This window comes from Lepidochelys kempii, chromosome 21, assembly GCF_965140265.1.
Source record: "Lepidochelys kempii isolate rLepKem1 chromosome 21, rLepKem1.hap2, whole genome shotgun sequence".
Taxonomy (NCBI): Eukaryota; Metazoa; Chordata; order Testudines; family Cheloniidae; genus Lepidochelys; species Lepidochelys kempii.
In genome coordinates, this window is record NC_133276.1 from 5,492,042 (window position 1) to 5,563,084 (window position 71,043).

Here is a 71,043-nt window from a genome sequence, read left to right on the forward strand (position 1 = left end):
TATTTAATCACTTGTTCATTACAGGAATCAGGTTCATGTCAAGCACAAACCACAGGTCTTCCCCTCAATTTTCAGACAGCACAGAAGATAAATAGCTGAAGAATTATTTTGTGCGGCATGTCACCTCTTGGGAGTCTGTCCGACAGACAATAGCCTCTGTGCACCTACTGTAGGGCCCAGTAGCAGGGAATAAGCTAGGTTCCATAAACACCTAGACAAACATGTCCCCACTTTGGCAGGCACTGAGCATCATGCAGCTTCCTTAACCCACAGCTCTGCTTCAGGCACTTATACAGCAGCTGGTGTGGGGAGGGTGGGGGGTCAGAGGGAAGGGTAGGAGGCAGGCAAATTGTCCCATTTCTTGTATCAGAGGGGTGGCCGTGTTAGTCTGCATCCACAAAAACAACGAGGAGTCCGGTGGCACCTTAAAGACTAACAGATTTATTTGGGCGAAAGCTTTCGTGGGTGAAAACCCCACTTCTTCAGATGCATCTAAAGAAGTGGTTTCAGAGTAGCAGCCATATTAACTCCTTTTCTTTTTCTAAAGAAGTGTGTGTGTGTGTGGGGAGGGGGTTACCCACGAAAGCTTACGCCCAAATAAATCTGTTAGTCTTCAAGGTGCCACTGGACTCCTCATTAGAGCTCAACGCTTCCCAGCCGGGGAACTAGTGTTTCTCCCTGGCTCTTTACATATTTGTCTGCATTTTGGAGTACCTTTTCTTGGATGTTTATAATGGACTGTTTATTCCAGTCTACAACTTCAAGACCAGTGCACGGCTGCCACCTTGCCATTTCTCTAGGAATTTCACAAGTAAGTCGCTGCAGCCGGGCAGCTACCAGACATCAGGGGACTTAAGAGAGTTCCCTAAAGATCCCCTTTCGCTTTACTTAAGAGTTACTGTGTAGCTAACACCATGAGGCAGGAGGTAAAGTACACCTAGGAGCTGTGCTCTCACTATGCAGGGAGGTAGCGATACATCCTGGGGGTACAATGCCAAGTCACTCCTTCTACCAAATAAGTTCGCCTGTGCAATGCTGCTTAACTTTCTTAACCCTTCCAAATCAAACACAGAATGACATCCACAAACACGCCCACACAGGTCTTCCCAGTCTATCCCACTGCTAGAACAGCTCAGTTGAAAGTTTATGTATTTTTAGTTGATTTTTAAAATGTAAAACACACCTTGATATAAATACTCAAGGTCAGATTTTACATTTGAAAGAAAAATATTTTTCAAAACCATTATTAGAAAACCCCCACTGACCTTCCCTCCAAGCCAACTATCTACCAGCCCACCAGCACCCTCACTCAGATGCTGGGAGGAAATCTGAGCCTTGGCTTGTGTGTGAAAATTAAATTGACTTGGGTTGTCAAACTAATGGGGAACGTGAATTTCTGAGTCAAAGAACCCTCCACTGAGAGCTCCTGGCTGCCAGCTGCAGACCTTCAAATCTTGGGACCCACAGTGTTGTTAACTCATGATTTTATGCGAGTCTTGTGATAGTGGTTGTTTTTCTTAAAGTCCCCTCTCCTGAAATCATGTGATTATATGAGACTCTAGGCTTTCCTAAAAAACAGTTTATAATCCTTTAGTTGTAGAGAAGAGCTTGAAAATGTGAACCCTAAATGCTTGAACACCAGAACGCAAGTAAAAAGATCCCACTGTCAATTATTTTTTAAATTATGATTTTAAGCCAATTATAATTTTTGGGGAATTATTGCAGTGAGGGTAAAAGGTGTGGATGCAATAACTACTTAATGTCATTCTCAAACCTTACCAATAATTGATCCACTTTGCATAGACCAGCCTTGTCTCCTTTATACATTTTAACTGTTACTCTCTTAATGGTTTCCACAACCTCTATATATTCACAGACATTATTATGGTGTTATGAAGCCTGCATAGAACATGAACCCCAAACTGTCAATGGAAGCTTTGCCCATTACTGCAAATACTGGAGGGAAAAATCACAGGGGAAACAAGATTGTTTTTAGAGACCCTTTATTATAAACAAGTATCACAGGGGTAGCTGTGTTCGTCTGGATCTGTAAAAGTGGCAAAGAGTCCTGTGGCACTTTATAGATGAACAGACGTATTGGAGCATAAGCTTTCTTGGGTGAATACCCACTTCTTCAGATGCAAGTAGTGGAAATTTCCAGAGGCAGGTATAAATATGCAAGCAAGAATCAGGCTAGGGATAACGAGGTTAGTTCAATCAGGGAGGATGAGGCCCTCTTCTAGCAGTTGAGGTGTGCACACCAAGCGAGGAGAAACTGCTTTTGTAGTTGGCGAGCCATTCACAGTCTTTGTTTAATCCTGAGCTGATGGTGTCAAATTTGCAAATGAACTGAAGCTCAGCAGTTTCTCTTTGAAGTCTGGTACTGAAATTTTTTTTGCTGCAGGATGGCTACGTTTAAATCTGCTATTGTGTGTCCAGGGAGGTTGAAGTGTTCTCCTACAGGTTTTTGTATATTGCCATTCCTAATATCTGATTTGTGTCCATTTATCCTTTTACGTAGGGACCGTCCAGTTTGGCCGACGTACACAGCAGAGGGGCATTGCTGGCACATGATGACGTATATTACATTGGTGGACGTGCAGGTGAATGTACCGGTGACGGTGTGACTGATCTGGTTAGGTCCTGTGATGGTGTCGCTGGTGTAGATATGTGGGCAGAGCTGGCACCGAGGTTTATTGCATGGACTGGTTCCCGAGTTAGAGTTACTATGGTGCGGTGTGTAGTTGCTGGTGAGAATATGCTTCAGGTTGGTGGGTTGTCTGTGGGAGAGGACTGGCCTGCCTCCCAAGGCCTGTGAAAGTGAGGGATCGTTGTCCAGGATGGGTTGTAGATCACTGATGATGCGTTGGAGAGGTTTTAGCTGAGGACTGTATGTGATGGCCAGTGGAGTTCTGTTGGATTCTTTCTTGGGCTTGTCTTGCAACAGGAGGCTTCTGGGTATACGTCTGGCTCTGTTGATTCGTTTCCTTATTTCCTTATGCGGGTATCGTAGTTTTGAGAATGCTTGGTGAAGATCTTGTAGGTGTTGGTCTCTGCTTGACGGGTTGGAGCAAGCACTGGCATGAAAATGGTGTAACTGCTTTGCTGCTTGTAACTGTTTTCTGACAGGCTTACACTGCAAAATGTAACTTTCACCACTAACAAACTTGTTCCTTAGGAACGTACTGAGGCTAGATTCAGCTCCGTTACATCGATGTGGAATAACTCAACTGGCTCAACTGACAATGGAGTTACCTCAGATTGACATTGGTGTAACCAGCATGTTATGGTCCCCACTCGGGGTTTGGTTGGGAAGTGTTGCCTAGTGGTCATGGCCACAACCCCGGACTGCCAAGGGGGCTGTGGGGAGGGGAGCCTGGGGCCTCCCACTCTACCGGACTCCAACCCAGGGCCCTTTGGGCTACCAGTAACCTGGCAACCAAGGCTACTTGTAGCTGTCCTCCCTGGACCTCTTCCTCTCGTCTCCTGCTCTGGGGTCAGCTCAGTCCAAGGCCTTTGCCTGGCGGGGAAATCCAAATCAACAGAAACAAGAGAGAATTGCCACTGTCCAAGGCCACTGGATACTTCCCTCTTTGCTTGCCTCTGCGGAGGGTCCTCCCTTCCCTCAAGAAGGGTTCCTTTGGGCAGCTGTGTCAGTACCTTTGGGTTTCCCTCTGTTCTGCTCTGCTGGAGCTATGGGCTGCAGGTCTGCTCACCTTCAGCGCTGCTCGCCAACTGAGCTAATTTGCTGCCTTATAATTCCTCCAGCGAACGGAGCATTTGCTGCAGGTGTGGCTGAGCCCAAAACAAGCCTTTTAAGCCCTTGTTGCTCAGTGTGGGGTTTGTACACCCCATCCAACCAGGCCAGAATAGTTGTGCTTAATCTTTAAGTAGGGCTAAGATTGCGCAACCCCTCCTCATGTTGGAGCACTCACTCACATGAGTAGCACTTAATTAGGAGGTGGAATAGACAACATGAAAAATTATATCACTGGGTTCAACTCTCAGTTAATAATGAGAAAACTCTGAACTTGGCCTGCCTAACTCTGGCACCAGCCAAAATATGTACATCAGTAATGGCTTGAGGCAAGAACGCATTTGTAAGTTTAGCTGTGCCAAGAAGTATTCTTACATCTAAAAGCACATTTTATCACCCATTCTGTTATTCACCTATACCTACGTGCCGAGTATAAGAATGTCATTGTAGAAGACAGCTCAACACAACGTTGCCAGTACTAATATATTTATCAAATTATATATCCCTTTTGCAAGCGGAATTTAAGGTCAAACATTGATATACATTGATTGACAAAGATATCAACTGAACTAAAAGACAGGGGGCCACATTCTGACACATGCTTCTTAGCACATTACTCTGCAAGCAGGGGGACTACTGGCACAGTAAGGGTACCAAACCCAACTTCCTAAAACACCGATCATTAGTATTGATTAAAAAGTTACAATGTCAATACATTAGCAGCAACATTCATACATCCTGGCAGGTAAAAAAACAAACAAAAAAACCAGTTATCTAATGATGCAACCAAAAGCTCACCCATGATAGAAAAATAATTAACTGCACAATGTTGTGCAAAGTGATTACAGCATATTGTGTGTTGTCAAATGACAATACATTGCTATTTGCCTTTACTTTGCAGTGTTATTTTAATCCTATGAAAGCAAGTAAGCAAATGGTAGATTTGGATGAAAGCTCATGCATTTAGACAGGAAGCGACCATGGATGCAAATGTGCGACAGCCCACAAGTCTCTTCCTCCAACCTGCTTTCTCTTCCTCATTTTTGTGACTGGTCTCTAACTCATTAGATAACTTTCATAAATAAAAAACAGGGGATCCTGCTCCCACAGAGGTCAAGGGCAAAACTGCACTTCAGTGAGAGAAGCCTGTAGGGTCAGGCCCATGTCAAATACTAACTTGGAGTGATTGTTTTAATTCAGAAAATGTAAGATTACGTTAGGCATCACACACGTGCACACAGTTACTTCAAAAGGGGCTTGATAAGTTGACTCCAGGAGTCTGATTCTAATTCCAGGATGAGATTTGTCGTTTCAAGTGTCCATTAAGTTTTCAGCCAAGTTCATGATGAAACCAAGACCTCTACATCGTTAACCCAGACTTCCTCTAGAAATGAGAAATCAAAAAAAGGTACAAATTATAACTCTGCAAAGCTGAAAGGAGATAAGCCACTGAAATCACTCTGGACAATGGTGCAGAGACCACCTAGGACTAAGTATCAAGGGTGATGCTTTCCTCGTATAAAATATAGAGCCATAACACCCCAGCAGTTTTTAAGACCATTCCTACTGATTTCAGAGGGGAGTTTTGCTGGCAGCATATTACCCATGACAACGGAAGGAACTCATTTTCTCTCCTAGGAACAAATATTTTCCACATCACAATCTTGTGCTCATTAATTCTCTCCTTCAGATACATCTCTGTTTCAAACAGTAACATCTCTGCACATGTTCCATAGTGTTCCTCCTCTAAACTTACTAGACGTAATTCTCTTCTGGGCTACGACTGCAGTAAAAGAGAGTTGGAGCTTTCAAGTGTTACAGTTAAAGGACACAGTTTTACTTGGGAAATGATGGAAGTGAACTTTGGGCATATACAGCTCAAGTCTGCACTAACTTGCACTTAGCATCATTCTTTATCACTGTGCAAAGTGGGTATAAATCAGAACATTGGCATTTCACACATGGAGCGTAGAAAAGTTTATTGGAGCATGCAATGAGAAGAAAAAAAACAATACTGAAGCAGTTGAGTGGTTCAAAGTTACTTAATGTTATTTATCTGATCCACAAGGAAGTTTACAACACAAATATTCAAAAGCAACATTACAATATCTATTTTGCAGGCCCATATTTGCACAAAAAAAAAAAAAACACAACCAAGTGAAACACTTCACTGATTTTACAACTATGCTCCTTCCGTACAGGAAATGTACTAATGATGTTCTGATGCAGTTTATAAAGAAAATGCATTCATGTGAGCAAAACTAGCAGGTAACTTTACAGACACGCAGTTATATAAACTAAAATACAAAGGCCAAGATTTTCAAAAGCGACTAATGTATTTAGGTGCCCAACATGAGTCACTTTAAAGGGGCCTGAATTGCAGAAATTGCAGAGCATCTGCCCTTCAGACATAAGGGGCACTTCTGAAGATTGTGGGCCAATCTTGCAAATCAGTCTGTCATTTTTCTTAGGGTATAATCACCAGTGTTTTGCAGTAAAGAGAAGCGAACTAAGTCATTGATTCAATGACAAAAATCACCAAAACACATTTACTCTTTTAAAAACAAAACATTCAGAAAATCAGACATGACATATTTTTCCATGTGTGATTTACAAACAAATCACATTTGATTAAAAATAAAACTTCCTCCACCCAAAAAATCCCAAACAGAAAAAAACAAGCAACTTTTAGTAACGAACCAATGTCAATATAAGATGCTAATATTCTATAAAGAACGTGTCTATAGCAACACATTCACACTGAGTTTTAATGCAAAACAAAACCATTAGGGAAAAAAAAAAAAGAATGTTCTAGACTAAATTCACGAAGTGTTGGACTAAATTCCATCAGTGTGATTGCACCCCCCTCCAGCAGCTTCTTCATATGGAGACTCAAGCTTAAAGTCAAATTATGGTTAGAAAATAACATTGCTAAAATGGCATTTGGGGGTGGGGGAAGGCGGCAGGTTTATTTCCTCAGGGTACAATTAATTTCTGTGCAAAGTACCAGCACAAAGGCCAGGCATAAGCAGCACGCAGGGCTTGTTTCTCGGTCCGGGGTGAATTTCACCCTTGTTGATTAGAAATCTTATTTGCTCAATTTACAAGTGAAAAATGACAATTTACCTAGTTGCCAGTGACACAAGCTCCCACCGGGAGACTTGCTGGGACCCTTTTGTCTCTTACCTCATCCCAAGCAATACAGACTCTGCAACTGGACCTGAGCCGGATCATTCTACTGGGGCTTGCTCCTTGTGTCGTGGCAAAACTTTCCCAACTTTAGTGGGAACAGATCAGCCCCACAGCGAGGGGAGGAGAATAAAATCCATCTTGCTTTCCCGTGTGTCCATGTTTGTGTCAATAAAGTCCACAGATGAAACGTAGAGACTCCCAGGGAGCAAACTAAGAAGGTGCCATTTCTGAATAATTATTTTGCTGACAATACCCAAAACATTCACTCATTCTAGCAACATCCACTGACATTTTGTGCATTATTGCAGCTTTGGTAGAACAGTCACAACATCACTATCATTTAAATAAAACTTTTCTGTATCTGTTATTTAAAATGTATGTTAAGATAGAGAGAATAAAAGACAAAACAAGGCACCTTACCCTGAAACCCATAACATAATCATTTATCCTAAGGAATGTATGCCTATAAAATGCTGGTTACAAACAGGGAGGCTATGTAATCACAGTAAAAGTGCTAAGGAGATTCACTTTAATTACAAAGTGCAATTAAATTCAAAATCCTATTGTTAGAAGATGAGTTACAAACAGCTCCTGTGTATATCACTGTGTGGCAACTATAAGTTCTCATTGTGCCTGTAGATGCGTATTCATAACTTCTGCAGACATTCAATGGAAGTTTGATTCTGAATGGACGTTTTGCTTGTCTTGATTCAACACAAAGTACAGCCCTCCCTGCTTGAAAGAGGTGTTTAAGTGACATCGGAAAACAGCAAGACTCAAGCCTGACTGTAGCGTTCCTTCTTTTGGTACTGTCTTTGAGAATGAAATATGAACGGAGTCTCTTTTATGAAACCTTAATTTTCCATTCTAACTATGTGCGTTAGATGTCTGGAAAATAATTGAACCAGCAGCCATTTTCCCTTCCATCTACAGAATACAGTTCTACATACAGAGAGAATTGGCATACGATTCAGAAGTGCAAAGTGTAAGTTAAGGCAGCTCAGCAAATGACAATTTAAAAAGGAGTTTCGATACAGCTCTAAAATTAAACTGTCAAATAGGACAAGGCATCTAACTTCAGTGTCACAGGGGAAAAAAAAATGCATTTCTCTCCCATTTTTTTTTTTCCTGCCAACAAAACTGAAAGACAAGTGCATTACCTATAAAAATGGAAAAGGCCATAGGATCTCTGTTCCTCAGAGCATAAAGTTGTCAGTATCAAGAAGTATTTGCAACTCTGTTGAATTGCAAACAAATTTCTATAGGGTTAAATTCTGTCTTGGATACCCTTTAGTGTGTGGGAGAGAGCGCATTAGGGTCCATGTACTGTAATAACTGGAACACCCAAGAGGAATAGTCTGGAAGAGTGGACTTTGTGTATCCCTCTTCATGGGGTATGTCTTGGCCACTGGATCCATGAAATGGAAAAAAAAAGACAAAAAATCTCCCAAAACTGACGTGTTTTAACAAAGTTAAAAAGAGAATAACTGACCATCACGGTCATCTTGACAGTTTGACATGCAATACCAGATTGAGAGGATCCCCATGAGAAAGCCTTGGAAACCAGAGGTTTTTAAAAAACTGTTTCAAGATCAGTTTTCTAATTGTAAACCAACAGTGAAAATGAGCTCCTTTATAGTCCACGACAATGATATTTGGCACTTACATAGCACCTTTCATAGGATGATTTCAAAGCGCTTTATAAACATGGGCACTTTCCCCAGATGGGAAACCAAGGTGTAGGGAGATTAAGTGACGTGCTCAATACCATAAAATTAGTCAATATGGAACCCATGGAATGGAACCCATAACTTTCGACTCCCAGACCCCAATTCTAAAACATGCCTCTGGCTGCCAAGATGGTCAACAAGGAGAGGGAGCTTTTTCGAAGGCCTTGTTCTAATGCAAACATTTTTCAGCTTCTTTTGAGAATATTCCCTTAAAGCAAAGTCACTTATTCAATGTAGCAACAATAACACTGTTGAGTATAGAAGCGCGTTCCAGGCACTGTCAAAAATCACTGCAGAGAGAGAAAGAGATTTCATGCCAAATGGCTACAGCTGGGCATAAAACAACTTCCTCTCCATATCCACGTAGCGGCATGCAACCACAGTGGGTGAAGCTCTCTAGGCAAAGAGTATTCAACAGCTGGCAAATAAGTAATACCACAGGCATTTAAATGGAGTTGCCACAAATGCATAGGGGAAAATGATACCACTCCCCAGAGGAGAAAGCAAAATTGCTGTGATAACATTAAAACACACCCATACAAACCCAAAGAGACACCTACTAAGAACCACAACAAACTTAAATAAAACCAAATCTCACATTGCACAGTCCATTTCACAAATAAGGTCAATAAAATGCAACATGAACTTATAGAAGTCAATTTCACAGGTAAGATATAAACTGAAACAGCAGGTACATCAAGAGATATTTGTATCAACATTTGCAGTGACATTCGCTCAGGCATTCAAAGCAGGGACAAGAAAGGGCCTCGTGGTCAGCAAGGTTGGTTCTGAGCAACATAGGCACAAAGGGAAGCACGGATCATTTCCTGGCCATTCTGCACAGTGTGATACTAAAGGCTTCTCGCTTGACAGCCTCACTTGGTGGCTGAGACAGAAACCAAGGACTCACAGGTGATGTTGTTTGCTGGCTCCCTGGAGAGAAGGGATAATAGACTATTTATGTCCTTTCTCACTGGATGTGAGAAAGAGAGATGCTACAGTATCCTTCAGCCCCATCCAATTCACCCTTCCAGTAGGATTATGTTAGTGAAGATTAATAATTATACTTAACACTAACATAGCACTCTTCACTGTCTAAGCACTTTACAAAGTTCACAATCCTGTGAGGGACCAAGTTTCTCCTGTAAGGTGGGAAATTAATTCAACCACCCACTTGAAGTCAATGGATGTTGAGGGTTTTCAGCACCATGTGGGACTAGGCTATAATTAAATAACCATCACAAAAACTCTGAGAGATAATACTTGTCTATCATATATGGGGGACTGAGGCAGACAGTGTAAGAGACTTGCCCAAGGCCTCAGAGAGTTGGTGTCCCAGCAGGAATTAAAACTCGAGAAGTTCCTGGCTCAGGCTACTAGACTTCTGGCAGAAATTTATTAAAGTCTTCATATAAATGGTTCTAAAGTCCTGCTGACTAGCGCTGCATCATGCCATCCACCCCTGTGCGTCACTCACCCTTTATTCATCTTGGTAGGGAATTCCTAACACGGATCAACAAGACTACAGCTACTAGCATCTTGTGCTGTAGACAGACACCTCGGGCCAAAATCTCCCCTGGTGTAATTCCACTGAATTATTTCTATGGGGTTACACCCAGAACGTATTTGGGGCTTGATAAACTATTCATCTATCCCAGTAATCTTGCTGATCTGGGGTGAAATTCACCCCTCTGCAGATGGCCAGCATGAAGCCTATGCACCATTAAATTCAATTTCAACCTTCACGCTGGCCTCTGCAGATGATGAATTTCACCAATGATAAATAGATTCTCCACCAACAATGGCCTCTCTTTGATTTACTGGACTATTATGTGACAAATTATTTCCTTCTGCCCCAAGCATTCATTGTCCCCGCAAATGATTGCCATGCAATTATAATTAAGAGAATTGCTACTTACTAAACAAACCCAGAGAGAATGCATACAAGCTACGTTCAGTGATACTCACAAGCAAGCACTTCCCATTTGAAGCTGCAAAGAAAAAACAAACAGCACAGGATAGCTCATACTGCATTTTAACAAAGACTAAAAAGTAATAATATAAAAGCTGAGCAGCAAATGAGGAAAAATTGAAACAACCCCCAGAATTGCATGTGAAGGAGGGACCACTGCAGGCTTGTATAAGAAACAACTAACTCATACAAGCCATGGAAACGGCATCCTAAAGTACCAATGAAGTCCAGCCAGTCAATCAGCTTGTCGGCTGAACGTTCATTTAAATGGCTCTGTCCAATCCAATGTATTCCATATTGATGAGCTGCAACGTTAATGTCAGTACAGGGAGAAATGGTTTTTAAATACTAAGTTTAAAGGGATGTTTTCAGGTTTTAAAACATACTCTGTGTAGCTCAGACTTTCGAAAAAGTGACTAGACATTTTGGGTGTCTCCATTTTCATCCAGGGCCCTCTGAAAATCAGGCTCCTTTATAGTGTCTTAAAATTGGGTCTCTCAAATCTGTCACTTTTGAAAATTTAGACCTGTGTTTTACTATTACCACGGTAGAATTATTAGAACTGAACTGGGGCCCAAATTGTCACCTTCCCGCTATTTTTTGCTTGTGGAAATCAGCGAAGAAACACCAGTGTGAAAGCAGAGATACACTGGTGAATCAGGACCTCAGCTTTAAAAGTGCTACTTACAATTCAGTATTTATGCATGTGAAGTGCAAAAACTAAGCATCCAGCTTGGAACAACAAAAACAGATTAATTAATTTCAATTTACGAAGAGGAAGAATTACTCTTCCCCGCAACGAGATCATGCATGCAGAGCTGCTGCTCAATTTCACTGGGATCAGAGGATCACTTTGTTGCATATACCTTATGACATTCGGGCAAGCAGAGAGTTCCTTAAAAATTAACCTGTCTGTCTGGAAAGGGGAAATCGTATTTTAAAACAGACAAACCAGAAACTCATTGTTATTCAATGGCATTCACTCTGCAGGGAGCAGGGCATTTTATGCCTACACGATTGCAGTTGTACCCCAATTTGCTGACTCTTAAGTAGTTTGTAATCTGAAGCTATTTTAAAGCACGGATGGTGATAAGGCATCTAAACGTCAAGATATTTCATTTGTGCATCGCACAGGACCATTGGAAAACATGAGTAACTGTTTGGCCATTAGTTCTGTGTCTGACCGGGGGAGAGGGGTAAGGTAGAGGAGTTACCACTTGAAGACTGACTTGTAGTTTCTGCTGATCAGCCCCATCTCGAGCCTCTGGGAATAGCAGAGACCCCATTGGGTTGAGAGGCCTGCTCCCAACACTGTAATTTCGTGTGCGCTTTATTGTGTCCGGACTGGCCAGAGGCGTAAAGCTGTTTCTTCTCATCCTTACAGGGGTTTGGCTCTTTGGAAGGCTGTTCTGATTGAAAATGGAGGATAATACAAGGAATGAAAAGCAGAACCACAATCTGAAATCAAAGTTCATACCAAGATATTTCTGATGCCAGAGACTTTCCACTTGCCATAACCAGAAGCCTAATCCTGATTCTGCTCTGCAGGCAGGCCTTCCATTCAAACCAATTGAGGTCTAATGCAAAGCCCATGGAAGTCAGTGGAACAATTCCTCTGTGCAGAGGACCAGCACAAACTTTATGCACCACTGAAGTCCTATTTTGAGAATTCACATGGTGTATGGGTGTCGTGCTAGCCCTCTGCATAGGAGTACATTTAAACTTCTGGGTGGCTACAGATTCAGGTCCCTCAACTATAAAATTTCACCTGTTACCGTCTTCAAAATTATCCATTTCTAAACATTCCTTTTACTTTAGCCCCACTGCGCACAGAACAGTTGAGATACTCCTTTAGTCCAGTAGCTGCTGCTAAAATGCTCTCGTCACTGCACCGTAACAGATTTATGTCCCTTATCTCTGTGGGTTCAAGATTTTTTTTTAACAGGATGCAGATAAAAAAAATTGTACTGATAGTAAAATTTCCCCAAGCGCTTGGATTTATTTTCAGAGCTGCTGTATCTTGCCACGAAAGCAAAGAATCAAACAGTAACAGTTCCTACTGTTTTCACGGAGGCAGTGCAGAGTATCACACAGGAACAATGGAGCAGCGCCAGCATAATCGGAGTGTAAATTATAACACCCCAAAATTGAACTCGCCACTGAAATTTCGCTGAATCTCCTCAAAGTGGCCATTCCAATGTAGGTGTTGCCTTTCAAGACACCTTCAAAACTTTTTGCCCCGTCTACAACTTCCAAATTTGTCAATTTATGATTGTCTTGTCATCCTGTAGCTCAATAAAAAGACAATTTAGATGCCACAAAAAGTTCAACCAGATTAGAAATAGGTATTAATGACAATCTTCGCAGCACTTTACATACGCTTTGCGGAGCACAGAGAGGCGAAGGCCCAAGTTTTCAAAAGCATGTCTAAATGTCATGGAATCACTTCCGATTTACACCAGTCCAACCAAGCCGGATTTGGCAGCTGGCCTTTAACTCTGAGTGCTGCAGTTTTTGAGTGCTCAATGTGAACACGCAGAGCTGGATTGTCAAAAGATGGCGAACACCTGGACCCTAGCAGTTGCAAATGATCAGCACCTCTGACCTATCAGGCCCCGTGTCAGCGTGTAAAGGTGGACACTCAATAACTGAAGCAACCTTTGAAAACGTCGCCGTAAGGCCTCAATCCGGCAGACACTTTAAGCATGTTTTTAAGTGCTCTGCTGAACAAGGGTAGGATGCTGAATGTGGGCCTTGTGGTGTGCTCACGTAACCCGCGGAAGGGGGCTTACGTGGGATAGCGGGGCTCGTGCTAGCACTCTAAAAATAGCTGTGTAGACAGCGTTTTGGAGTTATGGCTCAGGCTGCAGCTTGGGCTCCGAAGCCTAGGGAAGGGGTGGGGACAGCAGCCGAGTCCATTACACATTCATTGCTATTCTAACATCTGCATTTCAGTAGAGGTGCACCCGCCCACACCAGGGCTGAATTTGGCTCTCACATTGCCACTATCTTCTGTTCCCTAACATCCTGATGGCTAAGGTCCGTGTTCATATCCACTTTCTAGTCATAAGGGGTCATTCCTCACTATCTGTGCTTAAGATTCTGTGTCAATGTCCTTATTTGCACAGAATACATAGATGTGTCTTTACTAAATTTAAGAGTATCAATATGAGGAGACCAGGGTCCAAAAAACCTCTCTAGTTGCCTCAAATAACTACATATACCTGGATCATTAGCTGAATCAATAGCAATAGAACAAATGCACTGATGATGGTGCCTTGAAGGTTTAGCCTTCCAGGCAGACCACGTTTACAGGAGTGACCTTGACATTTCCACAGCTTTTTAGATCTTGTGAACCAGAGTTAAAGCCAACCGAGAAGTTTATTTATGGCTTTTGTCCAATGCTGTTTTTAACTTTAGAAAAATGAGAGGTTTCAGAGTAGCAGCCATGTTAGTCTGTATTCGCAAAAAGAAAAGGAGTACTTGTGGCACCTTAGAGACTAACAAATTTATTTGAGCATAAGCTTTTGTGAGCTACAACTCACTTCATTGGATGCATTCCATGGAAAATACAGTGGGGAGATTTATGTACATAGAGAACATGAAACAATGGGTGTTACCATACACACTGTAAGAGAGTGATCACTTAAGGTGAACTATTACCAGCAGGAGAGCGGGGCGGGGGAACCTTTTGTAGTGATAATCAAGGTGGGCCATTTCCAGCGGTTGACAAGAACGTCTGAGGAACAGTGGGGGGTGGGAGAAAATAAACACGGGGAAATAGTTTTACTTTGTGTAATGACCCATCCACTCCCAGTCTCTATTCAAGCCTAAGTTAATTGTATCCAGTTTGCAAATTAATTCCAATTCAGCAGTCTCTCATTGGAGTCTGTTTTTGAAGTTTTTTTGTTGAAGAATTGAAATTTTTAGGTCTGTAATCGAGTGACCAAAAGAGACTGAAGTGTTCTCCAACTTGTTTTTGAATGTTATAATTCTTGACGTCTGATTTGTGTCCATTTATTCTTTTACGTAGAGACAGTCCGGTTTGGCTAATGTACATGGCAGAGGGGCATTTCTGGCACATGATGGCATATATCACATTGGTAGATGTGCAGGTGAACGAGCCTCTGATAGTGTGGCTGATGTGATTAGGCCCTATGATGTTGTCCCCTGAATAGATATGTGGACACAGTTGCCAAATGGCTTTGTTGCAAGGATAGGTTCTTAGAGCAAGCTCATATTAAAGAATTATAGAATGAGCATCATAGCAACAACAATGGAGAAATGCATCATTACACATTGGAATGATCACCCTGAAGCTTAAAAAGGCTGTATTGATAAACTTTGCATTACAGTTTTCCTAATATGGTTATTGAAACAGTTTTAAAAATAAATTCTCTCCCATTCATGTTTGGAAACAACAAACTAAATATCTGGAAAATTTTATACCTGCAATAGTTCTTCTCAAAGAAGTTAATTATCCTTATAGGGGCAATACTTCAAAAGCAGTTTTTATAATGGCTGAAATGGATGGAAGATTTCTAGCAGGCACTCCACAGTGACTGTTCAGATTTGCAATATTATCTTTCATGCAGGCTCAAGTTGTGTAATTTGCCAACCATGAATCAAGGGCCAGGATTTTCAGTAAAGACTTACAGTACTCCCAGAAGGCTTGTCTCGATGGGTATTCACTGCTTCAACATTCAAGGTGATTGTTTCCACTTTACAGCCTTCACCAAATGAAAAGAGAAACTTCAAAAAAGGAACTAGATTTTCTTTTAAAATCAATTATTCTCAGTTAAATTACTGGCAACTGGACTCAGTTGTTTGCAGAGACAATAAATAATTCACTTTCTTCTTTTGTAAAGAACTTGTACGTATACAGGACTTTAGATTTAATATTAATCATGGATTCTACATGAGTGTTTGATATGCAACATTTTAATTACTTTCTCCTGTAGCTTTTGCTGCAGAAGTGCAGCTAGTAAACAAGGGCAGCCTTCACACAAAGATACATGCGGTATGGATTACACTTATTGACATGAAAACTAGTTCGAGTTCAGTTCATTCTGAGGTACAAGTTCAAGTCTGGAGGGAAAAAGTGGTTTCCTGGTCAATAAATATAATCCAGAGATAATGGGTCTCTTTTAGAAGAAACTGGTTGTTACTCATTTTATAGATTTATTCTATAAAAAATATAATGTTCTCTCTCATTTTGCCTCCCCCTTATTTTCTTTTAACTTTTACAGTAAATGTAGCACTCAATTTTGCATATGTATTTTGATATCAAATTGCCCAGCCAATTCAGCTAAGTGAGAAAAAGGGAAATATTTACCGTAAGCAACTGGTGTGAGCTTGAATATGGTGTGAAGGGGGCACTTCAGATATGGCAACTCATCTAAAACCAGACAGGAGAAGTTAAACACTGCATGTATGGGCACAGTTTGGAACTATGCAGGAATTTTGTGGTTCCTCAGTTTGGCCTGGATCTTGCAAGGACTTACACACCTGCTTAACTTTAAGCCCATGAGGAGCTCCATGGGGTTCAAGAGGATGGCTCACGTGTTTAAAGTTAAAATGTGTGGGTAAGTCTTTGCAGGATCAGGGCCTTGGTTTTCTGAAAAGCGGATGTAGAAGGTAATCGCCTCATAATATATTTGACATCCCCTTATCTCTTCTGGAGTCTACTGCTGCAGTCCTGAGGGACACCCTAGGATCAGCTTTGTGCACTTCCCTCCTGCTTCAACTCTTCCCCTCCCTGAATCACCAAGTCACAGGTCCGTCCAATCATCCCATCTAAGGGCACATTACTGCTGCTACTCAGTCTGCCAGGAGAGTTCCTCCCACCACAAGTTCTGATCACACTGCCTTCACAAGCGTCAGTCCCTGCCTGCCAGCTTTAAGACCAAGAGACCAGGAGCTGAACCTAACAGCTGAAATACCAGCTCCACTGAAATCAACGCGAGTTTTACCACTGACTTCAGTGGGGCCGGGATTCCTCCCAAGGTCCCTCCCGCATGGCCAGCAACACAGTCCTAACAGACAGGCTTTGTACTTAGATAGGGATTTTTTCCTTTTGTTCCTCACCTGCCATCCAGTGAAAATAGCTTTCAATAGCAGATACAGACATCCCCGAAAACAGAGGCGTATAGCAAAAACCCTTAGAGACCCACCCACTTAGGGTATGTTTACACTGCAATTAAAAACCTGCAGCTGACCTCTGCCAGCTGACATGGGCTCACAGGGCTCCGGCTAAGGGGCTGTTTCACTGCGGTGTAGATGTTTGAGCTCGGGCTGCAATGTCTGCACCACAGTTGAAGAGTCTCTTAGCCCGAGCCTTGCGAGCCCGAGTCAACTGGCATGGGCCAGTCGTGGGTGTCTAACTGCTGTGTAGACATAGCTTCTTGCAGCCACAGAGCTCTAAGGGTGTCTACCTGGGAAAATCTTAAAGATCGTGGCAAACACTTCAGAAATTTAAGAGTTCACCTCTGTGTCCTCGGCCATAATTTCCTTCCTCTGTGCCATCTAGCCTCACTGCTGTCCAGAAATTGGCTGGGTGATGCTTTCTCTGTTAGTACTTACCTGACCCTCATTGCCAATCTACCTGAGCATCTCACAATCATGAATGGATTTTACCCTCCTCGCCCCCGTCAGGTAAAGTGGTATCACCCCCATTTCCAGATGGGAAACTGAAGCATGGGGTCAATTAAGTGACTTGCCCAATGTCCTAGAAGTGTCTGTGGCAGAGACAGGAACTGAAACCCACATCTCTCAAGTCCCAATAACAGGGCCTATCCAGACGAACCTTCCTAAACTCTCACACCCGAAGTGGCTGCATTTCAGTGGCACTGCAAGGAGAACTGTTTGTGAAGCACTTACAGAAACTCCGGGCTAAAAGAGGCTTGAGAAGTGTACAGTATGATCTTACTGACATTTTTTTCCCTCAAGAAGTTCTGTTTTTGCAAAAATTAAATGAATAATGCAAGCCTCCCTTCCAGAAGCTCTGTGATGGAATCAGCAACCCCCACCCCAACACAGTGAATTTACTTTCATACCTGCGCTCTTGTCAAGGAAGTAGGCCAATAGGCACCGCATAACAGCCTGGTGGGCAATAACCAGAACACTGCCCTGACGCTCTAGCTCCATAATCACAGCCTCCAAACGCTGGACCAAGTCTTGGTAAGACTAGAAATCAAGGGAAAGATTCAACAGCACAAAGATGTTTAGGGGTTTCACAAGCGTGCAGAGATACCAGAACCAAGAACAGGGCTTAAAATTGCTTCACATGAATCAAAACACAGGTTAAAAAAAATCTTAAAATATGGAAGATATAGAAGAACTGATAGCACAGGGGGAAAAAAAGCTAGATACATTTTTGGATTAGTAACTGGCCCCTAAATTTGTGGGGATAGTCAGATTTCTAGCAACATTTTCAACAGATGTAAATAAAAATAAAAATAAATAATAAATTAAATAAAATAATCATGTCTATGGCTCTCTCCCTGCAATCAGCTCCACACAGAAGGACCCCTATGTCTGCCCACAGTCCCAAGGAAATAATACAATAGCCCGAATACATTTTACAAATATGATCAAGTGGTATCACTTGCATGGCACTATAAAGGAGACGGACGGACGGACAGACAATCTAGTCACTGATCAGTAACCCACTGTATTACAACAAAATTTGGGATACTACCATTAGGTCTATTGCCACTTGCCACATAAATCTAATTTCATTTTAATTTTTCCCTTCCTTCCTATCTACACATACTCAGCTACATTGACAGGTTTCAGAGTAGCAGCCGTGTTAGTTTGTATTCGCAAAAGGAAAAGGAGTACTTGTGGCACCTTAGAGACTAACTAATTTATTTGAGCATAAGCTTTCGTGAGCATCAGCTCACTTCCGATGAAGTGAGCTGTAGCTCACGAAAGCTTATGCTCAAATAAATTGGTTAGTCTCTAAGGTGCCACAAGTACTCCTTTTCTTTCAGCTACATTATTATTTTAAACCTGCTCACCTCTCCTCCAGGATAACGATAAAGATATTTATCTTGATCCCTCAGCACAAACTCATCTGGGTACTGAGTTTCAATTTCTTCATATGTCATCTCTTCACACACTCCCTGGTGGAAGAGGAGTTTGTTACAAGGAAATTCATTTCAATAGATTTACGCAGAGGGGAGTGGGGGGAGGATTGAACACAGAAGATTCTGTGCCTATGTAGCGAGTGTTTTACATTTCGTAAGAGACAGGAGTAATTCTAATGCAGCACTTTACACCCGAGAACCATGGAGCGGGCTTGCAAACATTAATTCCTTAAGTCTCCCACCCCTCCTGAAAGGTAGGCAAGCATTAACATCCTCATTATGCAGATGCAGGCAGGCTAGCTCAGTTGGATGAATATGAGACTCAAACTCTGCACTGGGGACTGAGCCCCTCATTGGAAACGAGTTTCCTGAGGGAGGTTTTTTGACCTGTGTTATGGGGAATAGCAGACCAGGTGATCACAATGGTCCCTTCTGGCTTTGGAATCTATGAATGCAACAGAAATGACCTCAGCAGAGAAGCAAAAGTTCCCTCGCAAATAACTGCAATGTGTTTTCTAGTTTGAATTTTAAACCCAAACCTTTATGTTCTATGGCTGTGGTTTTGGTTTGTTGGTTTTTAAATCTGCAAATAATGAAAACAGGTTTGTATTTCCATGTTATTATCTTTACAGCTTATTTGCATGAAAGAATTACAGTGGGAACCACTGAAAGCCCAACATATGCTCGTTGGGCTGTAGTTGGTTGTTGCAGGTACCTGGGACCTTGAATGTTGAGTTTTCAATGGTATCTGCTGTAAAGAGCACTGGGATACTTAGACAGGTAAAAACCCCATAGACATCTTCAATTTTACACCAAGCAGTCCTATAACTCACAGGAGGTGAGGGGTGCAATATAAATGGATAGTGTTGTGAAGCATAATTAATGCTCAGAAAGTGTTTAGATGGGAGGGGAATGACATTATTTCATGTTCACTATTATTATTTACAACCCCCAAAAGTTCAGTGTATAGCTTTGGACCATTTCCCCACTGTACTCACAGCATCAATCTCATTCAGAATCTTCCACTGCTCATAGGGGACCCCCAAGGACTCGGCTGTCTGGATGGTTCTCTTCAGCTGGCTCGTCCAAACCTTCAAATCCACAATCTCCTGCTCAGCAATGAATTTTTTAAGGGCTTGAGCGAACTAGAGAAATTGAAGCAGGTTGGGAGAAGATAAAAGTAACCATTGTGAATTCACTCTTCATTGTGAAAGAACATGCTAATCTTCTCACCAGACTGGCATTAACTGATGCCATCCAAAGCCAATTTCTGCCACTCTGGGTCTAGAGTGAATATGTTCTCAGTTGTGAGCTGTATAGATGTCAAACATGCCTTAAATACATACTGGCACTAAGTTACCATAGCTCCCTCGCGGGCCCCTTTTAATCCGGAAGCTAAACATGGCAACTAGAATTACAACTAATCGCTGCATACACACTCCCAACTTTAGCTTCCTCTCAGGACTAAATTCAATGAGGATCAATCTGCACATCCAAATGTGCGGGACATCTTGTCTGGGAAACATCAGTTAAGCTAGAGCTGAAATACACACTCCCCAGGAAAGGAAAGCTCCCGTGCTTGTTAAGGAGTCTTCCAGCTATTGTCAGACTCTCACACCAAAGACGCCCATAATTTGCTTGTGGATGAGACTTCCATCTCTCTTGGTCTAGCTAAAGAGAGCAAGACAAGAATAACTGCTTGTTTTCCTGTGCAGAGTACTCTACTGTTTTCTATCAAGAACCAGAGCTGCGTGTAGAAACTGAGTTACACCGGTTCAGAAAGCTTGCTAGGCGACCTATAGAAACATGAAGAACATATATAGGTCAAGCTTCCTGATACCCCAAGAAATTCAAACCAACTGTCTTTATCCCAAATTAGAAACTGTACATTTATCTGCTTTATGAATTAAAGGTACCATCTCTCTACATCTGATTTCCCGGTCTGTCTTTTCAAAATAAATGTTTCTTGTTCCTCAACAAGCCCTGAAAGATGTGAAATAAAAGGTATTGGATACAATCAAAGAATGTATGGGTTAAGTCCACTAAATTTAGAGGAGCTGTAAAGCGATTTTGTTCGCTTTCTTTCTAAATTAATGCTGAATTAAGTGGTACGAACTGTATGGCACGACAAGGAAAAAGAACATTGAAAGATATAGGCAGTGTTGTTGGTCCCAGGATATTTAGACAGACAAGATGGGCGAGGGAATATCTTTTATTGGATCAATTTCTGTTGGAGAGAGAGACAAGCTTTTGAGCTACTGGCCAGGACCTGAAGAAGTCCTGTGTAAGCTCAACTCGTCTCTCTCACCCAGCTTGTCTCACTGAAACATACAAGCAGCTAACCAAGGCAAAACTTTGAAACTGAGCAGAGATTCCAATTCACAGTATAGATAATACAGAAAAAAAAAACAGATATAAAAATCTTTGAAATTAATGAAACATTACATTTTAAGAACTGAAGAAATTTGTTATATACCAGCGCCATCTGCTGGATATCAATGGAAACAATGGAGAATGAGAGCTGAAAGCCATAGGACAAGTGGTCAGTAGAAACCACAGCGTTTCTCGAATGCAGCCACCAGGGGCTTTTCTTATGCCACAACCTCCTGGGCAGTGACTGGAGGGGGACGGGAGGGATGGGGGGGGGGCACCAGCAGGGGTGGGCCTTGCCTCCCTCAGAATCCACAAACGCCAGAGGAGCAGGCAGCCAGTGAGTTCCTCACCTTCTTGGGCGTGGTGAAGCTCGGATTTCAGGCCTCAGCCTGGAGTCGTAGATGGCAGACTCCGGTCGTGGGGCTTCAGGCTCTGACCCTGGACCTCGGCTGCAGGTGCAAGTCCTCAGCTCACCCTCCCCGCCCACATCTAGGGTTGCCAACTTTCTAGTCACACAAAATCGAACACCCTAGCCCCACCCTTACCTGAGGCCCTACCCCTTCCGCAAGCCCCCGCCGCACACTCACTACATTCCCCCTCCCTCAGTGGTTCGCTCTCACCCACCCTCACTCATTTTCACTGGGCTGGGGATGCTGGAGGGGGTGAGAGCTCTAACTGGGGCTGCGGGGCGGGCTAGAAATGAGCGATTCGGAGTGCGGGAGGGGGCTGCGGGTTGAGGCAGGTGGTTGGAGTGTGGGAGGGGGTGAGGGCTCTGGGCTGGGGGACTCTCTTTCTTCACAACTCCTCTGGCATTGACCCTTTTCCCAGGGCTAGCATCCCAGGGCTTATTGTCCCCCGCCCCGGTTTCCTCCTCCCTACTTCTCTGCTTCCAACAAGTGACTGCAAGCTCCCACCTACAAATATAAACTTCCTTTCTTTAGATTCCCTACCCAGCTTCTCCCCCAGCTAGGCTTCATCAGCCATTGGGCCTTATCAGTCCCTGGCTCTCCTCCAGGTGTAGCCTATAAGGTTAACTGGCCTATTTTACCTGTTCAGACATTGTGTGGGGGTGGACAGCCTGTTACACTGCCAAGTAACCAAACTGTGGATTTTAACTAAGTAATGCTATATACATGTTTCTCCTTTGTAAATCCAAGCACACTCACCTCGGAACGTCAAAAAAAAAAAGAAATGTAAGCAATTGCTTTTGATGTTTCAAACTAGTCCCTATCAAACCAAAACGCAAGAAATAGCAAGGACCAAATTCATGAGAGAGAGTGCCCTAAGACAAGTGCATCCTTATTCTTCGACAGAATTACTTGAAGGGTGATAAATCCATTAGAGATACTAAAGAACTGGTAACTGATGACAACAGGTAAATGTAATAAGATTTAGGGTGATTTGTTTTGTTCCTTGGAATAGTTGCTGGATCCCAACAGAAGACTGCATGTGTATTTTGAGTTCAGAAGATTTGTTGTGTCTTCACTTGATCAATCACTGTTGTTTATATACCAATGAGGTTCTAGGTGAATTAATAAACTGCTGATTGGTTAAGAATAACAAAATGTCCTGATCTCAGAAACACTGTCTAAGATAAAAGTAGACTTGAAAAGAACCTAGTATTAAAATTAGTAAACTAGTACTCCTTGGATTCAGTAAAGAGGGGTTATCCTAATTAAACTGCATCCCAACATTGGCAGGAACATCTATCATATTGGCAAACCTAGTTTATTACATTTCAGCTTTACAATCTAACTGGCACCTTGGCAAATCCAAAAAATGTTCACCCATTCTTGTTTGCGCAGTAAAGAATGAGTCCCTTGCAGAATGAACACCCCTCATCGGCAGGAAGCATTGCTTCAAGGGAGCAGGGAGAGTGACTGCTCAAGGTGCATGGGGGGACTTCAACCCCAGGCCGAAGAGAAATCGCACACCCTTGACAGTCAGATTCAGGCCAATTTCTCTGCCGGCATAAATGAGCAAAACTCTGTTGAACTGAGCCCATTTACACCAGCAGTCAATCTGACCCAAATCCAGGTTCCTATTATACTGACACACTTTAAAAGGATCTCAATCCTGACACTGCCAAGAACATACCTGCTTCCCATGTGGTGACAGGCCAGAATCCCCACCGATCTTGCCAACAAGGTTAAATTCGCTCTCACCATGTCGGCAAAGGTAGATGGTGCGCGGCTGGACGTGAATGTTCATTAGGTAATAGACGATTTTACTCTGGATGTAATCCCGGACACGGTTTACCAGGAACCGCTGTCCCACATTGATCACTTTAATGAAGGAAAGGTCTCTACGGTCAACACAAAACAAGCACACTCGTCAGCATCTTTAAAGCAAAATGTATGTGCGTGTATTCTTGTAATACTGATAGTGCTGCTACCACTTGGCACTGAGGTGCCTTAGAAAACTCTTAGAGAGAGAGAACAGACTATTACAATGTAGCGTAGTTTTCTGTTTTATACACTAGCGAGAAATCCTTGTGACTCATGTTGGACATAATCCTGCACGACTCACACAAGAAAATCTCCCACACTACAAAGTCAATGAGAGTTTCGCCAGCATAGGGACTGCAGCATGTTAGGTTAGGAAACAAAACTGGCAAAAGAAAGCAGCCCACGTGTCTGTTTCCACAGCATATCCAGTAAGAAACATGCTGCTAAATCTCGCCTCTTACTTGTCATAATTATCTGGATCAAGGGGCTGATATGTGACTTTATAGCACTCTATCCTCTTCAGGAAATCATCCATCACATTCTCTCTATTTCTCTCTGGGTAGTCAGGGCTGGAGACCTTCACTTCCTGAATGAGAGAGAGAGATTTTATAAAAGTTAAGCAAACTTTGTATAAATCAGAATAAGTAAGATTATTCTTCAATTTTCAAACAAACACTGTTTACATTTCCCCTTCCCATCTGCCCTGTGAAGAATCTGTTCCAGGAAAGGAAAAAGAACAATTCCAAATGTCACAGGGTAGCATTTGGCCTGGAGACAGAGACAGATGGCTTGACTTTTGCCTTTCCACACAAACCACTTACTCCATATTGTCCCATGAAAATAAAATCAAGCTTTGAGATAAAATGCTTCATGGCTATAGTTTGGTTTCCAAGTTCCCACAAAAATAACCCATCTGTCTTGGTTGCCATGCATCTGCAAATATTAACCACTTATTTCAGAACTGAAATATAAGAACAAGGCTATCAGAACTGCATATAGTATTGCAAAGGGCACCCCACCCGCAACCGCAAAGGGCACCGCGGTTTATACAGGGGTAGGACAGCACCAGAATAAGAACGGCAGAGTTACACTTATTAGAAGCAGTTCAGTTTTGATCTCTTTCTGCCTGTTGAGATAAAGCCCAGTTTTTCTGATCCTGGCATAAACTGCACTAAAGTAAGGTAAGAGAATATTGGGTGAGTTTAACATCAGATGCCCTTCGTGACTGCAGAAAGGAAAATCAGAATGAAAGTTAGACCTCAGTCTTTGAGCCAGACTCTGATCTCTCTTAAAACAGCATAAATCTAGAATGACTCATTTTACTCCAACTGGGTTGTTCTGAATTTACACTGGTGTAACCTAGATTAATACCTAGCCCAAACAGACACCTCAGTGTAGAATACTCAGTACGACTTCACAGAATCACCTGCCCACAGGCAGGTACAACAGAATGAGGGAGAGTAAAAGCCTTTAAATCCAGAATCCCCTGAGTTCTGTGGATTAGATTTAACTTTACTGCAAGGCTCTCTAATAATAATGAATCTCGGCTGTTACTGTGAGCCACTGTAATAGTCTGTGACCTTCCCTGACAAACACAAGTCTTCTACAGAAGGATGCTACAGACTGAGCCTATGAACATTTAGCACCCACCAGGATATTGGCAGCAATGACTTCTGGATCATCACAGACGGACTCCACAAAAAACACCTAGAGAGGAGGCAATGAAGCATGTTTAGTAGAATTAAGAGTTTCTAGAGTAATGTAAATAGGCCATATTAATTTCCAGTATAGCCACAAATGAAGTCAGCAGAGCTACCCAAGGGACAGATTTAGCCAGATATGCTTTGTGAGAAACTAACCTTGCCCCTCACAGTGGGTTCCTGTTATTTGTCTATTTAGGAATGTGTGCCACACTCAACCTCACGATCTCTGGGCTCCAGAGCGATAAGGGCTGATGAGGGCTGAATATTTTGTTTGGGATATCCCAACAGCCAATTCACTAAAACAGGTACTTCCCAAATCAGACATACACATAGAAGGGTGCTGATTCTCCCCTACCTTGCACCTTAAATATTCATTGGCACCGAAGCAGAGTGGATGAAAAACAACACCAGAACAGCGTTTCAAACCAGCTTTGCAGAGGTGGAAATGAAAACACAAGCCATGAAACTACAGCGGCACTGTACAAAGATAAGGGACCAAATCTGCCATCTGATGCACTGATGCTAATTTCAATGGGATACACCCAAGGGAGGCATTCAGTCCTACAGTTCTTATTCCAGATCAATCAAAGTCACCTTATAAGCATTCTCTTTAGCAAAATTTAAGATCAAGTCCCTCCTCTCTCGAGTCGTGTTGGTCGCATCGAACACCTAACAGAAAAAAAAAATCCCAACAACATTAGCTACAATTTTTAAAGCTGCCAGAAGGGTTTGGATGAAAATCTCAGGCACTGATTTAATACTCTTTTGATTTAAACTCGGTATAATCAAGTGTTATCTTACAGCTATCTGCCCGCACTCCTCCGTGACATAAGCTTTCACATCTTCCAGAGCCACCAAGGCACACTGTCTGTAAGGAGAGAAATTGGCATCATTGCAGACACTGCAAAGTGTTCAGATTCCAAGCCTCATGAACCACGGCTCCAAAGCTCACAGTGGGATAAGTTACAGAGCCAACCCTGTTTAAATCCCTTTTCCACCTCCATGTCTCCGCTGAGCTCAGGAGTCTGTTGCCGTCTCTCTTTAAAAGGAACAAATGAGTCCCTGTGGAGTCCTACTCTTTGGGGACAGGTGCACTGCCCACCAGGAAAGATAGATTCTGGGAGCCAAAGCTGCATCTAGGTCTCCCAACTGGTCACTAAATGGGACAATAAGGACTTTTTAATCCATCTGCTTTTTACTTGTATTACATGCCTCTCTTATCATCTGAATTTTGTCCCATTCTGCTTCCCTGGAAGTAAATGACAAAATTCCCACTTACTTCAATGGGAGCAGGTTTAGACCCTTTATTAGATTTATCGTTTTAGCATCATTTGATATCTCTCCCCAGGACGTCTCCTGTCGGTAAACAACCACTACTGTACGCCTGGGGGGAAATCCTGCCCTCCACCCCATGAAAGTCAATGTGAGTTTTGCCATGGACTTCACCAGAGCAAGGATTTCACCCTTGGCATTCATCTATAAGGATAAACTTTCCTTAAAAGAACATAGCTATGATCCAGTCAGAGCACAGCAGCTTGTAAACATGCCCATACAAGGACCAAAGGACACTTTTTTGGAGGGATAGTTATACCTCTGCCAACTTGCTAAAGAGGATCTGAAGACCCTTTCATGAGCAGGAGGCCTCATGCCCACCCTGAAGACCCACCTTCTAGGGCAGCTGTTTTAATGGCATACACTGAATAACCAACAAAGCACACAGAGTGTTGTCGTCCTGCCCCCGCCCTGATGTGCTTGGAAATTTCCCCCTGCACTGTCTGCAAAATTAAATTACCGGATAGGGTTAATTTACTTTTCTCCCTATATAATTCCAGGAATCCATTTAAAGATGTTCTTGGAATTTATAGTACCCCTAAACCTGTATAGTGACAGCTGTATTGACAACTGGACAAGAGTCAACTGCCTTTGTTTTCCTCCTTCTCAAAGTGCCAGCAACCAGGAGAATGGAGGTGGGAATATGAGGATTTAATGAAAAAAAATTTTTTTTTGAAAGCACTAGTTTACACAAAATTAAATTCTATCATATGCTCCCAAAGCAGTTTTTAAAACTTGTAAAATAATCTGGAATTTCCTCAGGTAGAGCAAAGTATTAATCCACTCCACAAAACATTCACTGCAGGCCCAAATCTGCTATCTTTATTCACACAGTGTAATCCTTTACTCTGTGAGTAGTCTCCATTGAAATCAATGGGAGTACTGATGCAATAAAGTCCTTCTCATCCTAAGCAATGGTGGCAGAATTTAGCCCCATATTTGTCTATTGATATTAAATGTTACTTCCTACAATCAGAGGTATAGTCTGAAACCAGCTGCACAGACTTTAGAATGAGATATGAACTTTTCCCTCTACTATTCATGTTGGGTTGCACCCTCTGACACAGACTTACTTCCGAATCTTCATGGCTTCTTTGTTATCATGCCTGAAAAAATCATAGGACTTGTATGACTGCACTGCTTCACGACGATACGCTCCTAGATTAAACACTTCACAAAAACAAAAAGACATGTGATTTGCAGCATTTCACAAATACATGTTACCTGGCTGTAAGCCAAGAGGAGAATCACATCCTTATCTTGATTAATACAGCAATTTATGAGCTATTCCTCCAGCTAAAATCTTCCAGCAATTTTACTTCAAATTAACTTTTGCAAACACCATGAAAATTCCTTATGATTGAAATCTGAAATGCTTAAACTGCACCATAGAATTTCAGAATCTCTGATTTTCTTTGTGTACTTTTTCCCAGATCTCCTCAAATTAATCCACATTTGTGATAACTATCTTCCTAGTTATCAGTGTATTCATGTGCAATCCCTATTCCTATTAAGCAGGATTACATGCACTCACTGAAAGGAAAAGAGACCCAAGTCAAGTAGAAGGGGCTTTATAATATCTCATGCACTTTGTTAAAGAAGAATTTAGTTCACACAAAAGATACCAAACTGGCAGCCCTGGAAACCAAACGCCTCTGAGTGAAATTCACCCCCGTGCAGAGGGCCAGCACAAGGGTCCATAAAGCACAAAAGACCTACTTTGAGGACTTAAGTAATGCACAGGTTTTGTGCTGGCCCTCAGCACAGGGATGATGTTCCCTCTCTGAGCACAGAATAGATACAGCTTGAGTAACACTAGTGAAAGCTCCCCTGACATACTGACCCTTGCCAATCTGCCTGGAGAAACCACCTCTAAGGGGTCAAGTGGAATTCAGTTGCTATGGATAATTGAATCTTTAGGCTCTTTGTTAGCACTACCAATAAGGTTTTATGCTGTAGACTCTTGTTCACCTGGGAAAACACTGAAGCTATCATAAAGTAGCTATCAAGTTCTGACAACTCTCAGTGACTGTAAACCTGGGCTGGATTAAAACAAATGTCTCATTGCCAGCTCCGTGACCCATCCATCACTTTCGGCTACCATGTACAAAAATCCATACTGACCTTTCGTAGGCACGCCAATCCAGTTGAGGTAGCGTGTTAATTTCTTGGACATATAAGTCTTGCCCCGGGCAGGAAGGCCAATCATTACAATCAAAGTAGGGGAGTTGGTCATATAAGAAGCCCATGCTGCAAAGAAGAGGAGGTGAAATCATTAAATTAATTAAAACAGCTTAGAACAAAAACCAAGTCTGAAGCCAAATTCACCTCTGGCGTAACTCACTGCCTCTGCTCATCTACCAGCCACACAAAAGGTTACTTACTATATGAAACACACAGTGGATTCATTATCATGCCCTTCCATCCAATTAAATGTTAATAGCAATCACTGGACCACAGCATGGCTGTCTCAGGTGTCAGCTAATGAAGTAGGTTAATGACTGATCAGCCACCGGGAAAAGGGAAAGTAACGTGTGACTGAAGTGTCAGCCAAAATACGTCAGTCAGAGTTAAAAATATTTAACTATTAAGCAGTAACTGTCAAGGACATAGGAAAAATTCTTTAATGAAAGAGATCATATTTCTCTACTGATAGCAGACAGGAAGCTAATTTCCTTCCCTAACATACTCAACAAATGATCTGAGAAACTAAATTAGTAACGTTTAGCCTGTTGCTGAGAAGCAGGATTTTTTGACTATTTGTTTTTGCATAAAAGCTTTTTAAAACAAGTCATGTAATTTCCCAAAAGCAACAGATTAATTAATTAATCCACTAATTAAGTAAAACTTTCAATTTATAGAACTACATGAAAGACACTGATTATAGACAGGGATATGGTAGCATGTGTTGCCATAATTAAACTGGTCAGAGCAAGTGAATATAAACTGAATGGACAAGATAGGATTTCAAGTCTTTTCCATAACTAAATGGCCTGATGAGATGGTTTTGCCACACAAGATAAAATGCAAATCTAACTGCAATACTGACTGAGCTTTGCCAGCTTGTAAATTTAGTCAGTTTCAAAGACTCTGTTAAAGGTGTATCTGTGCACGACACTTGACCCCAAGCCCCCATGCCAATTTTTGTAGTTTTATAGCCATATTTGTCTATTATTAGTACAGTTATTCTTTCACTTGTTGCTGTGCACAAAACAACAGGGAAACTGACTTTGGGGAAGCCATCTGTACCAAGTGCTTTTCAAATGCACAAAATAAGCAAATGGGAAAAAAATAAATATTTCCCCAGTCTCTTTTAGTCATAGTCATTTTAAGGATTACTTGCAACAATTATAGGTAACACATTGTCAAACACAAGCACAACCTTTAAATTGATGATGTTCCTTTAAATAGCTTTAAAAAGAATCTGGAGGAAGAGGTAAACATTTAAATTCCCAGAGTGACCTAGACTGGGAGGTTTGAAACATCAGTAAACTCATTGTGTTATGGGACCCAAAATGGTTGGATATATAAGCAGGAAATAACAAAATGGGTGTAATCTGTATAAGTGCAACTTGTACATGTGGAGAAAAAGTAATCCCTAATAAAGATATTCAATGGGAGTGAAAATCAGTGGGGGAGAGATACTTGGAAAGCAGTAAAAATCAAAACAGATCTCTGGTGATTATGCAGCCCTAAATCATAGTATTGTGTGTGTGCGTGTCCTTCCTACTGAGCAAATACCTTTGGGATTCTTTGCTGAAATCTGTTCCTGGCCTATGACAACAAAAGACTGGAAGGGCTAGGTTAAAAGAGTTAAATGGAGATTGGTAGACACTAGGTTTGGCATCAGCTCAACATATCACAGATGTAACATGCCCAGATCACTGCCTGATGAAGCACATTAGATGGAAATATGGAACGTTTCATGGTGGGCTATTTTAAACCACCGTGCAGTACAGTTGTGCTACTTGTTGCCTAGTACATGTGGGCAGCTTTCAGGAACAGAGATTACATTAGAACTCCAATCTACATTAAAACAGATTTCCTTTTTAAACAGCTGAATTTCAAGTGAATAACGTTTTGCAAGGTAAACATTTGTCCAAAAGAGCAAAACATGTAACAAACATAACTGGATAGAAGTGATACAAACAAGAATTGTAAACAGTTATAAGCCCGTGAAGTACTACTTTAGGAGCCGACATGGAATTATTTCTGGGGATCTCGGTTCCAAGTGGACATCATAAAAACACGTTACGGTTGAGCAGCCCTCCAAATCAGAGCTGAAGCCCTTTGAGGAGGTTGCATGGGGGAAGCCAGCACTGCCACTGTTGTAATGAGGGTTGCATGGGGGATGCAATTCAGCTATGGAGTCAGAAAAAGTAAAATCATTCAAGACGTTTATGTTAAAGACTTAAAAACAAAAGTGATGCATGTTAGGAGGATTTTAAAAACAAAACAAAACAAAAAAAAGCTCCTGCACTCACATGCAGCTCATTTCAGGATTCTGGATAGGCCTAAATTCATTCCTGGCGTAATGCCACCGAAGTCTATAGAGCTGCACTAAGGATGAAATTGTATTTGTCTTTACTACTGCACTGAGCTAGAAGCAATAAAACAGAACTGACTAACTACCTCTTTTTATAAAAGAGGTAAAAGAAATTAATTACTAGATGCAAGATCTACTTTCCTCAAGACTGTCACAAATACTCACAGCACTTTTTTTCTGAGACTCGCATATTTGAAGTTTTGTTTTCCTGGCTGCTGCTGCTGTTGTTCTGCTCTGGAACTAATGCTCTATGTCCTGACATTGCTGCTAATCACACACTGGGTCAGTGTCGGACCTTCAGGCTCTTGGAAAAAAAAGAAGAACCAAGAAACAAATCCTTATGAAATCCGGTAGGCAGGATACAAGAAGACGCATAGCAGCTTATCTGGGCCGTTCCTGGTGGGAGGGAAAGGAAGCCATAGAACAGTCTCAGCGCACTCGTCCAAGGTCAACAGCGGCTCGTAACATATATAGTTGATACAAGATAACGCAAAGCACAGAAAAATGAAGCAGAGGAGGAAAAAAACACACCCCTCGGCTGGGACATTAATGCATCATCGCAGCCCGGGAACAGAAGGGGAGGAACTAGGGAGCGCACCTACTTTTGCCCCTTGCGCGTCAGTCATTACAAATATAAAGGAACAGCCTTCCCCCAACCTCCCAAAGTCATTATGCAGCTGCCTAGGCACTGCGTTAGGGGGCCAGTCCCCGAGATGCCCCGGCTGGGAAATAATCCCCGCTGGCTTGACCGCATCCTCTGAACAGGGGGCAGGTCTCCTAGCCAGGCACTCGCAAGCCCCGCTCCAGGATTTCTGCCCTTCACCGGGTGCCGCCCTGCAGCAGAGCCCCCCAGACACACCCGCTTGCAGCGCGGGGGAAACTGAGGCGCAACCCGCCCCGCGCCTTCTTCAGCCCGAGCCCGGGACCGGGTTCCGCGCTGAGACTTACCGGGAAGGGGCGGGAAGCCAGCCGGCGGCGGCACCTGCCAAGCGCGGCGAGCCTCCAGGACCGGCCAGGAGCCTCCCGCAGCCGCAGGGGCCGGGGCGCAGCGGGCGGCTCGCGCCACCCCGCACTGCAGCAGGAGCCCGCGCGCCGCCCCGCGCGCCGCCCAGGTGACTCCGCCAGCCGGCGGACCGGGACCCAGAGGCAAACGGCATGCTAATGAGGCGCCCACGTCACCACGACGCCGCGCGGCAGCCCTGCTGGGCAAGGACGCGCAGGGGGGAGACCCGCGGCACCAAGGGCGCGAGGAGGGGAGGGCAAATGAGCACGAACAGTTGGACTGGGCCTAGACCTGCAAACGGCCCAGCGGCAGAGGGTGCAAATGAGATGCAGACGGGCCCGCAGACACACAGCATGGAAAGGAGCTCAGCCCGCTCCCGCGTTTTGCGGTGAAGGGCGACGGAAGACAAGAGCGGGTACTTCTGGTATGCAAATCAGATGCAAACGAGGCGAGGCCGGAGCCCACCCGCTGCTCGTCCACCTTGACCGCTGGGAGGCAGAGCGCGGTCACGTGTCCCCCTCGCCCGTGAGGTTCCTCGTGGGCGTGTGACGGCAGAAAGGGCGTCTCGAGCGTTCCGCCCCAAGCTGCGGATTGGCTGCGCCGCGGGCGCGCCGGGCGCCGGGCGCGCAGCCAATAGCGAGCCAGGGCGGAAGCGTCGCGAGACGTGGCGGGGCAGCCGCCCCGGCCATTTTGTTCGGGCCGCAGAGCCGGGAGGCCGCGGCCTGGAGGAGGAGGATGCTGCGGCTGCACTGCAAAGCCCGGAGTGGCTCCCACCCGCTGCCCGGCCTCACGGCGCATTCCCGCCTCCGGGAGCTGCAGGCCGCCCTGGCCGCCCTCACCGGGGTGCCCGCCCCGGCCCAGCGCCTCCTGCTCGGCTTCCCCCCGCGGAGCCTGGACCTGAGCGATGGGGAGCGGCGGCTGGGGGAGCTCGGCATCCACTCAGGTGAGGGGCGTGGGGACTGCCGCTTCCCTGGCGGGCGGGGCCGGGGGCCTGCCGCTGCCCGGGCTCAGGTGACAGGCCTGAGCCTGGGGGGCTCCTGGGCGCCCCCATCGTGGGCGGGGCAGCTCGCCGGCGGGGGGGGGCCAGGCTGCGGGGCGGGGCCAGGCTGCGGGGCAGCGCCTCCTCTCCTCTCTCCTCCCTCGGGCGCGGGGTGGGTGGTGGGAGTGGTCCCTAAAGGCCGAAGCCAGCTTTCGCGGGGGTGAGTCCCAAAGTGCAGGGAGGGTGCTGTGTGCCCCGCCGGGCACAGCTGGTCTGAGGAGGGGGTCCTTGGCCTGTGTCTGCTCTTTCTGCCTCTTGAGCCCTCGAGGACAAGATGGGTGGAGGGGAGAGGATTGCGCATAGAAGTATGTGGTTTTTGGCACTTGAATTCTAGAATGGAGGTTGTCGAGACTGTAGGGCTAAAAGTATGTTCAGGTTGCCCCTCTGATCATGCTCATGACTCCCTGAAATTGCTGTGGCTTAGTATGCATTTCCTTTGCGTGGCTTATTTCATTTCCTCTGCAAATATTAAAACTTTGAGCCTGCTTCAACACAGTGTAAAGAACATATAGCAAAAGCCGTGGGCCTCTCTGGTGTAAAAGGCAATAGATGTTTAAAGACAACATTAATTTTCTACAGCATACAGTGGTGTTCCACAGCTGAAGACAGGAAGAGCAAAAGAATGCCATACCTAACTGAAACTGCATTTCAGCAGATTATAATTACCTTACCTGAAACTTGGTTGAGACATTGGGGCTACCACCCTTTAATAAAAAATTGATTGCAAAATAGTGCTGTCAGTGACTGTTGAACCTGTTTATCAGCATCTGTAAATGTAAACATCTTCTATTTCACTGTCTCTAAAGTAGGTTTTCAAGAGACCCTAAAATGAAAGGGATTGAGTATCACTCATCTTCCAGATTTAGATGGTAAACTTGAAAACATTAACCTCTGTGCTAATTTGGAGACTCCAGTACAAACCCTGTGTCTTTATCTGAACCAGCAATATACAGTGATATCCCAAACCTACCATTATCTTGTGCATCATGCTGTGGCTTCTTATGTAATTTATTTAATCTGTAATGCTTTCTATTATGGTGATCTGATTCCCTCAGAGAACTGAGGCATGATATACTGGAGACTTTAAATGATTTGCTTCTCTGTATTTGCAGTTTTTCCTTTCTATTTGTAGTGCACTTTGGTGAATCAACGCTGCATTTCATCTTCCTAGTCCTCACAATTCTTGATTCTTTATTTTTGACAGGTGATACTCTAATAGTTGAAGAGGACATGACCAAACCCAAGACTGAGTCACCTGTAGTTGCAAAAAGGAGTGTCTCTACTTTGGTCAGGGAAGCACTGCCTGTACTTGCAAGGAGGGTTGTTCCAGCAGATAACTCCTGTCTCTTCACAAGCATATTCTATGTGGTAGAGGGAGGCATTTATGATCCAGCATGTGCTCCGGAGATGCGCAGTCTTATAGCCCAGATAGTGGCAAGTGATCCAGAGTCCTATTGTGAGGCAGTACTAGGGAAAACCAATGAAGAGTATTGTGAGTGGATCAGAAGAGAAGATACGTGGGGAGGAGCCATCGAAGTATCCATTCTGTCTAAGTTTTATCAGTGTGAAATCTGTGTAGTTGATACACAGACAGTCAGAATTGACCGTTTTGGGGAAGATGCTGGCTATGCTAGGCGGGTCCTTCTGATTTATGATGGGATTCATTATGATCCACTTGAACGTAAAATCCCTGACTCAGACATCCCTCCCCTGACCATTTTCTCAACAAATGATGATGTTGTTCTTGCACAAGCATTGGAATTAGCAGATGAAGCCAGACGAAAGAGGCAGTTTACGGATGTAAATCGCTTTACACTAAGATGCATGGTGTGCCAGAAGGGTCTAACTGGACAAGTGGAAGCCAGAGAACATGCCAAGGAGACTGGGCATGCGAACTTTGGAGAAGTGTGACATCTACATGAGGATGGTTACATCTACTACCTCACTGCTCCAGAATAAGATTCTGGGTTTTCAGATAAGCTGTATGTAAGCATAAACTCCCTCCACAAAGCTTGAAAAGCCCTCTTAACTTAATGATTGAGACGCACAGGTTTGTTATGGTTAGTGTGCAGGTTTACAGATAGTGTCACTACTGCATACCTCTCTTCCCAACTAGTTTGAAATAGGTAACTTGCATGCTGATTTTTAAAGTAACTGGCAGCTGTTTGTTGTATGTTAGCAGCTAAAAGTCCTGATTCCTGAAGAACCTTATTTTCTGATGGAGAAGCTGCTGTGTGACATGGCTGGACATACACACAATACTGTACCTAGAGTTAAATAGACTTAGAATAACACAGTTGAAATCTAAACTCTGAATTATTGGGTTTAGTTATCTTTCAATACTTCTAAACTGGTCTTACAGTTTAGCATATTCATGAGCCTATCAGCATTTTGTATGATGAGTTGCATAGTAACTCTTATACATTCAGGCGATTTTTGCAGCAGAGATGCCTACAGTGCATACTTCATATAGAAAAGGTAACACCAAAGTTGCCCTGCTGCTTTAGGTCAGAATGAACAAAAGTAGAATGTACAGTCTGATAGTGGCTGTACTGAAAGCTTTTTTTAAAATTAATGAGTAGAGTTAAATACCCAATAAACTTAATATTTTTCCATAGATATTACTTGAAATGTAGTTTAGTTGCTTGAAAATTAACTGTCAACCCCTCTGTTTACACTGCATCCGGATGTTGGCATGTTTCTTGAAATACTTGGATCCTCAGTAACAATATGATCTCAATTCCAGCAAGAAGGAATTACAGTAGTTCAGGTTCAAATTACAGATCGTATTGGTTAAACATTAAAATCTAGTTTTGCTAAAATGTGGCTGATCTTGTGCCCACGGAAAGTGTTAAGCTGTACCAGGCTCCAAATATTGTGTTAGCACTTTTTAATCTTTGGTTCTCATTTTTTTACAGGTCAAAGGCTTATTCTTTTTTCAGAAGGTCAGAGCATTTATCCAAAAGGGAAAAACTTGAAGTTTCTTCGTTTGCATTCTGCCAATGCCTGTTAGCTTGCTTGATTTCTCTCCAGTGATTAAGTAGCAAGACCTCTATTCTAATAAGGAATGGAGTAGTTTTTCATAACAAAATAAGCTAGGTAAAATGCTTTACTTCTGAAATGACAAAAGCAGGGATGTCAAAACTGGTACAATAAAGAAATCTCACCTTATGGGGGATTGTGAGGCTTAATGTAGCGTGCTTTGAGATCTAAATTAAAGATGCAGTAGATGTGCATATTACTGAAATTATTTTTTAGAATGCCTCAATGTGTATGTTAAGGCATTTAAACTCTTTTAGCCATGTTTTCTTACTTTGTTTGGGTCTGAAATACCTGCTGAATGTTTGTGCAAATGGGGAACAAAGATACAGATCTTCATAATAAAGTAGTAGTGTCTCAGGTTCGGGAATGGAAACTTCTAGTTATTCAAAGACAAACACCAGTTACTAAGGCTATCCTAGCTAAAACCCTGATTCAGGAAAGCCCCCTTAAGCACCTGCTTAAGTAATTTTCTGAATTGGAGCCCTCATGCATATCTAAGCGTAGGGATTATTCTGTGGACCCTCAGTGGAACTAGGAATGTGCTCATAGTTGCATGTGTATAGGTGTCTTGCTGGATTAAGGCCTAAACAAAGTAGTATATAAATAGTATAATTACCAAGAGTATAACGGACCAGAATTTTTACTTGGTATTAATTACATTGCACTCATGAGTTTGTTACAGAAATCAAGTTAGCTGCCAGTGTTAAGCCCACTTTGCTTTTAGTCTTGTTTTAAACTGTTTTTAATGCTTGACTGGAAGCAGATGCTTAAAGCTAATGTAATGAGACAGTAGTTCAACAGAACATGAAAGATACTGGATTATAAATACTTGAGATGGAATTTGGGTTAGTAACTACATCAAGGGACTGTCACTCCTACATTATATTCCCAACTGTGTCAGTGAATGGGTGACACACCCTGGACAAATTGCTACACCTCAGTCTGTATATTCATCTATAAAATGGGTATAATACCTCTGTGAGGTAGATATTGAGGCTAATGGATTGATGATTGTAAAGTGCTTGGATGAAAGATGCTATGTAAGTGCAAAGTACTGTTGTGTGCCATGTCAGTAAACTGGTTTTTGGCTTTTGCAAAATCCTTTAGTTTTGTGCTCTGGAATCTGCAATATAAGACTTCATAAATCTTTGCATACGTTGTAACAGAGTCCAAACTTTTATCTGCAATGGATCTCGGAAGTGGATAGCATGGTCACAAGTGTTTGCCCTGCTCTAATACTTAAAAAAAAAAAAAAAAAAAAAAAGTCTGCTTTATTTAATTGAATCTCTGCTATATTGTTTAATGCAAGTGTCATTCTCATTGCTTGAATGTGTTTTTAGTTACTTAGAAAATCAGATGGATTTCAGTCTGAAATCGCCACTGAACTGCTGTAATACACTAAAAATATCTGAACAAGTAACAATTAACTTAGAAAAATTAAGATGTTGAATTTTAACAAAGAGCAGAGTCATTTACAGAATCTAAATTGAGAGCTGGAAAGTGGTCAGTTACCTTCTTCCCAAGCAGAAAATCTAAATTTTCGGGGGGGGGGTGAACTAAAATATATTATTTGAAAAAGCAACTTCACTTGTTTTCTCTTACGGTAAGATCTTATAAATTTGTGCTAGCTTCATTATAGCTGATTCTACTAGCATCTGTGTGCCCTTTTTACAGTAGAGACATAGAAATATGAGTGATTTCCTTATCTCAGGGGAATCAACCTGTGACTTTTTCAACACCTCTCTTAATTGAGTTGTACTGAAGCATTACTACTTTTAGCTCCAAGATAATAATTGTGGACACTTTATAAACTTAGTTGTTCAAGACAGCATGGAACTGAAGCTCAGGTAATGCATTTGGTGGTGAAGCTTGTCACCTGTCCATAATGACCCCAAAATACCATCAGATGTGGACTGATGTCCTTACAACTTCCCCAAAATATTATTAGCACTAATTTCCATGTGTTTCAATGGAATTGAACTAATTTCAATGTTTCAGCTGAGACTAGGGATTGAATGGGCCATGGAGACTGAACTTCCTACCCCAGAGGAAGATTCCTTTGTCAAGGTTGAACATTAGTATCCTTTTGAAGCTGGCCTGTGCGGGACTACTTCTCTGATTAAATTATAGAACTTCAGCTTCCAAGTTGCCAGTCTGGCCCTTTTCACCAGCACTCAATTCTTTTTCCTGAAGAAGGGAGGAAAGAAGCTTAACCTACTCTAATCATGTGGCCTTTCACAAACATTTTATATTGCATGAAGAAATGCACATCTCATGATTTTCACAGCACTTTAAAAGCTTGTCAAAGTTTACATGTTTAGCAGTGTTTTGCAGGGACCTAGCCTGAAGTAGGTGTGGTGTTGCAGTAAAATAACGGACAGTGAACAATTTCTAAAAATCTTGATACTAAAAGCATACCTATGTATTCCAGTGACATAACATCCTGTTTTATCATTAGCACAGGTTATTTTTAAGTATATTTCTTTCAATGTGCCCCATATCGCAAAACTCATTATTGCACCAATAAAAATGTGATTTATGCATGCGTATTTTTGATGTAGTGTTCATTTGTGGCTCAGGTCTTGGGGTTTAGTTATAGTGGTGGAAAAACCTGAATAAGTGAATGGAGCATGAATTAGTCTTCACAAGCCACTAACACACACCTGGCCCCTTACAGTTAGCTAGTTCCAAAGGCAAATAAGTGCTTGTAATATATATTTTCTGTAGAATTCATGGACAAGTAGAGTTTTGAGACAGTCAAAACACTATCGCGTTCTTGTAAGATCCATTGAAGTGTGACATTCAACAATGTAAAATTGTTTTTCAGTGTATGAAAAATAAATCACTTCTAAATGGAAGTGCATTTAATATAGTCTCAGCCAGGGGTTTGGTAGAGCAATTAGATTAACTTTTGAAACTTGGACTCTATAAATACTGCATGATATCTTTTGTAATGTAAATGGAAAATGCATCGAATTCACTAAGGAGCCCTTTCTATGAAGCATTTTTCAACAGCACTAGATTTATGTAAATTCATTCTGTAAAACATTTTCCAAGCTTCCACCTTCAGATCCCCTTCTTATAAAACTCACTGGATCTGCAAAGGCTCTCACCCTCAAAAAAGGTGTGCAAACCTAAGAGGTGACTCCCATATGTTTCTCAGATTAGCTAGGCACATGAAAGAAGTTCCCAAGTATGGGGCTATTACCTGTTTTAGTAGGTACTTGCTGCCTAGAGGCCTGCTGTGTAGAATTAAAAGGCATTAGAAATGGACTAGAAGCCCTTTATCCTGCTTTTGAGACACTCCATCTAAGAAATGGGACAGCCCATCTTCCCTGCTAACACCTTATCCTCTCTGCCTTGGGTTAAGAAATGGATGATTAAAATTACTGTGGACAAAAAAAAAAGGTACAGGAGTTGTTACAGTGTAGCTTTGTTGTTACCCACCTCGTTACCCACCTCTGTTAACCATGTACTTTTTTTAAGCACTTCAGTTCAAAAAGCACTTTTTGACTAAATGAAGTGACTTTGCACAATCTTTAGTGTGCTAGTTACAGACTGTTAGCTTTGATACTTTAAAAGGAGTTTGTTTTGGACAAGAATCAAAAGACCTGGCAGAGTCTTCTCTTGTGCATAAGGCTGAGAAATGGATGCGTGCAAAAACCATGGGGTGATGTCATACCTTCAGTGAAGGCAATGCAAGTTTTGTCTTTAATGGAGGGGTTTCACCTCCGGTTGCTATATTGTGCCTTGGTAAATGCTGCAGACAAAGTTGTCTGAAGCATACGGTGCATGCATGAAGCACTACACCACACTGGAGTTTCAGTCATATACGAAAGGACAAAACTGTATAATTTTCCCACTCTTGATTGCAAGAGATTTAATATATTGTAGTTAAATTTAAAAAATAGAATACTTCTTACCAGCCCGATTAGACAATGTAACCTTTAGCAAATTCAGAATACTACTGAAAGGCGCATGGGATGTAGTTAAGGTAGAAGGGCACGGTTGTCAGAAGCTAAAGAGAGGAAAGCTGTCCCAGATGGCAAGAGACAGAAAAGGAGGCTTTTGGTGTCACAAAATACCGTGTTAGTAACTTGAGTCTACTATGCACACAAGTTCACATCAGAATCCTGTCATTACTTGTGGCATATTTGTCCAATTGTATTTTCCAGCGTTTTCATTCAGTATGCCATTCCTGTGAGGACTATACAAAAGGCAACTTGTACATCTGAAGCCTTTTGAATTTGCCATTTTGAACATTGCATTATTTTACTTTTAAATCTGTATGATGCTGTATATTCACGTTGTTTATAATGGGAAAAATAAAGTGAACAGTGTGTTGGGTAAACCATGTGTCTTCTGCATAAGATTTTCACTGGTTGCTTGGTGTACAAAAACAATGGTATAACTGTAGAACTATTACATGGGTTTTTGTACAATGAGGTCTATTTTCTAAAGCATCAGCATACTTGGTCAATTTCATGCACTCAAGGTATTTCTCATTTCTTAACACCAGAGGGGGGTGTTAACGCATCTTCCTATTCAATTTGTAAATTTTATGCATATGAATGATGAATAGTCTGTGCTCAGTCTATCTGAACTAATAAATTTGCAAGATTGTTTACCCCAACTGAGTACTGTAGTTTGACAAGTAAAAATCCCATCTTCTCCACCCAATCAGGATCTGAATGACAAGTACTAGGAAAAAGAAAAGGAGTACTTGTGGCACCTTAGAGACTAACCAATTTATCTGAGCATGAGCTTTCGTGGGCTACAGCTCACTTCATTGGATGCATTCAGTGGAAAATACAGGGGGGAGATTTATATAAACAGAGATCATACACACTGTAAGGAGAGCGATCACTTAAGATGAACGAATACCAGCAGGGGAAGGAGGGGAGTTACTAAATTTTGAACTGCATCTATTAGGGCACCTATTCTCCCCTTGGTAAACAGATAGTTTAACACTAATGAGCATCCAGAACTACATATGTTCTTACATGGCCTTGTCTTCAGTAGGAGAAAAGGTATGTGTAACCAATGTTAAACTAACCACATATTACGAAGCTTATGAAGAAAAGGCAGTTGCAGTTTTAACTCATTTCAGCTGGCTTTGGTAAACCCTATAGAGGAATCTGTCCCATGCCAGGGGGTTTTGTAAGCAGCCTTCTTTTCCTTGCAGCAGAAATCAGTTAAGTGCTCTCCTTCATGTGTTGAAAGTGAAATTTGCACTAAAACCCATTAAAGAGTCTGGTACTATATTTCTCTAGTTGACTGCCTACATTGTCCTGAAAATGAAGTACATACACAAAATGGTATGTGTGGGGCAGAGTGATATGCTCGTGATGATCAAAACATTTCCTCACACATTACTATATTTTTGCAGCAAGGATTGTATTGCCTATCAAAATTAAGTCCATGTTAACTGAACATCCTAAGCAGTTAGCTGCCCCACAAAACGTTGGGAACTAGCTTCTATTTCTAGCATAATTGTCATTCCGTGACTCACTTAAATGTTTGTTTTCAGAAACACACTTCTAGTTTTTGTACAATGTATTACTAAAAGCTGCATTGCCCTTTTTAACAGGACATAACTTGAAAATTGTAGCTACACCTTAAATGTAAGCAATCTGTCATCCTTTCAGTTTTAAATGAGATTGGGCCTCCAGTTTTCACTATTACCTTCCTGTTCTGGCTTGGACTGAGTGAAGTAAAACAACAGTGGAGGGGTGGGGAAATCACTGCGTTTTTACTCTGATTCCAAGCACCATGAAGCTATTTGTAATGAATGACTGGCAACCAAGTAGTTGTTAAACTTACATCTTCCCAGCTTGACAATCGCTGCAGTGTCCTTTGTACTACAGGAAAATAAGAGGGGGAAGAGATCGTACTGTAACTTTGTGCTGGAAGTCAACCCTTGAGTTCTAACTGTATCTCTAATTCTCACTACTTCTGACCATGGGCAAATCACTTAAGTTCTCTGCCTCATTTTATTCCTTCTGTAAAATGGGGGAACTTAACTATCTCACAGCCATGTTAAGGTTCAGTAGCATAACATATTTTGAAAATGTGAAGTGCTATATAAATGCTATCTGTTAATTAGCATTTTGCCTAATTAATTGGTTTGTTGGTACTGAACTGTATTCAGTTCACAGGAGAAAAGTGGAAATAGCACTACATGTAGGTGACTAGCCCAGCCTGGTAAGATATCTTATTGACAAGGTTTCAGATGAATTATTTGTATTAACAGGGTGAGGTACACTGAACCTGTTAACATGTCCAAAGTCCTTTTGTGTTGGGAGTGGGGTGTTTGCCTATGTCATTGTGTGTGCTTCATACTGTATGTATAAAATTAGGCACAGCTTTCGATTGCCCCTGCCTGTATTGTTGGAGGAAGGACATGAAAAACAACTCAGGTTCTCACTAATGCTCATGGATAGGGTCTTTAGTTTCTGTGCAGTCAAAAAGGGTCTTTTTTTAGGCCTACTCCTTAGGGGTGCTGCGCACTTGGTACTTTAGCGGGAGGTAAGAGTGGTAGGCCCCTTGCAGATCAGGACCTAAATTAATAGATGCTAGGATGTGTTTAATTCACACAGAGGGTATCATGCTGCGAGGGTTCTATTTTCAAGGAGCGAGAACTATTTTGAGTCCTTGTGCTATCAACACCTCTACTGATTTAGTAGGACACATGGCTCGGAATATCTACAAAAGAAAATTCTATTTGCACTTGCAATGGGTAAATACGTTTTTCTGATTACTTAACTTGCCTGCTTCAAGAGGAAAAATAGGCAAGAACCAGCCAGAAGCTTGTCATAGAGCAAATCACCTAAACGGAATGTACTTTAACTGGTTGAGCCACAAATTTGACTGTATTTTGGGCATGCATATCAAGTGTTAAAATAGGTCACATTTTTATTCAAAGGTAATTAATATCAAATATATTTATAGATTTAGTACAGTCAATGTTTGTACCCCTTCCCCAAAAGGAACCTTTTTGTTAATTATTAAGCAAGGAGAATGTGCAGCTTGTGGAAAGCTGTTGTGTATTCTATTTTATTACCAAACCCACAATAATTGGAAGAAAAATATCAAAACAAAGAGGAATTGTAAGCAGTTTGTTTTTCTAAATGCTATTTTGCTCACTACTGAAAGGTAAAATTATTTTAAAAAAATTTTTTTCCTCCAAAATGTAAGAGAAATTCCATAAACCACCTTCTAATTAAGGGGATTAGGAAGAAACTGTACTTAGGGGCAGGTTATTCCATGATTGTCCACTACAGAGTTTTTTGCATCTTCCTCTAAAGCATCTGGTGATGGCCGCTCTTGGTAACAGCAAACTGCACTAAATGATCCACTTATCCAGGCTGGCAATCCCTATTTCTCTAACTAGAAAGTGACTATAAACAAGAGGGACATAAATCTAATTAATTCATTAGTGAAATGCAAATAACTGAAATTTTTAAATATAATTTGCTATATGATATTAGAACTAGAGTGAAGGGATTTTTTTAAATAAATGACTAAAGCAAGTATGATATTGCAAGTGGAACACCTGTAGATGTCAGTGGACGTTTCAGGACTACAGGATTGGACCACAATTAAATTTGTGTCCTTTGGCTGTATAGTGTATATGGAAAAGTGTGGCCTTCATGTGTCTGTGTATGGAACAACACTGCTGCAGACTATACGAATCCTGCATGTGCATAATGTATATTTACAGCTGTGTAGCATACCACCAGGCACATGTGCGCCTGAATTTACAACAAGAATGTTTATGCAGGAACATTAAATGTTACATAATAGTAATTGTAAGAAAAATATCAGCTCTTTGCTACAATCTTCTGCTCAAGGTGAGGCAAGATACTGTTTACAGCAAAATAAAATAAGCAGCTCAGGATATTTTGAACATAGACATATTGCTCTTAGTTTTAGGGGAAGAGAGAAATGGTAACATGTATAAACATTTCCAAAAGCACGCAGTGTTGGCCTAACTCTGCTCCCAGTGACGGCAATGGGAGTTTTACCATTTATTTCAATCGGAGCTGTGTTAGGTCAATGCTGAGTGCTTTTCAAAATCCCACCCCGTACTTTTAAAATTATATTAACTTTCAAGACCATGTTTATTAGCTGAGCAATTGGTAGCTAGATGGGCAAAAGCTAGATGGGCAAAAGCTTTCTTCCATACAACCAACACTACAACTCTTTCCTCTACAGATCATCTTTAAAGAACATGGATGCATAAAACACCAATTATTATATACCAGAGAAAGAACATAAATGTCAAATCCACTCAATTATACAGGCAACTCTGACATCCAGCCTGATTCTCTTCCCAGAGATAACCACCTGGATCTCTCAACTGGTTTTAATGCTGAAATGGCATTAATTCCTCCAGGTAACTCTCTGCAACTGCCCCTGGGGTCTCAGCCACGTGGCAGCAAGCTGTATCCACTGTGTTAGTGTAGAGGGGTGTCCCTTCTTTTTGAATCCATGGCTTTAGGAGACTGCTCCCCTTCTTTGCTCTCTGACCCCCAGACCTTCTCCCATTTGAGTGGAAGATGATCTAGAAATGCTGAGAGATGAATCTCGGTGCTGCTCTGGTCTAGCCTCCCCTTTGCCTTAGTTTTTTCTACATGGCTCTGTATGGCTAAATAACCTTTCCACCTCACTATTCAGGGTAGTGCTAAGGGAATACATGTTGGCATAAAAGCAGCTCCTTTATTTGATAACTGAAGCTCGTAACCCTGAGTGAGCCTGTCAGCCAGTGGATTTGAGTGATGGGAGTTTGCTGCTGGGGTTATGCTTGGATTTTTTTGGTGGCTGGATGTGGCAAACCTCCTTGAGCAGATATGAGCTGTCTTGGTGAGTGGAGCATTAGAAATGAGCCCCACACTGCTCGCCCACCAGAAGGGGTGTAACTTTAATAGTAGCCGCAGATGCTAAAATCAGGGAAGCAGAAAGGGACAAATCATTTCTTATTCTTTTAACAGCTCCTACTGCACAGCATAGAGCCAGCTGAATGATTCAAGGGATACGTCAGTCTGAAAATAATGTCTGGACTCTCTCTTTGCCTAATGGAGACAGACTGCAGAGGTGACATGTTTGTTAATGGGGGGGAGCGGGGGAGATGCTACCAAAGGAGATGCCTTATCACTTCAGATGACAAGTGGCTTTGAATGAGAAGTGGAAGGTGTTTGGGCAGGAGAGGGAGTGAAACCCTGGGATGTAGAGAAAGTATCATGGGCGGAGGGAGCCAAGAGGATTGAGCTTTGCACAGGACCCATGGCTCAACATTCAAACCTCCCACTGAAGAGGCTGCAATGAGACAGAGGTGAACCCTTAGTTTTGAGAAGAGGGTGTGAACCAGAAAATGTTCCATGCACTGAATTCCTGCTGACCAGCCCCACACGGTGAGGAGGGTTGGTAATTCAGCTCCATGGGGGCAAACCAAACACAAGCCATTGTGTAAAAAAGGAATAGATCTAATGAGCTTAAATTTAAAAAACTTATGCTAATGGAGGAGCTAGGTTAATTATGTTAAATCAGCCAGCCATATAGAAACTGCTCCCCCTCCTCACTTACAGAATTCTTGCAGTGTCTTTAGTGGTGGAACACTCATAACTAGCTTTGTTATCTTTCCAAGAAGTGTTCTGGGATCTATTCACAGGTGCAAGCAGGATTTCCACCCCTTGTAAAATGGGTAATTCCAGCATATAGTTTATTGTGCACTTTCCTGGTCTCCAGCATGTTAAAAATCTAGTTTCCTCCCTTCCAAGGCTGCTTCATTAATGTTTCACTGAATTCAGTTAATGGTTAGGAAAATATTTCTGTGCTCATCACCATCTGTGATTGCTGCAAGAGTGCTTTAATGGCATTTGTAAATAGGGTTTTTTTGCCTTTTGCAATATGTAGAAAGTGCTAATGAAAACGGCAGAATCATGATGGGAGGTGTGTGCGCTCACACACTTACTCTGCTTCCTCTCCTGCAAAACACAACACAGCGACTCTCAGTATGCACTGTGCCAAGGCTAACCCAGGAATTCCCACTGGGCCAAGGTCCCCTTTGATGTAACTGTTGCAAGTTACACTCAGGGGAGTTTTGTCAATGAATGGTTTGCACTGAGTCTGCAAGCCCTTATGCACGTGAGTAGCTGTTACTCACAGCAATGACACCACTGAGGTCAGGGCTACTCACATGAGCAAGAGTTGGCAGAATCAGACCCTCGGGCTCTAATCCTGTTCCTGCTGCAGTCACTGGGAGTTGAAGGCACACGGCAGGGTCAATACACAAGGTCAAATTAAAATCACTGATTTCAGTGGCATTACCAGCTTGAGTTGTTTGACTCCAGCAGCAGCTGTTACAGCAGTTTGAGAGGAAGGTGCTCTTGTCTAAGAGCAATCAGTTGCTTATATGGCTGAGGGAAAGTTTCCCCTGCTTGAGTACTGTCGAGGTTCACAAAACAGTCAGGAAGCAGGAACACATATTGCATTAACTCATTGCTGTGGATGCTAGGTTTGCTACAAAGACGGTTAAAGGAGGTGCAGATTATTAGGATATCTCTAGGGGTGGTCCAGTCTGGGAAGCCTTTAGTGATACATAGAGACAAGCTTGTTTCACTAGCAATCCACACTTTTATAGCTGAGAAAAAAAAAATCATCCTATTAAAGCTCTTCTGCACTGAATGTAAAAGCTAAGCTACTTAACCACATAAGAGAATAAACTTGCTGAGAACTAATATATTCACTGCCACACACCACTAAACACCTCACAAGAGAGCTAATTACTATGTACACATGCATTTTGGTCAAGGCTACGAGTTTGACTCCTCCAAACGTCACTAACTATGCAGAAAAACACGATGCCAGGTTAAGGTGTCTCCTGTGAGACCTATTTAAAATGTTTGAGACAGAGGTAGGAAGTTAGAGGGATTGGGGGCAGCAGAAATGAAAGGGCTGCTCGGTGACCTGTAAGAAGTGGCTTGGTTGTCTCAGTCTAGTTGAGGGAGGACAGGTGATCTTACAATAAGAAACACCATAGCAACTGGCATACCTGGTCAGTCTCAGCAAAGTTGGAAGGCAATGGGTCTATTGACCGGGGCTGTGGGGCAAAAGACAAGGAATCAGGACTTCAGAGTTCTTTTCCTAGCTCTACCATGGAGTCACTTTGCCTCAGTTTCTCCAGCTATAAAAGAGTCATGGTAGTACCTTTCTCACAGGCATAATTAGAGAAGGATCATAAAGCGCTTTCCCTCAGATGAAAGTTGCTCTAGGCATGCAAAGTATCAGCATTCTGAAAGGATTGAGTCAGCCTGCAACTGACCTCCTTAGGTCCAAGCAAGAGGCATTTTGTTAGCATACAGAGATGGGGAGCTTGCCCCACCTGTACCTGTTCTGTGGACAGAGGACTAAAGCATCCTGAATTAGCCAGTCTGCACACCTCAGTTGCACTAAGCTATTGACAAAGGAAAAGGGAGAGAAAATGGCCCAATTTAGGAGCAGCGAAGAAGCTTCTCATGACAGTTGAGAAATTAGTTTAACTTACATTTGTTCACCGATCTCTTTCCTCCCCCCTTCCCTCAGCTGACTATAAGAGCCCTTTTTGCTGCACACTTAGCCCCTCTCCAGCTGCCACAACGTGTACTCCACCCTCTGATCTCATTGGCTGCCACAGCAAGAAGCGCAGAGTTTTGATTAGCAAAGAAATCTTTCGTCCCACCCCAATGTCAAGCCCCTCCCTCCCTCCCTCCCTCATTTTTGAGAACAGCTGGAGTGAGAAGTTGGGAGGAGAGTTTGTGATTGGGTGGCAGTCAACAGTAGGGTGGGTGAGGCATACCTGTCCAGGTAAGTCAGTGATAGGTCATAAGCTGAACAGAACAGGAGGGGTCTGTTTGGGGTTTTAGTTCCTTGCTTAGAGAAACAGAGACTTTTGATCCTTCTCTCTCTCTTCTAGTTAAGGTGAGTTAATATCTGACTGAGCTGTATTCGTTTAACATAAAGTGGAGAGATTCTAGGACAGTTGGGGAGGAGCTGGGTGGAAAAAGAGTTTGGGAAAGAGCTTTGGAGTCTAACTCAGATTTCCTCCCTGCCATTTCAATATCTACTGCTGCAATCTGCCTGCTCTGCAGGGGCTGCCGGCCAGGTGAAATCCCTTGGGGGTACAATTTCTGGTATCTATAAAGCTTTCTAGATTTCTCACTGCTTCCTTATTAGTGCTTGAAAAGGTTCCTCTGCAACCAGCTTGGTGACAGAAGTTAAAAGCTTCTAATGAGTGACAAGTAATAGTTTATTTTGCATAGTCTCTAGGGAGAAGGCTGGAGAGAATGGGAGATAAAACTCACAAGGGTGAAATGTAAATCCCATTGACTCGAATGAAGTCAGGATTTTACTCTGGATTTTTAGCTTCTAGAAATTAAAATGGTTTTATGATCAGTAGTGGTGGTGGGTGTGTGTGTGTGGGAAGTCTTTAATTTCTTCTAATTTAGAAGCACTTGGTGTTCTTAATACAGTTTCCCATGCTAGTTAGAAGCTAACAATAAAAGCTTTTATCAATCAGATCTATTTATGTAACCAAGGGGAATTGGTAAGACAGTAGCTCTCATCTCCTTTCAGCTTGAGCCTTGATACCTCTGATCCTGTTGTAGAACTAAAGGAGTTGCAACTTTAGCTACCAAGAATTTTAGTTACACTGTTTTGTACCTGTGGAAGTGGTCTGTTGACCAGGCTCTTGTCCTTTGCACCTGTGTGCAAAGTGCGTGTTTTGTGTACTTGCTCTGCCCTAGCCAAAAAAAGCTTCATGAATGTGTTGTTCAAATACCTGTGTCACTAATACTTGTGTTAGTAGTTGCATTAAAAGCTGCCTTGACGTACAGAATTAAGTGTTGCCTAGCCCATTGCTGACTGAGGGTCAAAGCTTTGAAGGGCAGTTGTAGCAATCCAGCTACCAGCATTTATTTGTTTTTTGGGTGTGGTTTGTTTGTTTTTTTTTGGTTAAACTTGATTCTTGTTGGAAAAATGGCTTTTTCCTCAAACAAAAAAAAAGTAGAAAAGCTGGGCATTGTTGAAATTTTGTTCCTTGTAGTTTTTAAAAATCAAAATGGTTACTGAAATGTAGTTTGCTGGCACTTTTTTTTTTTTTTTGGTAGATGGGAAAGTTTTTGATAACTATTTTGAACCTTGCAAAAGGGGAAAAACCTCACTCAATTTTTCTTGTCACTTTTTGACCAGCTATAGTGGGTTGAAGTTCATGATGGAAGATCATGAGGGGGGGGGGCGGAAACAAGAAGGTAAACTCAAATTATTATCTTTCCATTTTTGGTACCTTTGATCAGCCCCATAAGCATGTGTGTATGTCTTGGTAGTCTAGAATGCTTTTCTTCCCCAGCTTTGCCCTAAAAAACAAATGAGACCTTGTGTAGTAATCATGCAACTCTGTATAGTGGTTAGTTGTATATTTTTGTAAATGCCACACTTGTGGCTGTGATACAGATCCAGGTGAACTTTTTGTTCCTAATAATTAGATGAATTTAGGTTTCTTCACAAACAGTGTGACTTGTACCTCTTCATTTTGAACCTAAAGCTCTTGTGCTCAAATTTGGAAAGCCTGTATTTTGTTTGTGATGTGTAACTGATCACAGGGCATTGTTTCTGTTGTGTGGATGACTAACGCTTGTAAACAGGACGCTGGCTTGAACTAGCCACTTCAGGTTTCAGCCATCACGCAAGTCAGTGTAAGACTGACTTCCCACAAAAACCAATTCAATCCTAAATATTTATGGGTGGGGAACTAATGAAGAGCTTACAAGTACCACTGAAGGAAACTTGTGGGTCTCATTCAAACTAATGTTAGCATGTGGCTTCTTGCATTGTTAGCATTACTAAGTCATAGATCCCATGATGTCCTAAGAGCCCTTATGCTCAACCTGGTCCTCCATATTGCCAAACTGTTGGACAGCTGGCTGTATTGTTTAAACAACACCCCCCCCCCCCACCTGCTTTCCTAGACCAAACGGTGGTGGTTTATTTAAAGTAATACTTAATCGAACATTTAAATTAAGACTGCTGTATGCATTGAGGGATCGTATCTCCTGTGGTGTGTAATGGAATTTATTCTCTATCTTTATTCAGGAAAGATTTAAAAAAATTCTCATTCTGACTAATCCTGTATTACTAGATGTGGCTTCCTGATGCTGTTTATTTAATAATAATAATAAAAAGCCAGCTGCCACACTGCTGAAAGCCCCACCAGGTTACGCTACAAAGAATTGCTTTGCCTTCCCTTCTGATGGGTAATGCTGGTTGTATTTTTAGTGGATTCAGTATTTGTGGCCCAGCCCTTCTCCTCTCTTTGATTAATAGGCAGCATGCATCTGGAAAATATGTATCACTTTTTTAAAATATGCAGTATCATTGAGCTGTGTTTCACAATGTTAATATTTCATGTCTCAGATTTTATGGCTATAAATAACTACACTTTTTTAAGCTAACTTTTAGCCTTTGTTAACCTGAGTTAATCACACACCTAAATCTTTAGCAGCGCATTCTAGTGTTAAGCCATCTCATTCTTGGTCAACATTTGACCTCCATTTCATATCTTCACATTTGCTGAAATACTTGGCGCTTTCTCTGCCTCCATAAAGCGTTGTCACTGGATACTGTACATACAAACTTCTCTAAAAGCAACATGTTTAAAACAACCCTCTCGTCTGAGCTTGCCATCAGGTATAAGGAGCTGGAAGTCTCTTGGGAGCTAATTACAGATAATACACTTGAGTTTAGCCTCTATCTTAGACATATTAGCCTGGAAACATTCAAATACCTGCTGGTATATCGGGGGAAGAAGTGACCTCTAGAAAAGCAGCCATTGCATATGGGCTGTGCATTCATCAGTTACAATTTCCTAGCTATTTCTTTTACTCGTGACATTCTCTCTGCAGTGGTCATTTTGACACGTTGGACTTAGAGGGCTTGTCATACAATAATTCACAAAATAGGTTATATTTGCACCACATTGACTGTAATGGTCCTAACAAATGTGGGTTAGAGATCTGATCTTAGTCTAAATACCAGTTGCCCATGATGGGAGGGAACGATATTGATCAGCTGCTGGATGACTTTTAGAATGTGTAGAGGGTGGAGTTGGCAATTTTATGATGTAGGGCTGGTCACAGATTTAATTATTGAGCTTGTGAGTGTGGTCACAAGGCAGCATGGTCTAGTGGCTAGAGTAGGGAGAGAAGCCAGTGTTCCATTCTCAGCTCTGCTACTGCCCTGCTGTGGGACTTTGGCAAGTTGTTTAGCTTCCGATTGTTTATGTGGAAAATGGGGATAATTCACTCCCGCTTTGCATAGTGCTTTAAATCCTAGGATGAAAGAAGAGTTCAATGTTTTGTATGTAACTGGAATTTCACTGATCCAAGGAAAAATACATCTGCATGTGTCTCTGAATTTAAACTTCCATCTTTTTTTTTTTAAATCAAAGCTCTCAGTACACCCACAGTCCCATTAAATGAGTTACTAGAGTTTATCTGGGCCTCTGAATCCAGTTTCACGGAGACCCTTAGTAGACCTAGGGCTGTCTAAAGCAAGACCCTTTCCTCTTAGCATTACTGATATGTCTTTCTCCAGTGAGAACAAGGAACCTCTGAGGTGCTCTTCTTCACACAGGCTATGCCATGAACACACCCACCTAAACTCATGACTTAGGTAAACAAGCACCTCTCCCTGTGGCAGCTGACAAACTTGCATCATTTAGGTGTGGGGTGGAAAAAAACTAGCACCTTGCAAAGAGGAAGCTTATGGTAAAGAAATATGCTAACCAGTTTAGTTAGCAGGCTGGTAAGATTTAGCCCCACCTGTTAAACTCTCCAAAATACCTTGGCTATGTTTTTTCAGTCTTGTCTATGCTATGAATTTTACCCTCTTCTGCCAATGGATGCAGTTGAACCAGCACTAAAAATTGTTTAAAACAGCAAGTGGAGACGAGGACAAAGTGGTCAGCACAATTTCAGAAATTGCTTCATCGCATCCTAGCATGTGAACTGAGCCTAGCTGAGCTGAGAACTAACCATTGCATTGCTTTTGCTCTTTGGCTTTCTTTTCCCTTGCCAATTAATCACTACCTTACCCATGCTGCAGAGACCCCCTAGACTGTCAGTGGATAGCAACAGCTTGTGATCACTACCAAAATGGGCTCAATTTGAATCAACGGCATTTACCCTATTACAGGTCTATTGAGCCTTGGAGTCTTCCAGATAACTATTTTAAAAAAAAGTCACTAACTTGTGAACAGTTCTTCAGAACAGAAGGATGGCCACATCAAACAAATCTGAAGTCCTCATTGCTTCCCTAGAGTTGAATGCAAATATAACTGATGTGTCTGATTTGGTGCGAGTGAGTTCCAAGCATAACTAATGCAATACTGAGCACATCATGCTCTTTCTGCAGCTTGAGTTGGAACTACTCTACACCTGCTCCTGGAAGTTCTTGCCGTGGTGATTTGTGATATGCCGAAAGAGGATTTGTGGCTAGGGACAGCTGGTCAAGGTTCTGGCAGTTGTGACAGCATGGTCAGCACTATCTCAAGCCACTCTGAATTTGTAAGTAAACATTTTAAGTAACCTTTATTTTCCAGGGCTAGCAGCTGGTGGCCCTGTAAATTCTGAAGGAGGGATTCTAGATACATATTTGTACTGGGGTAGCATAAAGAAGCCCCTGTCATGGATCAAGACCCCATTGTATTAGTTACTGTATAAACATGGAACAAAAGGATGGTTCCTGTCCCAAAGAGTTTGCAGTTTTTTCATTGATTCTCTTTCTCTGGTATATTCCAGCAATCAAACCATGGTGCAGCACAAACACAGGCTATCACTAAGCCTAAGCAAAGAGAGTGAAGCCCAGTCCTATAAAAGACTCATCACCACAGGCATGAATCAGTACAGCCGAATTGTGATGCCAAACTCCTTCTCTGGCTCCAAAGCAATCGTAACACTGCTGCTCTCAGTCAGGCACCCTGGGCAGTTGAACTGCGATGGCATTGCTTAAGAGTTGTACATTATGGAGCTCCCAGCTGGTAGCACAATAGAAGAGTGTCGTGAGAGACCCATGCAGTGGCAAACATAAGTTTACAAAACAAGCTGATCACCTGCTCCCAACTGATGTGCAGGTTGGCTTGGTCTGTGTTTGCTGACGTGCTCAACTTTGTGTAGCTCAGAATGGCTTGGCCAGTGGGGACTATCATTTTGCCTCTTCTGAATTGCTAGAGCCCTGAATCCAGCCTGGGTTGCGTCAGGGGGCCGGGCCCATGCACTCCACTCAGTACGTAGGAGGAGTCTAGTTGGCTAGATCTCCTGAGCGGGACCAAAGTGTGACTAACTATAACAAAGTTGACTCCAAGTTAAGCTAAAGGAGATGTGTATTAAACCACACTCCACTTAGATTTAATTCCAACTAAGTCAGTAATGAAACCAGTGATTGATTTGGCCCATTAAATGGTGAAAATCATGCATTTGCACCCATCCATTAGTGCTAGTTTGCAAACACATTTCAGGATTAGGGAGACTAATTACTCCTCTCTGACTTTGAGCATATTGCAATGAACTCACTACAGTTCTGTACAGAACAGGCCCTCCGTGCTATTGCACACCAGAAATAGACCTGTGTATAACTAAGAGGGATGGACAGACTAGTTGCTTTATGATACCAGATCCAGCTTGATGCTTTTTTCTAAAATAAGGGAGTATTCCCCCACCCCCCCCGAGGTGGAGGCTTGTGTGTCATGGTTAAAACATGTTTTCCCTTCCATGCCTTCAGTTTTATAGGCATCTAAAGCTGCATTGCAGAGTTGAATAACATCTTCCATTGGCCCTGAAACTAATGTTGATGTAACACAGCAGAAGAGTTGCTTACGGTCCAGTGATGATTGAGACGGATCCTACAGTGCTTCTATAAAAGATGGGGGGTTACAGAGCATGGAGAGCAGCCATCATACTCTTAAGACCTCTGAATTTCTGGATGCTTAGCCACATTTCCAAAACTCAATATGTATGGCTGATCCATACCAATGTGGCCTGTCTACAGTACAACTAGCCAGACAAATGTGTTACGGGATTACTGATGCTTCAAAGGAAAGTTAGTGGCTGCTGCTGGGGGCAGGATTCTAATTGCTTGATCAGGAATGGTAGATCCTCAGAAGCTGTTTAATTATACTCCCAAATGAGGTTGCCCTTAAGTAGTGCTTCTGGTAGTGTGGCTAAGTTGTTGTCACTTGGCAGACCGGCAGTTTCTGGGTATTCAACAGTTAGATCCTGTGGGAGAGAGCTGTCCTTGGCTTCATTTAAACTATAAATTCGATTGTAAACCGCATTATGCCTAATTTCCCCATTGGTGGTTTTGTTTTTTTCTTTTAGAGTGATAACAGCTATGATTATTTATCTATCGAGGAAAAGGAATGTTTGATGTTCCTAGAAGAAACTATTGATTCTCTGGATACGGAAGCAGACAGTGGGGTTTCTGCTGATGAGACTGATTATGCTGAACGTTCTGAGCTCCCCAGAACATGGCCAAAGAGAGACTTTGTTCCAAAAAGTAAGGTTAAAACTTGCATTCTGAACCCCAGAGAACTCAGGGCCTTCTGTGACCAGGACTGAAAGCCCTGTGACACAGGAAATCTTAGAGGGGACAGAATGTTGTCCCAGCTTCCCTCATACAGTAAACACCTGGTAGTGCACAACTGACTAGAAAAATCTGTGCTGGGGTAGGGAGAAGGGACTAAAGTTTGTCTGTCTCCAATGCACCTAGTGTAGATTACCCTTGGAGAAGAGCCTGCCAGTTGTCCTGGTAAAGGTAAATAGCTAGTCTGCAAAAGTGTAGGACAAAATATCTATATGCTGTTTACACTAGGACTCATCAGGCAATCTGTGTGTCACTAACCGCAAACTTAATATCTTTGCAATAAGAAAATATATTCACCTCCCCAGCGCTAACATCCCCCTCATAAATTTTTTGAAGTTGGGTATCTTGGCTCTATTCATTGGCAGCCCTATTAAAAAGGCTAGCTCTGTATGTAACTAGTGGGTGGTCTTGATGCAATGCTCTGCACGTAGGTGCATACTTAACACTTATCTTTTTGTCTAGATTTGGACAGTGGGCCTCTCACTGAAAGTTTTGGTCAGCTACATGAAGTAGAACAAAAGGGTGATAAGCATGGATCGCTTCTCTCAAGTTCTGCTCCAGGGGTGGTTACAAGCTCAGGCTACCGCAGCCTTCCAAGGAGTGTCAACGCAGCAAGCGCACCAACCACCACCAAGGTTTCTGTCAGCAAAGCAACTGACCTCACTGATGGTCCAACTCCAACAGCTCAAGAGACAGGGAAGTCTTCGTGGAAGATGCCCAAGGAAATGGGGATTGAGGACACGTCAAATCACCAGCCCAGAGTGAGTACTCAGATAAAGCCATCAGACTTGGAGTCTGTAATTATCCACCCCCCTGAACCCTTCCAGGATCCCAGAAGCAAGGGATCTGCTAATGGCAGTGAAGACAAACTACTACCTGAGGCAGCAACGGGGAATGAGGCTGAAGTTGCACCACAGCCTTCTGCTCCAGAGAATGCAAGGCTGCCTCTGAAAGAGGAGAAGAAACATGAGAGAGCCACTGATCCTCAAGGCAGCCAAGGGAAATTACCCTCAAAAGAAGCTTCTCTGGATTCAAACATCAAGCCAGGGCCTCCCACAGCCCCAAAGCCAAGAAAACTGCCACCAAATATTATCCTTAAACCTAGCAAAATCAGACCAGCACCACTCTTAGACCCTAATCACAATAGAAAAGGGCCTTCTCCATCTTCACCCAAGTACAAATCCAGCACCAGTGACTCTTCTGTGGAAAAGCAGGAAAGAGCCAGGTGGGAGGCACTGGAAAAGTTGGGACTCCTACATGATAAAGGAAGGGAATCTAAAGTCCATGTTGTCAGACCTCCTACTGCTCCCAAACCAAATCCTGTCCTCATTCCTAGGGCTGGTAGTAGGGATAACTTAAACAGTGATGATGGAACTGATGCTCCTATGAATGAGAAACCTGATCATGCTCCAGGTTTAAATCCAGCAGAGCGTGCGGCTCCTGGCTTGAGCCAGACAATCAAATCCAACTCCTTAGAGCATTCAGGCATAGGTCTGAGCAGGGAGGACCAGAACATGGACAGTAGCTCGCTTGGCAAAACATCAGTCTCTAAGATGATGGCTCTCAGTGTTCTTAGGAATAACCGAACACGCCCAGCTTCCCTTGGCACAAGGGAAGACTTTATTGAATTCAAAGCATCCAAAACTGATGATAAGGAGCTGGGGAAAGGTGACAAGCGCAAATCTTACCCGTTGCTGAAGTTTCCCCGGCCTACTTGTGTCAGTGTAAAAATCACCCCTAAAGGAGCAAAAGATGAAAACCGCCGGGAGGCTCTGAAAAAACTTGGCCTACTGAAGGAATAAACAATCCAACACTTTGTGCAAATTCACCTATGTTTTTATGCTATGAATACAGGAACTTCTGTCCTTCCTCTTAAGCAAAGTGGGACAAACTGTTTGGGTGAACGCAGCAAAGTCTTGGAACAGGGTTCTAGGCACACAGATTAATTCTGCACACTCTGAACCAGCAGCATGAAAATGAGCATCTTCAGAGTTTGATTTCTACCCCTCCAGGGCCTCAGGAAGACTGGCCTGAATTAATACTGCCATTAAAATTATTCAAAGCTTCATGCTAAATAGACATCACGTGTATATAGTGTGTATAATTATTTATATGTAATGGGAATAAGTATATGGATGGAAACATTCCCTTAAATGTTTTATTGCATTTGCTCCCCTAAATGTTCACTGTTTGGAAACCATGAACTCCTGGCATGTGGTTTGGTGGGGGGAGGGGCGTGGAGGTAGCCAATCTGGGAAAGACAGGATGGCAGGATTTGGCTCAGGGGTGGGTGGGTGTTAGATATTTTTTTTATTATTATTATTCAACATTTATTCAAAGCTTTCTGGGACCTGATCATTTCATTGGGCACATGCACGTACCTCCTGAAGCCAATGGGAGTGATGCATGTGCAACTGCTAGTGTGATCAGGACCTGGATATTTTAGCCCAGATAGGAGTGAGAAGTAAGCGTGCTTGATGCTGCTCTGCCAGTCACCTTTCAGGCAATCGAACTTGTGTAGGTAGCAGATTCAGAACTGCTGTCCAATATGAGGGGGGAAAATACAGATGAGTAGAAGTTGATGATGTTGTTGTTTTTTGCTTTCATGACCTTTTATCTGACCTCTGGTTTATTATATCCAGCTGTATGAGCAAACTACTGCTGATGCCTTGTGTGCTTTTAGGTTATGCCCCTTTTATCTTAGAGGTTTTTTATTTTGGTAATAAACTATTTTAAATGGCCAAATGACTATATATTGTGGATTTCCTCTTTTAAAAAGACAGTATGTTTCAACAGTTGGGAGGGTAGGAAGAACAAGTTTTATTCTTAAATGTCCTCTCAATCCAGAGCAGTTGAGCCAATAAGGAACCTGTTACCTCTGCACTTGAGTGGTAGTGGAACTTTTTAGGTTCTAGTTTAATGGGGTATTTACGTCCATTTCTAGAATATGGCAGCGGTTACTGGTCTTGCTGTGAGATTAAGTGCAACCCGCTAAAGTGAGCAGGGTTGTGTTGGACGGTGGCCAGAGCAAAACTTGATTCAACTTCTGAACTGACCTTTATATGGTCAGTTATTCTAGCACATTAGACTAGAGAGATGCAGTAGCTACCACTCAGGCTAAATCTTTCTCTGCTATGGGCTTGACTTCCTCTCCAAGTTCATTGCCTACAATACACTTTTTAAATTTTTATAGGTTAATTGCTTTGGCTCATTGCTCATGAATAGATCCAATGAAGCCTTGCCCCGACTTGGCAAAACTTGCAATAATGCATGTATCTAGGGGCAACATAGTCAACTCACTAATCATTGGACACATAGCATTCTTCCAGGAATGTCCCACATGAGTTTTACATCAGTTACTATGGAAGACAATATTTTCCCTTCAGTGGATATAGCTGCCTGAGGCTAGAGGAAGAGTTGCTCGTGCTTCTGGGTGATCACGTCAGCGCTACAGAAGATCCTGCAAGGCTGAGCTGGTGAGCAGGACAACTACAGTTCTGGACTTTCAAATCTCCACTCTACAGCACAAACTTTTGTACAGTTAGAACCGTGGGTTGGTGTTACACTCAGATGACCTTTGTGCTGGAGAGAAACATGTGTTACACAATGTCACAGTTGAGACAAGGACAACGCCTGCCCCTCCAAACTGACAGGAGCACAGGTAGGGACCTGTCAGAACCCACATTCTCCTGTGAGGGTGCTGGCCAGTGGTAGGCTGCTATGCCACACCACCTGTAACTTTCCTGCTCCTAGAAAGTGGAGGTGAAATTTCAACAAAAAGGGGGCTGCAAACGGATTTTCCCCTCCCCCACCCAAGCTATTCTTCAGTTACTCCGTCACTTATTCTACACAAGTAAACTATAATTCTCTGGTTATATAGTGTATCACCATTTTAACTACCCAGGAGCCCAGAAACTTTTTTTTTTTTAATTAATCTGGAGACTAGGACCTTAGACCACTTCTGAGCCATGACAGCAGTCATGCATAGCCCATGTTATTAGAATAGCAAAAGCCAGTTCCTGTGGCATAGACGTGAGACCCTTAAAAAGCTGGTTGGGGCCTGCCTGCTCCAGCCCCCTTACCAATTCAGGGTTGAACACTACTCTGGGCACTTCCTTTTTAAGAGTGCCAGCCTGGACTGTCTGAGGAGGCTGCCTGCAATAGCAGCATGCTGGGCTTTGACCTAGGGATTCCCTTCCACTCCTATAGAACTCATTAGTGCCAACCAAGTCCTTGGAAGACTCTTCCATGTTTTAATTAGGTCACCAGGGGAAGATTTTTCTCCCCTTGTCAGCCTTGAGTTAGGTTTGTTTGCTCTCTTTCCCTAGAGGGTTCTCTGATATCCTGCAGTATCTAGCCCCTGTCTATATGTTCCTAGGCCTTGCCTCTATTATTGTAAGCTCCTTGAATTGCTGTGGCCTGGCTTCTTGTACAAAATGCTGCAACTCACTATAAAAGAGAGCTGAACAGAAATGGTGGTAGTAGCAATGAAAAGATTGCTTCAGATTTACAAGCTCAGACCATCAATGGATATTTCAACTTTTATTACATAAAAAGCATCTGTTATGGTGAGGCTCTGTTACTTTGCTCAGGTTATGGGAATTTGAGACTCCACCTCCCAAATGTAAAAGAGGCATTTAAAAAATTTACTCAACTTCTGGCTTTCCCTTGCCACCCTCTCCCCCATCCAAGAAGTGGGGTGCAGGGAGAGCATGGTAAACAGATGTTGGACTACTCTTCAAGCTAATGCACATCTCACAGAGCTGAAAGTCATAAGTTATACCTGTCGCATTGATCCCCTTAGGCTTCCTGGGATCTTCTGCTGCTCTAATGTGAACACTTGTAAGCCTGAGCAGCTCTTCCCGTAGCCTTAGGCAGCCACATTCGTTGGAGGGGAAATAGTGTCTCCCATAATAACTGATGCATGACCTTATTAGTGCCAGAAATGCAATGTTAAAGAGTTCTTAGAGTAGAAGATGGCTGGAATGAGGCCTGCATGCCCCTCTATACCAGATGATACATCCTTGTCTTCAATGTGCACATCATTTCCCCGTGTCGTTCTGGTCACCTACAGTTGCTTTGTTCAGTGAATGCTCCAGACATTTTTGCTCCTATGGTGCTCTCCTCCCACAAACTCCTCCGCTTTTCTCTGCAACCTTTTTTGTTCACTGCCACCCATCCCAATTCCTACAGACCTAAAACTTCATCTGTCTGTTTGTTCTGCCACCCAGGCTTTGCTCCAAACTTGCTTTTTTAGCTAGCCTTCCATCACCAACCTCCACTCCACCATTCATACTTTCTTGTAGTTTACTCCTCAGACTATAAGTGTAATTTATTAAAAGTATTGAACTAGAAGAACCAAAAAGATAAGGAGAGCAAGAGTCTCTCACCTCATTTTACTGTGTGTTTTGCCCATCAAAAGGAATTAAATGGGCTGGCCCCTTTTGAACATTTTCTCCTTTAATACATTGGTCCTGATTTTCAAAGGGACTGAGCTGCTGCATGTCCTATGGGCTTCACCTCTGGAAATCAGGCACAGTTGGGCACTCACAATCCATGATCACGTTTGCAAAAATTTGGCCAGTGGGCATCCTGCCATTGGTGCCCTGGGAATCAGTTAAAATGTCTCCTGTCTTCTGACAAAAGTAGAAGTGGGCCCCAAATGATCAGCCAAGGTGGTATTTTGTGGATATGCCACCCAGCAGCATACAAGTGCCACTTTCTGCACGTTAGTTTACAGTTTGCTCACAGGGAAGTCTTGTTCTCAAGTTTGTGCATTTTTAAGATTCAGTGGGGTGTATAAATAAAGTATCCTTATTCCCAGCAGGAAACGTAACAGATAAAAGTAGTACAGCCTACCAGTACCTATGTCAACCTGTGCAATATTTACATAAAGTCACAGGCCAGAGATAAGACAGCTACCCTGGCAGTGAAATTAAGCCATTGACATTCCTTTTAAAGGTCAATATAATGCAAATAGGCCCAGATTTTTCAAAGGTATGTAGCCATTGTCACTTTTACAAATGACACTTACGGCCTTAAGTCACTTAGACCCTGCACTGCTGGTTGGAACATGCTTAAATATTGGTAAACAGCTGTGCCATGGTGTTTTAAAAACCTAAAGAAGGGTGCAGACTACAATATTCAGAGCAAGGTTTCTAATCAATCCAAAATTTGGGGAGGGGATTAGGAGCTAGGATTTTGGGTTGGGACCATCTTTCTTTTAAAAGTGTTTTTCCTGCAATCCCCACCAATCGGTCCAGCTCCCTACCTCTTTTTCTGCTCTATTTTGTGGAGGGCTTTTAAAGGAAGCAAACAAAATAATATGAACAAATGAAAAGTACCGCCCTTTGGAAAGAATCCCAACAATGTCAGAGAAAGATGCCTGATAAAGTTTGTTTTCATAAGCAGTAGTTTGTTTACAGGTAAGCTATTATCTTAGTTAGTTGTGAGCTAGTCAGCATTAACCCAAACCCACACACCTTTGAGAGGAAATGAAGCAGGTGAGTTATGCTGAACAGTGCCTAGCTGGAAACCCTTCTGGTTTGCCCAGTATGAAATATCCTGCAGACTCACTGGATCCTACTGGAAGAGCTTGTGAATTTTCCCTAAAGCTCTTTTGCCACTGTGAAAATCCTGCTACTGAATTTTGATCCAGGAGTCAGACCTACTATGGGCCCGTTCCAAATTGCTGTTCCCTTGGGATATGCTGGTCCACAGGGGCTGCAAAGCAGCCACAGAGCCTCCTGCTGCAGTCTTCGGTGTCAGATGCAGAGCCTGCTCTGCTTTTCCCCTGTAAAGCCCCCTGTGTCAGATGCATACTGGACGGAGGCAGGGATTCTAAGTGGTAGGGCTGGGACAGCTATTCTCCAGCTGTTACAAGGCCCATAGGGGACTTGTGCAACTGGGCACAGAGTATGACTGCTTTAACTTACTGTACTGGCCCATCCCTTTCTCAGTCCCTGCACCAGTACAGGGATGAGTTTAGCCCTAGGATTCCATTTTCCTACTACAAGTGGGTCATGTGACAAGTTATTTGTATTGGAGACCCACAATGCAACCTCCTGGTATCTTGGCTTGCGGACATGCCTCTGGGCTCATCCTGAGCAGGGATCAAGGGAGGATGTGGTCTGTGTTTCTAAACCTTGTGTTCACATCAGTCCTACCCCACCTCAGTCCTCCTCATGCCTCTCCTAGGAACAGATCGTACCCAGCCATGTTGGTCTGAAGCCACATGTTCAGTTCTGGAGTCACACTGGCTCAGACTAGAAGTAGAGAGGGCAGACTGGTCCTGGGGAGCCCTTCCTGCCTGCTGAAATAACATCAGCGGCGTGGCTTGGCTCTACCCTCCCTGCTGGAGAAGAATTCACTTTTCTGTACTGATTACACACGAGGGCTTAATGCCATGTGGCACCAGGCAAGAATATGTGCTTGTTGTTCCAATGTCCCAGCTCTGGAAGCACAGACGCAGTGCGGGTAGGACGACTTGTGGGGATAAATCATTTGGTTTCTAGTGACTCTATAAAATGAGCTGGCCCCCAAGTTGCCCTGGTTTGTTTGAAGGCTAGAGGTAGCAGCTGCATGATAAGAATCGAGATTAATTTACACCATTGAAGGCACAGACAGCTCGAGTTAGTGCAGAGGAGAAGCTGTGGCACCCTTATGTTGGTGTTAAGCTGTCAAGCTTTGACTTTATTCAGTTCCCTTTCAGTTTACATCCCAGGGGCCAGATCCACAGCAGTTTAAATGGGCATCTCTGCACTGAAGGGTCAGCAGAATAGTGTAAACTTTGGAAGTGAGATCTCTATCCGGAAACTGAACCGATACTTCGCAACACGGCATGACAAAGATGATGCCATAATATCCCCGGGGAGTTAGATTAGACTGGATCTTTTGCACCGAAAGATGTTTCCTTTATCCAAGATCATTTTGGAATGGTGCCTCTGTTTCAAAATCACGCTGCTAACCAAGCGAAGGTTTTATATGACACAAAAGCTCTTTGAGGAATACTGGCAGACTCTACATTTTTGCTTAGATAAACAAGATCAGATTACCTTTAGGTTAAAGCTGCCTAGGGATCTGTGTTAAAATATGTCTAATAAAAACACTCTTTTTAAGATGCATGACATACGAGTCATGGATGGGTACAAATTCCTTTACAGAACCCCAAACAACACTCAACTGTTTTTCAGTGCTGGAGGAAGTCTGGAGAAGAACTGGACTAACCAGAAAAAAGTTCAGGTTAGCCTCTTTTAGTACAAAGTGGGAGAAGCGTAACACTCAAGGCCTGAATCTCCATTGTCCTGCCCCTGGTGCGATCATTTGCACCTCTGCAGAAGGGAAGATGCCACCTTTCTGTGTGTGTGTGTGTGTGTGTATGGGGGGTTTACATTCTCTTTGCACAGGTGCAAATGACTAGAGACGGTGCAAGGCAGTGGAGAATTAGGCCCAGAGTGATTTAAGAGGGAAGGTTGAAGTGTGTCTCTTCTGAGCCCCTCTTAGAGCCATGAGAATCTTTTTTCCTTTAGTAAGTAAGTGTTATCAAATGGTTAGAACAGGGATTCCTGCCCTAAAGTTTCTTCTCTTTCACTCATGCACTGTGTAATCTTCATCTAGCCACAGAATCTCTGTGCACATTAGTACGTCCATCAGTAAAGTGCATATCTTGCTGGTTACCTGGTGTAGGGCTGAACTAATTAATAGTAAAGGACCTGACACCCTAGGAGGAAGGATGTGGGAGAAAAGCCGAGTGTTTTCACTCCACAGGGGAGGTATCGACAACGTTTCTGCTGGAGCCCATTGGCGTTCTCCCACAAATCTGCTGCTGCGTCACCAGAGGGGCGGAGCAAAGCGCTATAGGTCTGCGTCTTACTTTTAGTGCCCTTTCTGGTTTCATCCATTGGGTCAGATCCACAGCCTGTGTAAATGGGTGCAGGTCCACTGAAGCATCAGCCCAATAGTGTAACCTTTGGACGTGAGATCTCACCCAGCCCACTGGTAGCCAAGGGAACACCATGCTGATGATAAGACATCAAACCTGCCAGATTTTCCTTATTTACTGGAGTTTAAAAGGCAAACAAAAAGAACCATCCTAGTAAAGTGCCCTCATGTGATCAACTCATCAGGGTGGACACAGCTCTGGGAGAGAGAGCTGGATTCCATTCTGCCTTACATTTCCATCACCAAAGATGCCAGCTAAATTCTGCCTGCAGGATCTCCATCACTGGTGATAACATAAGAGACAGGCAGGACCAATCTTGATTTTTCAGATCCCAGCTGGGGAGGGAGCAGATAACATCTTTGGACTTGTAAAGTGAGGAAATTTGCCTGGACACATGGGGAGTCAATAAAGATGGAGCCACCTGATATCATCTTGAGAGAGTCACATTTCAGAGCACAACTGTGTGTTAATACAGACTGACAAACTCAGTGTGCACAATCTTGAAATTTCTTCTCTCTCTCGGTTAACTTGCTGCCTTTTCATTTAAGGCAACCATTTGCACTCGAAAGTATATGGTGTAAAGAGTTCATAACTGAGTGGAAACTTCTTTTGCTGCTGTTTGTGCCCCAAACTAGTTTAAACCTGCTGGGTCAGAAGGCAGTTTACACACAACGCAACAGGTATTCTTTCAATGATGTTTACTGTAGGGGCTGGGAAATGTAGCATCCGTCATGACATTCTTTCACTTACATTAATTGATGTGATTGTTCCATAAACACTGGCCTGAGGTTTTTTTTTTATATCCCTTATGCAACTCATAATCCTTAGATGTATAGAATGAATTTGTCTTCACTCTAACCTATATATTTGCCTATCTGGGACACTTAGCAAACTTCATAAATTAATTATTTTTGAACTAGAATATTCTGATCAAATATTAATTCAGACCTTGTCTGATGCCATAGGGGGAAATAAATTGCAGGATTATAAAGGATAAGGAGCCACTGGTATGAAAAACTACACACTGTCATAGAGATATATTTATCTCTCTTTATCTATATATTACAGATTAGATTAGCTAATGAGCTGACCGTTCCTGTCTCAGAGCGTTTTACAAACTAATGATTCTAAAAGCTACAGGAATCACTTCTATTGTCACTGAAATGCAGCAACACTGCACCGCAGCTTAGGACAGAAAGTAAAAAGGGATACAGTTCCTACTAATAAGAACAATACTTTACGTTTCTACAGAACCTTTAGAGATCTCAAAACCCTTCCCAGACATTCTGAAAGTAGCTTCATAACACCTCTGTGAGGTAGGGAAGTATTAGGCCCTTTTTACAGATGGGGAAACTGAGCCACAGAGAGGTTAATTGACTTGCTCAGGTATATTCATGAAGTGAACAGCAGAGGCAGGAATAGAAACTAAGTCTCCTTATTCCTGGTTGTGTGTGTTAAGGACAAGACCCTGAGCAGAGCCCAAGATACTGGGGTGAAGAGAGAATGTAATGAAGGATCATCCAAAGAACTGGTGAATGTAACCTCAACAACTTTAATATACTTGGACAAAGTGGGGACATCTCACGGTGGGTTCTCCCTATGACTTAGAATAAAGTCTGTCAGGCAATTTAATTTTAATGCCTTGCAGGGATTTTGTACTGTCCCATCAGGGCTATATTGGCTCAGATAGGTAGTTTCTGTTTCTTATGTGAATTTACTAAGACTTATCACCCAACTGAACCACCCCACTCAAATCCAGGATAAGTGGTTTATTAAAATCTGATGACATCAAAGATGATGCCCTTGTATTGTTTAATCTGGAAGTTAAATCCTGATTCCCTCAATTCCAGATTGTATTAATGGCTATTAGCCAGGATGGGCAGGGTTGGTGTCCCTAGCCTCTGTTTTTCCAGAAGCTGGGAATGGGAGACAGGATGGATCACTTGATGATTCCCTGTTCTGTTCATTCCCTTTGGGGCACCTGGCACTGGCCACTGTTGGAAGACAGGATACTGTGCTAGATGGACCTTTGGTCTGACCCAGTATGGCTGTTCTTACGTTTAGTACTTCAGGAACCTCAAAGCAACTGGTATCAGTAAAAAAGCATTGAAATCACCAACCTAATTGTGCCATAATTTCAATGGGAAACTTTACAACTTCTACTACTTTGCAGATACATAGCACCTTTCATCTGAGGATATGCTATAGCTCAACCCCAAGATATGGGACAGATGCAGAAATCACTGGGTGGAATTCGCTGGCCTGTGTTATACATGAGGTCAGACTAGATGTTCTATTGGTCCCTTCTAGCCTGGGAATCTCAGACTCTCAAAGCTCAAGAGCAGAACAGCCCATCCTCAAGGTGAAAAGCAAGCATCAACCTTTTAAATAAAAGCATTTGAAGACAGACATTTCTCAATCTCAACACTAGACAATATAATAAATCTGTCCTGTGGGAAACATGTTTTAGCTGGATTCTCTACAGCTGCTTGTTTTGAATCTGAAACGTGGGATAAATGTCTGTGGCTTTTTAATGGGGCATATATTCCAGTATGTATTGACATATTCTGTCTTAGACATGCTCTTAGTTTATCACACCGTGGGGCAGTTTGTCAGCTGTTGTGAATTGTTGCAGCCGTTGACTTCACTGGAGCCATGTCAATATACCAGCAGAGGTTCTGCCCCTTTATATACATATATGCATGTCAGAAACTGAAAACTGCAGGTCTGAGCCAAAATTATAGATAAACTCCCATAGCTTCACTTTCAGATCTGCCATGTCTTCCCAACCCAGGCAGCAAGAGCCAAGTGCCAGTTGGGTCATCAGGTTAACACAGCAGGGAAAGATGCCTACCATCCTCACACGTGTGGTGGAGCACTGATTATCTATTTCAAAGCTTGACCACTTTTTAAATTTCACTAAGTTCTTCTCTCTCACTGACCAGGGACTGAGCCTGCAAATAACCTGGAGTTCAGCAAAAGACATAGTCCCTGGTAAGGAAGCCAGCTCCTGTACCTGAGTAGAAAGACACACCTGCACCCTTGCCTTAAGAGAGTGCATGTCAGCTGTGGAGTAGATCATGCTATTGGTAGTGTTAGCTAATAGTTAGGAACCCAAGTCCTGATTCAGGAAATACATGTAGAACTTTAAGCACCTATGTAGTCTCATTTACTTCAAAGGAGGTGACTTCAGTGTGCCACTTTGCATGCTTTGAGCACCTTGCTGAATTACAGTCCTAAATTGCAGGACCTCCTGGAATTGGTTTCCCAGCACTGCTCATTATACAATGTCACTCTTTGTGCCTTAACCTACCCCTCTGTAAAATAGGGATAATTATACCTTCCTCCTGGGATAATTGTGAGGCTTACTTAATGCCTTTCAAGAGCTTTGAGATCCTCTGCTGCAAGATGCTGTATAACTAGAGAGTATTATGATCAATAATCATTTCCCACTGTGGTTGTGGCTCAGGATATTCTAGGGCTTCTTTGCATTTGGCCAGTATGGCAAACAGGTGCCAGTCATATGAGATTCTTTGAGTGGCCACCATATAAACACAGTTTTGAACCAACATGAAATTAGACCTTTACTCCTCACTTAGAGAGCAGAAGGGTCTCATGTTTGAGTCTAATCAGCCAGTTGTGCTGGATCTGAGCAAGGTAATAATAGGCCTATGTCAAGGTTCCCTTCCCACTCTGAACTCTGCGGTACAGATGTGGGGACCCGCATGAAAGACCTCCTAAGCTTATTTCTACCAGCTTAGGTTAAAAACTTCCCCAAGGCACAAATCCTTCCTTGTCCTTGGATGGGTACTGCTGCCACCACCAAGTGAGTTAGACAAAGATTCAGGAAAAGGACCACTTGGAGTTCCTGTTTCCCCAAAATATCCCCCCCAAGCCCCTTCACCCCCTTTCCTGGGGAGGTTTGAGAATAATCTACCAACCAAATAGGTAAACCAGGTGAGCAGAGACCAGACCCTTGGTTTTTAGGACACTAAAAACCAATCAGATTCTTAAAAAACAGAATTTTATTATAAAGAAAAAAAAAGGTAGAAGAAACTCCTCTGTAAAATCAGGATGGAAGGTAATTTTACAGGGTAATGAAATGCAAAACTTTAAAGTTTACAAAAAACAGGGATAAACCTCCCTCTTAGCACAGGGAAAATTCACAAGCTAAAACAAAAAGGATACTCTAATGCATTTCCTTGCTATTACTTACTATTTCTGTAAGTTAGATGTATCACTCAGTAGGAGCTAGATTACTTGCTTGGTCTCTCTCCTTGTATCCGAGAGAACACATACAAAGAGACAAAGCAAAAACCTTCCCACACAGATTTGAAAGTATCTTCTCCCCTTATTGGTCCTTTTGGTCAGGTGCCAGTCAGGTTATTTGAGCTTCTTAACCCTTTACAGGTAAAGGAAGGATTTTATGCTACGTTGAGCTGTATGTTTATGACAGCTTATGTGGTATATTTTGTTGGGTGATAAAGCCTAGTAAACTCACACAGATAAAAAAAATTACACATCTAAGACAGTATAGTCCTGAGGGGGCAGTAGATAGTGCTTGTGGGGCACTGAGATTACATTTCCTTTCAGCCTTGATGGTAACAGAGGACTTTGCTGCCCAAAGCGAGATGGCCCCCTAGCAATTTGTCCAAGTGTAATGAGGTGTTGGGGTTACATTCACCAATTCTTTGGGTGATTGATTGACAAAAGTATGATGCTAGTTTAATGTCAGAGAGGAGGTTAAGGCACAAACTATCATTGTTTGTACAGCGTCTAGCAGAACGGGAACACCATTTCAGTTGGAACATCCGAGTGGTACTATCATACAAATGGTTAATGATTATATCCATGTTGTTGCTGTTACAGCCTGCAACTCTCTTGTCAGCTTCCTTACATTAAGTAGGTTTTGCTGGGTCAGTCCTTGAATGAGAGATCATCCAGGAAAACTCAGGTGTTGTAGGACGGTGATTCACAATGTGTGACCCTGTCCCCAGAGTCAGTGCTGGGCTAATGCCTTTTCAGAGTCCTAGGGCAGAGGTGCCATGTTTTAGATTCAACATAAACCAAGGCCTGGGACAGCTTGTGGTCATTAGGGACCCTGTGGCATTTTTCAGAGGAAGGTGCAGCAAACTCTAAAGTGAGCAAGTATGGAATGACCTTCTCAGAAACTAAGTTTCTTTCTATCCCTCTTCAGTCAGCCCCTGTTAGCAGAGGGGCACTTGGAAAATGCAGCTGTCGTTAGGCGAGATTGTAAATGACAAGCTCCACGAAGGACATTGTGGTTTCAATACAGACTGTTCCTGATCAAAGGCAATCAAGATTACAAGTTAAGCCATGGTTTATCAGCCTGGAATCTTAATACCAAACTGGATTCCTTTCCCCTCATTTCTGGCGACAGAATCCATGTTCTGACCGAATCCATGTTCTGACCTGGCCCAACCCTTTTCGATTATGGCATCCAATTGGATTATCATGCCATAAATTGAGTCAACTCTGGCAAGCAGAGAACACACATATATATCAGTTTATGTTAACTAAATGCAGCTGCATTCGGCTTGTAATGCCCTGCAACTTTGCAGCTCAATAGAGACAGGAGGGGTAGCTGTGGTGCTTTATGCAGGAGACATTGCAGAGCGATAATTTATCTGGGTTGTTTCGCAAGAGCACCTCTTTGGCTGGGATTTCATTTTTAACTCTAACTGATTTGCAAAAATGGTAGGAGGTTGCTTAAAAAGTTGCAGAGCACTGAAGATCGGTGATGGGGTGTGTTGATGTGCTGATAACATGTTCCCGACAACTACATATCATTAGCAATTGTTGGCTATAGATTCAGTGCAATGCCCCATGGTGATATTACAGGCCCCACATATTGTACATTATGCCTGGTTGGTTTACTCCTGGTATAAACAGATTCACTTGTCACCAGCTGCTCATTATATGAATGAAGGTAATTTCCATAATGAGGAAGGCCTGTTTGCGCAAATTGTTACTCACCTAGCACATAGCTCTTCTATGACGCACAAGACAAGCTGCAACCGGGTAGGGATTACACCTCCTCACTCTCTAGGCACTGCACACCTCCCATGATTGTTGTTATCATGTCTTCCCCACCTACCACTCCAGCCTGCTTGATTGTCTCATAGAAGGCCAGAAGAGACCATCATGATCACCTAGTCTGATTTCTTGCATATTGCAGGCCACAGAACCTCACCCACCCACTCGTGTAATAGACCCATATCCTCTGGATAAGTTACTGAAGTCCTTAAATCACAATTAAAATACTTCAAGTTACAGAATCCACCATTTACACTCTTTTAAACCTGCAAGTGACCCAGGCCCTATGCTGCAGAGGAAGGCAAAAAACAAAACAAACAAACCAAAAACCGAAACCCAGGGTCTCTACGAGTGGAAAATTCCTTCCTGACCCCAAATATGGTAACCAGCTAGACCCTGAGCATGTGGGCAAGACCCAGCAGCCAGACACCCAAGAAAATTTTCTTTAGTAATTCACAGCCATCCTCATCAAGAGTCGCATCACTAGCCTTTGGAGATATTTGCTACTAGCAGTCGCATGCCATTGTCTCATCTACCTGTTACATCCTATCTTGTAGATTGGACTATCTGGGCCAGGGACTGTCATTTATGATACGTCTGGTGCAGTAGGGCCCTGATTTGGTTAACCTGTAGGCACGCTCTCTTCCTCACTGTCAATCGATACATAGATTAACAGAGTTTAAAGCAAGGAGGAACCATTCGATCATCTAGTCTGACCTCCTCTTTTTAAATAATCATTGCAATCTGCAGGAAAAAATCAATGTTTCTAAGATGTGTGTTGCACTGTCCTCTGAAGGATGCTGAAGGCTCCCTGAACAGTTTATGGAGTCTCACAGCCACTTCCTGTATTAATAACCCGGGTGGAAAATAGTCCGCGGCACTGTGTCTGCGAAATGCTTCTGTTGCCCCAACCATTCAGAATCTCATCGGCCTGTTTTCACCAGCCCACCGCATAATGGAGCCAGCAATAAAGGATTCAAGATGTAACATTACGCCTGCCCTGCCATACTTGAGAACATCCCACCATCCCGCTAGCCTAATATTCTGTCTGCAATGGGGTCAGTCCCAGATTTTTCAGAGTGACGTGTAATCCTTCCTCAAATACCTGGTTGTACTATATTATGCCATGCGGGCAGGGAAAGTGGGGGGGTGCAGACTAATGACTAGTATGGTTGACTACAGAATCTGTCTGTGTTCTTTAGGCATATGCTGCTGAATGATCAAAACAAGGAAACAGAGGGAGCTGCTCTCTTTTTATTAGAGATGGGGTGAACTAAAACCCCAGCACTGAATGCCTACAGGAAACCAGATCCCAATTTGAATTTTCCAGCTTGGGCCCCATTTTTAACTTTCAAGACGAAGGGAA

General features: G+C 42.7%; 3 protein-coding genes across 26 annotated transcripts; 2 read left to right on the top strand and 1 right to left on the bottom strand.

The window, feature by feature from the left end:
- Positions 1–1,986: 1,986 nt before the first annotated feature.
- PFKFB2 (6-phosphofructo-2-kinase/fructose-2,6-biphosphatase 2) lies at positions 1,987–32,172 on the bottom strand. 15 transcript variants are annotated; one of them, XM_073320444.1, is made up of 17 exons: positions 31,872–31,959; positions 31,089–31,227; positions 28,502–28,627; positions 27,451–27,547; positions 25,847–25,913; positions 25,640–25,714; positions 24,993–25,049; positions 23,804–23,928; positions 23,212–23,419; positions 19,740–19,886; positions 18,673–18,777; positions 17,707–17,836; positions 15,987–16,049; positions 15,308–15,381; positions 11,881–12,060; positions 10,648–10,670; positions 1,987–5,141 (listed from the first exon to the last, which is right to left on the bottom strand). In XM_073320444.1, the coding sequence occupies exons 2-17, from the start codon at positions 31,183–31,185 to the stop codon at positions 5,126–5,128; spliced, it is 1,590 nt and encodes a 529-aa protein (XP_073176545.1). In that variant the 5' UTR covers positions 31,186–31,227; positions 31,872–31,959; the 3' UTR covers positions 1,987–5,125. The 15 variants fall into 15 exon arrangements, with proteins under 15 accessions (XP_073176545.1, XP_073176550.1, XP_073176541.1 ...); XM_073320449.1 differs by having other exon boundaries at positions 10,599–10,670; XM_073320440.1 differs by having other exon boundaries at positions 11,866–12,060.
- YOD1 (YOD1 deubiquitinase) lies at positions 31,600–38,556 on the top strand. Of its 3 annotated transcripts, none has more exons than XR_012155868.1 (3): positions 31,600–32,869; positions 34,170–34,951; positions 35,884–38,556. XR_012155868.1 is itself a non-coding variant. In XM_073320464.1 (2 exons), the coding sequence occupies exons 1-2, from the start codon at positions 32,662–32,664 to the stop codon at positions 34,874–34,876; spliced, it is 915 nt and encodes a 304-aa protein (XP_073176565.1). In that variant the 5' UTR covers positions 31,600–32,661; the 3' UTR covers positions 34,877–38,556. The 3 variants fall into 3 exon arrangements, 1 of the variants encoding a protein (XP_073176565.1); XR_012155869.1 differs by having other exon boundaries at positions 34,170–34,947; XM_073320464.1 differs by having other exon boundaries at positions 34,170–38,556.
- A 5,758-nt stretch (positions 38,557–44,314) lies between these two features.
- Positions 44,315–57,428, top strand: C21H1orf116 (chromosome 21 C1orf116 homolog). 8 transcript variants are annotated; one of them, XM_073320059.1, is made up of 5 exons: positions 44,315–44,405; positions 45,001–45,103; positions 52,454–52,605; positions 54,415–54,592; positions 55,142–57,428. In XM_073320059.1, the coding sequence occupies exons 3-5, from the start codon at positions 52,513–52,515 to the stop codon at positions 56,479–56,481; spliced, it is 1,611 nt and encodes a 536-aa protein (XP_073176160.1). In that variant the 5' UTR covers positions 44,315–44,405; positions 45,001–45,103; positions 52,454–52,512; the 3' UTR covers positions 56,482–57,428. The 8 variants fall into 8 exon arrangements, with proteins under 8 accessions (XP_073176160.1, XP_073176164.1, XP_073176163.1 ...); XM_073320063.1 differs by lacking the exon at positions 45,001–45,103 and having other exon boundaries at positions 44,327–44,405; XM_073320062.1 differs by lacking the exons at positions 44,315–44,405; positions 45,001–45,103 and adding an exon at positions 47,804–47,851.
- Positions 57,429–71,043: the final 13,615 nt, after the last annotated feature.

Bases quoted from the DNA above. Each gene is read 5' to 3' on its own strand.
- PFKFB2 (XM_073320437.1), bottom strand. From the start codon at position 31,185: ATGTCAGGACATAGAGCATTAGTTCCAGAGCAGAACAACAGCAGCAGC. The intron at 12,061-15,307 runs GTAAGTCTTTAC...ATTTTCAATCAG, and splicing joins ACAAGCCTTCTGGGAGTACT to AACAGCCTTCCAAAGAGCCA. The intron at 10,671-11,865 runs GTAACTCCTCTA...TTTTCTTTGCAG, and splicing joins TACAAGTCAGTCTTCAAGTG to CTTCAAATGGGAAGTGCTTG.
- C21H1orf116 (XM_073320059.1), top strand. From the start codon at position 52,513: ATGCCGAAAGAGGATTTGTGGCTAGGGACAGCTGGTCAAGGTTCTGGC. The intron at 52,606-54,414 runs GTAAGTAAACAT...TTTTTCTTTTAG, and splicing joins TCTCAAGCCACTCTGAATTT to AGTGATAACAGCTATGATTA. The intron at 54,593-55,141 runs GTAAGGTTAAAA...CTTTTTGTCTAG, and splicing joins GAGAGACTTTGTTCCAAAAA to ATTTGGACAGTGGGCCTCTC.
- YOD1 (XM_073320464.1), top strand. From the start codon at position 32,662: ATGCTGCGGCTGCACTGCAAAGCCCGGAGTGGCTCCCACCCGCTGCCC. The intron at 32,870-34,169 runs GTGAGGGGCGTG...TATTTTTGACAG, and splicing joins GGAGCTCGGCATCCACTCAG to GTGATACTCTAATAGTTGAA.